Source organism: Cnephaeus nilssonii, assembly GCF_951640355.1.
Source record: "Cnephaeus nilssonii genome assembly, chromosome: 22".
NCBI classification, from domain to species: domain Eukaryota; kingdom Metazoa; phylum Chordata; class Mammalia; order Chiroptera; family Vespertilionidae; genus Cnephaeus; species Cnephaeus nilssonii.
The window spans coordinates 11863761-11925877 of record NC_137093.1 but is presented as its reverse complement, the minus strand read 5'-3'; the positions used below and the strand labels follow the sequence as shown (position 1 = coordinate 11925877).

Genomic DNA, 62117 nt, shown 5'->3' with positions numbered 1-62117 from the left:
CTTACTTATGCATTTGTTGGTTGCTTCTTATAAGTGCCCTGATTGGGGATCGAATCTACAACTTTGGCATATCAGGATGCTGCTCTAACCAACTGACCTACCCGGTCAGGGCCTTGGCATGATTTATTATCGATTAGGTGCCAGAGCCTGTGGACTTGTAGACAATTGATGAGATGCAAATGAGTCCTACCAAGTGGAGAAGATAACCCCAGAGGTGATGGTTTACTGCCTGTAGAACATCAACCAGTGGAACAGCAACCTGAGCATTTTATCCCAGCATCCATTTCTTCAGATGAGAGAGATGTTAGTTGCTTGTACAGTCCTTTGAATCCATCGGTCCCTTCCTTGATGAGGTGAAGGAAACCTTTGTCTTTGTATGAGAATGAAGGGTTAATGGTTTGAGACTTAGCTTTGGTAGAAAGCAGAGCCAGCCTCCTGCTACGGAAGCCGAAAAGGTGAGAGATGCTGCCTTCCTTGTAGCAAGGTCGTGGGCATGTGAAGGAAAACGTCTCTCCACTCACAGGACAGGTGTGGGGCTTCCACCCTCAGCCAGTCTCCAGCTCGCTGTGGACACCAACCAGGCCTTACACATAGATTCACCATGGCTGCCGAGTTAGTGCAGACCCCCCAGGATGAGGTTTCAGCCCCACAAGACTGCCCCCCACCACTTCAGACACCAACCACAGGTCCCCAGGTCACCCACTCTTGCTAGAACGGCTCACAGAAGTCAGGGAACCATCTGCTCACGTCCATGGTTTGTTACGAAGGATGTGATGACGATTCAGACAGATGCACAGCCGGATGAAGATGTGCAGAGGGTGAGGTCTGGAAGGGTCCTGAGCACCACGCTTCTGCCCCGGGGAGCTGATTGCATCCCTCTCCTGGTGCGTGGATGCAGTCACCAACCCCCATAATTCAGAGATTTTTTTATGGAGGTTACATCCCTCAGGCATGATTGATTATTAACTCTGAGGAGGCGGAGAGGGAGGGCAGGAGTGAGGGGCGGCAAGTTCCAAGCTTCTAATCCTGGCTTGGTCTTGAGGGTGAACCAGCACCCTGAAGATATCCGGGAGCCCCCCCAAGAGTCACTCCATTAAAACCAGAGACACTCCTATCGCTCCGGGAATCATCCACGGCTTTCAGGAGCTCTGCGTGAGGACCTGGGGCAGAGACCAAATACATCTTTCTCATTCTGTCCCAGCATGGGACCATGGCAATGCCATCAGACTGTGGCTCAGGGGCTGGTGGCACGGAGCAGCGAGCTCAGCAAGTTCAGTGTTGCAGGGAGAGACGGCCATTGCCTTGGGGGGCTGCAGGGGTTGAGCTCTTAGTGGCTGCCGACCCCCTACCCTGCCAGGCCTGGGCCCCTCGCATCCTTTCATAGACCCGGCTCTGCCCCAATCAGCCAGAGTGGTCCCAGCTGCACAGCTGACAGCCGGCCCGGGTCCCCCGCTGACCCGGCAGCAGGCTGCCGAAAGTCCACGGTTCTGCAGATGACTCAGTGACTGCTGGGGGGCTGCGCCACGGTTCTGACTAAAACCACCTCGCAGCTCTTGCAGGGAGAGGAAGCCTTTTGAAGCGTTTGATTTCTCCTCTTGTGTTTCCAGCAAATCCACCTACAGCTTCTCTGATGAAGAGGTTTATCTGCTAACCAATCCCCTTCCTTCCTTTGGGGACAGCATCGGGCATCCCAAACACCAGTCTGTCCGCCCTCAGAAGGCCCCACGCTGGTTTGGATGCTCTGTTGTCACGGTCTGACATTCTTGATGATTCTGAACAAGGGCCGACACTTTCATTTTGTACGAGACCCACACATTGTGTCGCTGGTCCTGCTGGGGTGTCTGAGTGAAGCGCTGATTCCTGGCTTTCACACCGAATGGGTCTGGGCTGGCCCTGGAATCAGTATTTTTAACAGCTTTTTTGACATATAATGTACATGTTTCAAAGCTCCCCCATTTAGAGAGTCCAATTCGATGTCTTTTAAAAATATTTGTATTGATATCATAGAGGAAGGGAGAGGGAGAGAGAGACAGAAACATCAACGATGAGAGAGAATCATTGATCGGCTGCCTCCTGCATGCCCCCTACTGGGGATTGAGCCTGCAACTGGGCATGTGCCCTGACCGGGAATTGAACCAGGCACCTCCTGATTCATAGGTTGACACTCAACCACTGAGCCACGCCGGTTGGGCTCAATGTCTTTTTTAGTATAGTCACAAAGTCGTGCAACCACTATCACTAACTCTGGGACATTTTCATCACCCCAAAAAGAAACCGGCACCCGTTAGCAGTCACCCACACTCCCCACCCCTCGGGCTCTAAGACCACTGATCTGCTTTCTGTGTCTGTGGACCTGCTGCGTCCTGTCCATGGAATCACACGCTAATGGCCCTCTGTGTCCAGCGTCTCTCACTCAGCATCATGGCCTCAAGGACCACCCACGTGGTAGCAGGTGTGGTGCTCCGTTCCTTCCATTTGATGGTTGAGTGAGATGGGATCAGTGAGGCCTGACGCAGGTGGCCCACCAGCTGGTGACACTGCCTCGAAGCCTACTTTCCCCGTTTCTCAGAAACAAGAAGCATTTGGAGGGGAGATGGGGGAAGAGATTAGGGCCTGATTTACTCCTTTAAATCAAAACCACCTACCTACCACAGTATAATAGAAAAGAAAAAACACACCAAACGATTCATTCTCACCTTTCCTGAAAGTGGCAACATGGGGCAGAGATGCCCACAGGTGACCAGGGTGACAAATCCTGTTACCGGGAACGTCACCAATGAGAACTCCTAAATAATTAGAATTCCTCTGGGTGATCATCTGCCAAAATCAAGAAAGAGGAAAAAAGATAAGCAGATGTTGGCATTTTTGTGACAAATTTAGTGTCTCCTCCACCAAATGATCCCCATGGCATATCTTGTGATCAAAACAATCTCAAGTGATGACTTTTAAAATTCAAGTGCCACTCATGCACAGAGTAAAGGAAAACAAATAAACCGATAAGCAAGGGTCACAGAGAAGCAAAAACTAATACGATAACATTATTTATTTCAGGGGAAACTTGCTGTAAATTTGCCCAATTTATAAAGGAAGGACAGGGAATATAAAGCTGTAAGACATTTTTAAGCAATGTCATTTTTTCTTATTCCGGAGAATTAAGAGGAGAGAGGAAAAATTGCCGAAACCGGTTTGGCTCAGTGGATAGAGCATCGGCCTGCGGACTGAAGGGTCCCAGGTTCGATTCCGGTCAAGGGCATGTACCTTGGTTGCGGGCACATCCCCAGTAGGGGGTGTGCAAGAGGCAGCTGATCGATGTTTCTCTCTCATCGATGTTTCTAACTCTCTATCCCTCTCTCTTCCTCTCTGTAAAAAATCAATAAAATATATTAAAAAAAAAAAAGAGGAGAGAGAAAAAATAAAAAGGAAATAGAAGAGGCAATCAGATAATGAGAGAGAGAAAAGGAGGAGGGAGAGGGATGTTTTAATATAAAATGAGAAATCAAATAGCCAATAAATGTGAAACTATGCTCAACATCACCCATAACAAAGAAAGGCAAATATGCAGAAGATCGTGTTTTCTGCCCATCCAATCAGTGATGAGGCTTGAGGGTGAGGTTGTGATGAGAAAAGCCCATTCTATTCCTCCTCCCGCCCCCCCCCCCCCCCGCCCACCCCCTACACATAACCCTCTCCTGGGATTCTATTGTAATGAGATTTCCTAAGGAGATGATCAGATGCTTGGACAGGACACACACACCTCATATTCAAAACAGCGCTAAGGATAACATCAAAAACAAACAGGAAACTAGAGCGGAACCAACCTGTGTGAATCCAAGTCTTCCCAGAAGTAGGCACCGGGATGGGATTCTCCATGCAAAGGAGTTATTAGCAGTCAGGCCGGCGGGAGCAGGTTGGGCTGGGCGAGCGGGCCGACCCAGGCAGGTCTGCTCCCTGCTGAAGGAGACAGGGAAGGAAGGAGGGCCCGTGGCAGCGTCTGAGACCCAGGGCTTTCCCAAGAGAGTTGGGACACACACAGCGTCATTGGCTGGGAGAGGCCGGTGGGAGGCAAGGCCCTGAGTAATGGGCTGATGGATTTCAGAGCACAGCACCCGGGCTCAGTCCATTATACTTCCCACAGGAGGAGGTCTGAGAGGCACAGTCTCATGGCTGCTATATAACCCAAATGCCCCAAAATAAGGGAATGGCTAAAACAAAACGAAACAAACAAACAAACAAAAAGCTTTGGTATCTCTATAAGATGGCATTATGTGGCCATTCAAAATCATTTTCTCAAGGAATACTTAATGGTATGGTAAAAAAGCAGGATACAAATGTATTTACGAAGATCTCTATTAAGTTTAAAAATGTGTGTGTATATGTGAGTGTAACATATATGGCCAGAAAGCAAGACTGGAAAAGAAGTACCTTTGAGGATAGGGGTAATTTTCTTTATATTTGTATCATGTTCAAAATTTTCTAAAATCAGTAAAATAAACACAACTTCAAATTTCAAATGTTTTTATTGATTTATTTTTTTTTTATTTTTTTTTTTAGAGAGAGAGAGAGAAGAAGAGAGAGGGATAGAGAGTTAGAAACATCGATGAGAGAGAAACATCATCAATAGGCTGCCTCCCGCACGCTCCCTTACCGGGGATCGAGCCTGCAACTCGGGAATCAAACCAGTGGCCTCTTGGTTCCTGGCTTGATGCTCAACCGCTGAGCTACACTGGCCGGACACAACTTCAAATTTTAAAAGAAATTGCAGCCAGGGAAAAGAGGATGAAATTCGGAGAGGTCTGAAGGGTTTTACAAGTGGTAAAGGTCAAATTCTTTGGCCACCTCACGGCTGCTCACTGTTGCAGTGGTTTCGTAACGTTGTTCGTTCCTTCCTTCCTTCCTTCCTTCCTTCCTTCCTTCCTTCCTTCCTTCCTTCCTTCCTTCCTTCCTTCCTTCTTTCCTTCCTTCCTTCAATATATATTTTTTATTGATTTCCAAGAGGAAGGGAGAGAAAGATAGAAACATCAATGATGAGAGAATTTGATCTGCTGCTTCCTGCACGTCCCACACTGAGAATTGAACCATGACTGCCTGATTCATAAGTTGATGCTCAACCACTGAGTCACCCTGGCCGGGCGAAAGATGCTTGTTTCTTCTCACTGATCTCTGAAATTACACTAGGGTCCACTGTTCACAGATGTTCATATTCCTGGCTAAATGGCTCAATCAAAGTAGCCTATCAGGGCAGATTGTTCCTTGCACAGTAAGCGATTTCTCAGTGTAACTGTGGAATATTGTTACTTCCCCCCCCCCTTTCTCTATAACTGTAGTACTCTATAATGAGAAGAGATATTTAGAATGACAATTGTAAGGCTCCTTGCAATCCCAGCTTTATTCATTTACTTATTCAAACACATTCTTTCCCCAACAACATTGGTGCTAAGAACAGATATTCTTGGATTTCGGTTTCTGGTCCTCACCTTTATGTGATGTAACCTCATCTCTATTCTGGGCATCTCATATCAGTAGAATCAGACAATATGTGGCCTTTTGTGTGCGGCTTCTCTCACTCAGCATCATGTTTTCAAGGTTCATCCACATTGTAGCAGGTGCCAGTGCTCATTCCTTTTCATGGCTGAGTAATATTCCATTTATACATCTATAGATCACATTTTGCTTATCCATTCATCAGTTCAAGGACATGTGGGTTGTTCCACATTTGGCTATTATTTTTTTCATTGGGTTATTTTTCATTTTATTGTTGAGTTGTAGGAGTTATATTTTCTGGATACTAAGCCCTTACTACATACACAATTTGCAATTTCCCCCCCATTCTGTGGGTTGCTTTTTCACTTTCTTGATAGTGCCCTTTGACACAAAAAAATGTTTATTTTTTGATGAAGTATAACATCTATTTTTCCTTTGTTAATCCTCACACGAGGATTTTTTTTCCATTGATTTTTAGAGAGTGGAAGGGACGCAGGGAGGGCGAGAGAGAAAGAGATCAATTGGTTGCCTCCTGGGATCAGACCTACAACCCAGGTACATGCTCTTGATCAGGAATCAAACCCATGACCCTTCGGTGTATGGGCCAACACTCTAACCCAGTGGTTGGCAAACTCATTAGTCAACAGAGCCAAATATCAACAGTACAACGATTGAAATTTCTTTTGAGAGCCAAATTTTTTAAACTTAAACTTCTTTTAACGCCACTTCTTCAAAATAGACTTGTCCAGGCCGTGCTATTTTGTGGAAGAGCCACACTCAAGGGGCCAAAGAGCCGCATGTGACTCGCGAGTCACAGTTTGCCAACCACGGCTCTAACCACTGAATACACGGGCCAGGGCTCTATTTTCCCTTTGGTTGTTTGTGCTTTCGATGTCATGTCTAAGAGACTGTTGCCCAGTCCAAGGTCATGAAGATTTACACTGTTTTTTTTCTAAGTCCCAACATCATTTGCTGAAAAGGCGATTCTTTCTCCACAAAGCTCTTGGCATGCTTGTAGAAAATCGCTTGTCAATAGATTTATAGGTTTATTCTGGACTCTCAATGGAATAGAAATCCATCCCTTGACAGGTCTATCTTAATGCCAGTATCACCCTGTCTCGATTACCAGAGGTTTGTAATAAGTTTTGAAATCAGGAAGTGTGAGCCCTCCAACTTGGTACTGCTTTTTCAAGGTTGTTTTGGCCCTTCTGGGTCCCCTGCATTTCCACATGAATTTTAGGATCAGCTTGTTCATTTCTGCAAAAAAGGTATTCGTAATTTTGATAGGAATTTCGCTAAATCTGGAGATCACTTTAGGGAGGATTGGGCAATACTTTCTTCCAATCCATGAACACTGATGTCTTGCTTCCTTTAATGTCATTCAACATTTTTTAAATTGAGGAGAAGTTCACATAACATAACATAACATTAACCATCTTAAAGTGTACAATTCAGTGGCATTTAGTATGATCACAATGTTGTGTAACCACCACCTCTTAAGTTAAAAAACATTGTCATCGTCCCAAAAGGAGACACCATACCCATTAAGCAGTCACTCCTACTCTCCCTCCCCCAGCCCCTGGCAACATTCATCTGCTTTCTGAATCTATGGACTCGCCCATTCTGGATAGTTCATATCAATGGGATCCTACACGATGTGGTCTTCTGTGTCTGGCTTCTCTCATTCTGCATCATGTTTTTGAGGTTCATCCATGTTGTAGCAGGTGTCAGTCCTTTATTCATTTTTGTGGCTGAATAATATTCCTCAACAATGTTTTATAGTTTCCAGTATAGAAGTCCTACACTTCCTTGATTAAATGTATTCCTGTGTTTTACTCTCTTTGATGCTATTGTGCATGAATTTGTTTATTGCTAGGTCCAGAAAGCAGCAGATATTTGTATATTGATCTTGTGTCCTGTGACCTTGCTGAACTCATTTAGTAGCTCTAATAGTTGTGTGTGTGTGTCCTTGGGTTTCCTCTATATGGCATCATGTCATATGTACATATAGACCATTTTTCCTTCTTCCTGTCGAATCAACCTGCAGTATTGAACAGAAGCAGGGGCACAGACATCCTTGTCTTGATCCTTAGACGGGAAGCATTCAGTCCTCCACCATTAAACACGTTAGTTGTGGGGTTTTCATAGATGCCTGTGTCAGGATGAGGAAGTCCCTTTTACTCCTAGTTTGTTGAGTGTTCTTATTACAAAAGGTAAGCCTTAGTTGTAAAATAAGGATAATAATTTCTACCATCCACAGATCTTTTAAGGATAAAAATGGGATTACAGGGGCTAGGGGAGGGGCTAGCCCATGTCTACAGCTCAGATTCACACTGGGTGCTGGTGCCACCCAGCAAGTTATGTAAGCCTCAACTTCCTTATCTTTGAAGTGGGTTGATAATAGCACCTGTTTCGTAGGGTTGCTGAGTCAGCCCGGGCAGTGAGTGGTAGATGTGATTTAAATCACGAGCTTACTGAGTGAGTGCCCAGGACACAGATACTTTGTGCTTTGGTAGATGACTGATAAAACGAGATGTGGTCCCTGTCCTTAGGAAGGGGTGATCACGTGAATGCAGTACTGACAACTGCCAAGCAGAAGGTGGCATGTGACGTGAGTGACAGAGATGGAGCAATGGAAGTAGTCCAAAGTGGGGTGGGCCAGAGCAGGCTGCAGAGAGGAGGAAGCAGAAGGCCTTCCAGGGGGAGGGGCTCTTGGCAGAGGAAGAGGGAAGGAGTGTGGGGCACGGCTACGTAACAACAAGGAGTCCATTTTGCCTGGCACCTGGGCCACGCCACGGGGAGTGATGGGAGATGAGGTTGCCACACTAAGGACTGGGGCTTCATTCTACCAGGGTAGTAGGTCAGGAAGTGCTGGGAGGAGATGCAGACGAGAGTAAGAGATTAGATTGTTTGAAAAAGGGATGGGTGTTAGGAAGCTCATAGCTCTCTCCTGGCCGTATAGCCCAGAATCCAGGAAGGTTCTGTTAGGACAAACTCAATGCTGACCTGTACGGCTGTGTCCTCGGCATGGAATGGGACTACAGTCAGCGACATTTCAGAGGAAGAATTCACAACGTGGGATCTGATGAATGAAAAAGGAGCGGGAAGTGACTAGAAACCCACACTTCTAGTCATGTTGTTCATGTTGACTAATGTCACCCCAATAAATTTATATAAAAATTAAAAGGGGGGGGGCAGGCAGGATGCTTCCAGGAAAGGAGAATCAGAAGGACTCCAGGATATTAAAAAAGAGAATGGTCTTGGCCGTGGTGTTAATAAAATCTGGAAAATTTGGACCTAGCCAGTATGGCTCAGTGGCTATAGCATTGGCCTGCGGACTGAAGGGTCCTGGGTTCAATTCTGGTTAAGGGCTCAATCCCCAGTAGGGGGCATGCAAGAGGCAGGTGATCAATGAATCTCTCTCATCATTGATGTTTCTCTCTCTCCCTCTCCTTTCCTCTCTGAAATCAATAAAAACATATTTTTAAAAATAACTGAGAAATTTGGAAGAAGGTATGATTTGTTGGGAATGGGGAAGAAGGCAGGGAAGAGAGGTGACGAATAGCTAAGTAGCTAACATGATAGGTTCGGGGCCATTTCATCCTTACAGCAACCCAGTGGGGGAGGGGTATCGTTAGCTACATTTTACAGATGAAGACTTTCTGGTCCAGACAGGTTGTCGCTGCCCCAAAGCAGCCAGGAGCCAGATGGCGGAGTTTGGGTTTTCGTCTAAATGCAACAGGATGCCACTGGAAGTTAAAGCAGGGGAAGAACACAGTGGAGCTTAAGTGACTTTAAAAAGCTGACTGTAGGTCTGTGGCGACAATGGACAGCAGCAAAGGGTGGAACCTAGAGGTTGGTGCCGTCACCGGCCAGGCGGTGAGGCGACGCCGTATGGATTACTGTGATGGCAGTGCAGTGGGGAGGAGCGCTGGACCTGTGATTATTTTGGAGGCAACACTGACTAAAGGCAGAAAGTGAAGAAAAGGAAGAAGTGAGGGTGATGTCTGAATTTGTGTCTTGAGCAGTGAGGAATCAAGATGCCGGTTTGGGGATGTCTGAGTTTGGGCAGGCGAGATTGAAAGTCAATGAAAGGCTGGTTAGAAGTAGAGAGACTCGGAAGAAACTTGTGAGTGGAGAGGAATGAGTCAAATGGAAGAGGAGAAAAGAGATAAGTTTTCAAGGGACAGAAGTGATAACACAAGAAAAAGCCCCAGTGGGGAGACGGGGACCCACCCGGCTGCGTGCATGGTGTGTGTGTGGGGGGGTAGATTTGTGACCCTTTCTGCCTGTGGAAAGTGCTCTCCTGTGGGCTTTCCCCCCTTTGCCTGGCTCACCCTGCTTGTCCTGCTCAGGTGTCATTCCTGAGGGGACATTCCTGATCCCCTTCCAGGCCTGGTTCCTGCCCTTCCTCATGCTCCCATGCTTACCCCATCACTCACAGGTTTTGTTGTGTCTCCAATACAGTCCCTGTTGGGTTCCCTGAGCTGAGTGCAGATTCCACTTTCAGCTCACACTCCTTGATCAAAGACTGGAGGAAAGAGCGAAAAATTGGGTAAACTCGTGGCGGGTGTTGGGGGCGGAGGTACAGTACGTACAGTATGGGTCGTTCAGTTACACTGATGGGTGGGCTGGGGACTCAGGAGACACCGATGGGCTGGAGTCTGGGCTCCAGAGGCAGGTGAGGGGCAGGTGGGAAAGACTGCAATCCCTGTCACCCAGGCCCCACTGCCACCACAAATCTGTAATGGAAACAACTAGCCCTGTTGGGTCACTTCCCCCAGGAGCGAAAATCAGTCAGACTAGATGAAGAGATTAGATTGTTTGCTGTACCATACCCATTAAGGCAGGAAAGCAGACGCTTATCTTAGAAAGCCTTTCCCCTTTTTAAACAATAAGGGTTTTCTAGCTAATAATTCGGTGAAACAGAAAAATCTGATCAATCAGAACTCCCCATTCCCCAGGTTTCTCATGAACTGTGACTTGGTAGCTTTTCACAGGAGCCTTTCCGTGACCAACATGGCAGGCGCGTATGCAACGCTGGAAATGGCACTGAGAACACATTTACTGTTCACAGGAGAAAGCCACACGGTCTCTGGGGTTTGCTTCAAAATAATGGGGGCGGGGGTGGGTGGGGTGCATATACGACAGGATTGGCCCTCAGTGGATCATTGTGTAAATGGATGAATGGGCCCGAGGTTCATTACACTGTTCTACTTCTGTGGATGCTGGAGATCGTCTGAAATAAAAAGATAAAAAAGTACGCTTACTGAAATTTAGGACAAGTGCAATCACACCACACCACAGAGGCTCAATTTGGATGCTGACATACTGAAAAGAGCTACTGGAGAAGGTGAGTTCTGTTCTGTAGGATTGAGTCCACATCCGAGGTGAGGTGCCTTTAAATGCCACTTAAGAGAGTTTTTATCCTATCGAAACCTAACTACGAAATTACAGCCTCAATTATAAAACTCAACTTTTTATATTCAGTATGTAGTCGTACGAGTCAATCTCGAAACCTTGTTCCACACCTCGGCAGTATGACATCTCACACCCTAGTCGCCCCCTCTGTCCCTGACTTCTGACCTGGCCGCACCCTCTGCATCTGATGCGGAGGAGACATGACTAGTCTTGGACTTTTCCAAGCTCACATTGACTGTAAGACAGATTGTGAGGCAGAGTGGGGTGAACGTTATGATGTGAACTGGTTGCGAAATGATGGTGCCATGGACTTGGGTTAGGGTTAGGGCAGTGGAGATAAAAAAGTGGGTAATGACCTTGAAAGAATCTTAAAAGACAAACTTGATAGGGCTTGGTGTTGCGGGAGGGGAAGGAGGGGGGGGGCATCAAGGATAATGCTGGGATTTGGAGCATGGAGAGCCCATTTGCAAGATAAAAAGTGACCCTTCAGCCTTCTCACTCTGACCCATGTCACCTTGACTGTTGCTTCCTCTATGAAATGGGAATAACCACACCACCAACTTGAGAAGCATCCACAGGTGTGGATGTCCCTGCGGTGGCTCCACGCCTGAGAGAGGAACGGGAATCACTTGTGCACTAGCCACACGCCCTCTAGACCAGTGGTTCTCAACCTTCCTAATGCCGCGACCCTTCAATACAGTTCCTCACGTTGTGGTGACCCCCAACCATAAAATTATTTTCGTTGCTACTTCATAGCTGTAATTTTGCTACTGTTAATGAATCGTAATGTAAATATCTGTGTTTTCCCATGGTCTTAGGCTCTACAGCAGCGGTTCTCAACCTGTGGGTCGCAACCCACAGGTTGAGAACTGCTAGCAGGGTCGCCTAAGACCATGGGAAAACACAGATATTTACATTACGATTCATTAACAGTAGCAAAATTACAGCTATGAAGTAGCAACGAAAATAATTTTATGGTTGGGGGTCACCACAACGTGAGGAACTGTATTGAAGGGTCGCGGCATTAGGAAGGTTGAGAACCACTGGTCTAGACACTCTCTGCTCCTCCTTTCCCATCCCATCCGAACTCTACTTCTCCAAATTATGCCCAAGCATCTTCCTTACTTAACACGGAGCTGGGCTCAAAAATTTAAAAAGATCCAGACAGACACCGGCTGCTTAGCTCATTGGAAGGTGAGCTCCGCGTGGCTGGAAGGAGTCCACATGCCACTCACCTCTCTCCAGGGTCCCGACCCTCAAAGCCCCACATCTTGTTTTGTGTCATGAACTTCTTTTCCTTGGGGGAGGCCTTGGGGTTTGATCAGACAAGAACCTGTGTAGCAAACCACTGCATTTTAGTCAAGAGATAGAGATCTGGGCAATGGGTACAAGCGCCACTCAACTCTGCCCGCCTGGTGAGTTCACGGGCAGAAGCGGTCACACTGGGTGTGGGGTACCGGCCCCTTTGGCGGGGGCCTCTCTGCAGAACCACTGTCTTTCTGGAGACACCCCCAGAACCCCGCCCACCTCGGCCTCTGTCCTCACCCCAATGCCTCCACTGCAGGCAGCATCCCCACTCCAGGCCAGGCCGGCGCACTCTGCCTGCTCTGCTTTCACCGGCTCCCCATAGACCAACAGGGCAGCACTGAAGACCACACACCACGGGCGTTTCCAAAAAATACGGCTTTTTATTGTTTTGGATGTAAATGTAGTTTTCAAACTGCATTGTAGTGTTGAACACAGCTGGTGGAAACATGCTTCTCGACACGCGTGACAGGGCTGTGCTCTGGGTGACGCGGGCCTGCGGAGCCTCCGCGGGGGTCTGTTTCCCAGACGGGGTAACTGTCTCCGAAGGAGCCCTGACACCTTCACCAAAGCTCCCAGAGGAGAGAGCGAACCGTCGCACAGGGAACGGGAACCGGACAAGTTAGAGCCTGGTGTCCGGGCGGTGAGAGGGGTCAGGTGTGGAGCAGCAGGCGGCGTGGGGGAGGCTGTGCTCGGCTCCCTCGCGAGCACACAGCTGGGTCGGGTCTCCCAGGGCCGGGCTTTCCTACCTTCTAACTGCAGGATGTAAACTCTATGGAAATGTATAAAACCTGATTTTCTCCCAACCCTGCACAAGCTCAGTTCTTGAGAGCAACGTATCTCTGTTCAGAAACGCAGAAGAGAATTCTTCAAATCAGCGACGCCCAAGGTCGACTGTGGAACCAAAAGTTTGACTGGGACGTGAGGGTGAATTTTGCTACATAATTGGAAAGGAATTTCACAAAAATAAAATTTCATTAACACACACACACACACACACACACACACACACACACACACACACACACACAGCCAACATTCAGTATAAAAAAGTTCCCTTTTTTCCTCCAAGGCTGATTTTCACAAGCCCGACAAGGAAACAGCCCCCACGTGGTGAGCCAGGAGAGCCACGTCCTCAGAAGAAGAGAGTCAGGCAGCTGACCCCTGGGGAGGGACTCGATGGGGGGGGGGGGGGGTCCAAACGCTTCTCCCTGTTCCTGGAGCCCCTCCAACCGCAAAGACCTGCTGAGTGGGCCACGACCAAGGCAGCTCCCGAATGGTACAAACATGTCGAGCTTCCAAGCTCTTCCATCCTCCAGCCTCGCCCTCCTCTCTGCTTCCCCGTGTTCGGACGTGAGGAAAACCTTAATATACGAGGCACCGAGCCCGAGGCCCACATCAGGGCTCTCCCAGCTCCACCCCAACCAGGTCCCGCCAGGAACACTTTGCAAAGCCAAGTGTAGGGAGCGGGGGTGCTGGTGGGGGAGCAGTTCACCTACTGCAAAGAGCTTAACCTTTTGCACTCGGATGTCGAGTGTGACTCGACACGGTTAGCATCGGTAGCAGGAATCGAGAAAAAAGCAAGCGAGTGCAAAGGGTTAATGGGAAGCAGGGAATCTCTGGAAAAGGCAACTCTCCCACCAGAGAGAAGAGCAGCCCAGCTCACACCCAGTCAGTGGGACAAAGACCATGGAGGGGCCCGGGGACCACCGGAGGGGAGGGGGCTGCTGAGTAGGAGGGGTGATGAGGCAATGCTCCAAGCCTGCCCGTCGGAGCCAGTGAGGTAAAAGAACTGAACTGAGGAGGCAAGGGCAGGCAGGGTCAGGCAGCGCGGGGCCTGGCCCATAGCACCCACCCCCTGCTTGCTGAGCGAATCTGCTGGCCACGGGTGGGGGGTGGTGGACAGACCCACAGTACAGCCCCGCTCCACTCTGACGAGCTCTTGTTCAGCCAGAGAGCAAACACTTGTGATCTTGAAAACGATGACCCTGCTGCCCCAGGATTCGTTTGGTGGGAAGCCAGGCCTCACAAGGAAGGAGGCCCAGCCTGAGAGGCAGCTGGGGCGGAGCCAGCCAGAAGTGCACATGGAGACAGGGGTGTGTGACCCCTTTTGATGGAGGCTGTGCTAGGAAAAGGCAATGAATGATGTCACCCACTACCACACCCCTTCACCTGGGATGGGACAAAGGGTTTGGACACCACACTGGGGTCCCATGTCCTCTAAGAATCTAAGTTTATATTTCTATTGGCCACAGCAAAAACACCTTCAGGCCCGACCTCTGGAAAGGTGAAATGGGGTCATGTCACAAGGACAGGAAGTGGAGAAAGGTGGGTGCCCAAAGACACATATGCGACCTCAATCCACAGCATGCTGGGGATTTCACTGCCCCGCCCCAGCCCCTCCTTCCATCAGCACTAATTTCTGATGTGGGAACTGCTTCCCTGGTGCTGTGAAAACCGCTGCAAAGCTTCGGGTCTGCCACAGGTCGGGGGCCTGCTGAGGGTGACAGCGGGTGTGTAAGCCGCCTGGGACAGGAGGGACAGGCCTTTTCACTTTCAGAAAGCCCCACAGTGGCCTCTGCTCGGTCCCTGCATCCCCACTCATTGTGAAAGAGTAAAGAGCAGTGCAGGGAGCTGATGGCACAGAAAGATTTCACAGAAATACTTGCAGAATGCATGTACCAGACAGGATTTTTTCCCCCCTTTTCAGATTGATTTTCTCATTCTCCAAAGTGTCAGCATTTTTAAGTTTCTTTTTTGGGAGTTGGACAGGAGTGGGAGTGAAAATAAGTGTAAACAAACCACAGCCCCATGGTCAGCGTCTACTGGAGGCCGTTGGCAGACTGCCTCAGTTTCCCCATGCCCTGGCCGGGACCCAAGGATAGAGGTCAAGAGGCCCTTGTGCTGGCCAGATTCATCAGACAAGATTCAAAAACAAGAAAACCTGGAGGACAAGCAACAGTGTGTCCGCAGTAAGAGAAAGCTTTGTGGCCCTACAGCCACGGTAATCGTGAGCACCAAGAGAAGTGGATTTAAGTAAATACCTCAAACAAAAACCTGCCACACAGACACACACCCTTCGAAGTCACACACAGCCTAACAGCCCTAAACAGAATCTGATCACTAAATCAGCAAAAGGGAGAGACGGAGAGAGGTAGGCCAACGAAGCAAGAGGCCAATTTTATATCCACTGAACTTGTTTAAAAAGGCTCCCAGGGAGGGGTGGGAGAAAGCTACAGACTGAGGTCTGGGCTGGGCCAGGCACTGCGGCCACCCCCGTGGTTTGTGAAGGCACGGATCTGCGGAGGGGCCGAGCTCGCCCCTCCATGAGCCCGAACGGCTGCCAACGTTTCGTGTTTCCTTTTCCCCTTTGGCCCTAGGGGAGCCCTTACCACGGTGGTCTTCCCTTTTGAGGGGGCTTCATGTTTACCTGGGGGTAACGGTGGTTCTCTTACCACATCCCCGTGGAAATGAGGAACCAGCCCAGCCTCGTCTTGTGCTTGCCTCTCAGGAGAGGGATCCAGAGGCCTGTAAACATGTGTTCTGGAGAGGCTGAGGGGGTGAAGCATAGACCAGGGGGCAGGTGACAGGTTAGTGACCTGCAGCAGAGGTGGTGGTGCGGACGGCCACAGGGGGAAGAACCCCCATCCAGCCTCCAGGATGGCCGCCCTCTGAGCACCTTCCTCAGTCCTCCAGGAACCAGGGGGAGCCTCCTAATGGATCAGAACCACAGGCGGTAGCTGTGGTCCCCTCACATGGCTCCTGGGCCCCCTCAAAGCCCAACAGCTCTCCTGGCCTGCCCAGCACTGCCCATCTCCACCTCTGGTGGGAGGAGACAGAGCCCGCTGGCCCTCTGAACTTCACAGCAGGACGATAAAAGCACATTCTTTCAGCCAGAAGGTGCCTTTGGCCGGGCCAGGCTTCCTGGGTGTTAGAGCGCCCTTCACCCGCAGCTACTCTTGCAGACACAGCGAGGACTGGCCCAGACCACCCTCCTGCCACACCTTCCTCTGGACCCTCCGCTGTGATCCCCATACCTGGAAACAACCCGGTGCCCTAGGGGAGCCCCCCTCCCCCCACCTCATCAACTCTGAGTGCAGTTCTTTACTATCTGATCTAGGCAACATCTGGACGGCTGAGGCAGGACAGGAATTCTGCCTGTCGACATTCAATTGCTTCCTCCAAACAGGACAGGACAGCCTTTGGGTGTGGTGACCGCTTTGGTCCGAGAACCGTTCCGGTTTGAGGCTCCTGGGTGAACAGTGCAGACAGATGACCAGGCTGGTGGAAGCACCCTGGAGCCTGGCCTTTCAAATGCTGCACCCAAAGGGCCACGCATGCCCGTCAGACACCGCTGGCGTGTCGGAGGCTGAGTGCGGAAGCCGGTGGAGGACAAGGTGGAAAGGCCACTCTGAGAGCTGATACCTGGCGAAGCCTCGGACCAAGTCCACGCCACCATTCCCATCAGCGGTGCCGGGGGTGCTGCCCGCCACAGCAAGTGGAGCAAAATCGGAACAGGTCACAGGCCGTCCAGGAGGGTCTCCCAGCCGGAGCAGCAGCTTCGCATTGTTTGTGTTTTCCTTTTTGTCCTCGTGCATTCACACCCTCTGCTTTTGCACACGTGAGTCCGGGGTTTGCCAGGCAGCTGGCCATGAGAAAGCCTGCGCAGCTGTCCAATCTGTCTACAGGTCAGAGTCTGGGGGAGGAAGGAATCTGTCTTCCTACCGCCCCAGGACGGGCCAGAGCAGGCAGGGAATCATCCAGAGACAACTGCCAGGACGCAACAGACAGGGACTGGGCAGGGACCTGTACGTTTTCTAATTCCAGGAGCAGGCACTGCCTCCTCGTGCCCACCTACTTCCGTGGGCCTGGCAGACCAGCAGGACAGGAATGAACTGTGGTGTTTCCCTATCTGGGCTGCCCCAAGGGCAGCAGAGGTTGTGACTGAGGTCGCTGAGAGTTGACAGCAAGGAGCTCCCAAAGATGGACTATTGCTGTTGGCAGGACCCGAACCTGCTTCAGACCTGAGCGCAGCATTTGAGCAGCCCCGGGGGCTGGCACAGTTGGAGGGAGGCCCTGAGGCTCTGCATCAGGAGAGGCGTGGGATGCAGCTCCTCTCCACAGGCAGGGAAGGGTCTTCTGGCATCCTGTGCGGCACGTGCCGGCTAAGCACTAAGACTCCCCCGACCTCTTGCCACGTCTGGTGACAGCCTCCGCGGCCTGCTTTGGCAGCTGGGACGGGTCTGTCAGAATGGAGGTGGTGGTGCTCAGATGCCGGAGGGTGCTCAGCACCACTGGAAGACAGGAGGGGGAGTTAGCCCGAAGACACGGTGCAGGCGGCCGCTTTGAGTCCCACCACGGAAAGTATGCACACGTGGCCTTACGTGTACAACCATCGTGTGCCTCTCATGCTTGCCAAAGGAGGAGAGGGACACCAGGGCAGCCCCTCTGCCTTTAAGGCGGCTCTCCGAATCCTATCCGTAGCCTGCAGATAGGTGGAGAGGCCTAAGCCCTTCCGGCTTGCTCACCGGTGTTACTACCACTTCTCTATAACCTTAACATAGAGACATAGCTTTGTTAGTTAGAAGAATTAAACAAGGAAACATCTGAAAGGGCCGGCCAATAGGCAGAGCTCAATAAACACAAGCTGGATCTGATGGAACTGACACAGTGAAGCCACAGAAAGGCGCTGGGAAGGTCTGCTCCCTGCCTGCCATTGGCATGACTAGCTCAGGGCTCCGCACAGCGCCATCCTCATGCCCCGGGCCCTGTCTGCATGGTTGCTTACAGTGGGGCCTGGGTTTTCTGCAGCCTCAAGGGTCCTCGTCTCTCCGGCACTAGCACGGAGGTGGCAGCCTCAACCCCACCGCCCTGTGCAGCACCTCACTCACTTGGCCTCAGGATGGGCAAGGAGCAGCGCTGGTCCAGCCAGGACAGCGCCGTCCGGTGCAGTTCTTCCAGGCTGCTGGTGGACACCATCCCCTTGAAGGACTCGAACAGCGGCTTGATGATGATACTGAACTGCAGGGCACGTGGGTTAAAGAAAAGGTAAGCGAGGGGGAGGGCCTGTTCCCTTGGGGCGGGCAAGTAATTGTGCACAGATAGTTGAGAGACAGACATCTGGATGAGGTAAGCATGCCCTTCCGTTCGCCTAAGTTGCTCCTATCGAACTGTAACTGACCCCCGTCGCTGCCCGGCCTTCTGGCTAAGACCAAGTGTAACTAGAACTGATCACTGAGCAGGCTGGAGGCAGGGACAGAAGCGTTTTTTTGGTCTGGAATGGATCCTGGTGCAATGACGTGAACACAACATACGTATACAGATGCTCCTTGACTAATGACAGGATTACATCTTGATAAATCCATAAGTAAAAATGCACTTATGCCGAAACCGGTTTGGCTCAGTGGATAGAGCATCTGCCTGCGGACTGAAGGGTCCCAGGTTCGATTCCGGTCAAGGGCATGTACCTTGGTTGCGGGCACATCCCCAGTGGGGGGTGTGCAGGAGGCAGCTGATCAATGTTTCTCTCTCATCAATGTTTCTGACTCTCTATCCCTCTCTCTTCCTCTCTGTAAAAAATCAATAAAATATCTTTTTAAAAATGCACTTATTACACCTAACTTACAGAACATCATACCTTAGCCCAACCTACTTTGAACATGCTCAGAACACTCACAATAGCCTACAGTTGGGTAAACTCATCTCACACAGTGATTTTCAACCTTTTTCATCTCATGGCATACGTAAACTAATTAAATTCTGTGGCATACCAAAAATTTATAGATATAAATATATTTTTGCCTGACAAAAAAGTGGGGTAGAATTCTGATTATTTGTGTTGGCTGTTGTCATTTTTTAAAATTTGACAATCTAAGGGAAAAGAGATCAGTGCCCCTGACAAAATAGTCAAGTATTGCATGTTTTAAAAATTCTTGCAGTGCCCAGGCTGGTTTGGATCAGTGGATAGAGTGTTGGCCTACGGACCGAAGGGTCCTGGGTTCGATTCCGGTCAAGGGCATGTACCTCAGTTGCAGACTCCTCCCCGGCCCGGGCCCTGGTCTCGTCTCGTGCAGGAGGCAACCAATCAATGTGTTTCTCTCACATCAATATTTCTCTCTGTCTTTCCCTCTCTCTTCTACTCTCTTTAAAAATCAGTGGAAAAATATCGAAGATTAAAAAAAAAATTCTTGTGGCACATGGGTTGAAAATCACTGATCTAACACAAAGCCCATTTTATAATAAAGTATTGACTATCTCACGCAATTTACTATTTGTATCACTTTTGTACCATCCTAAAGTTGAAAATCCCATCTAGCCATTGTAAGTCCAGACCCGTCAGTCACACCCAAGGTTGAGGCAGTGGCCAATCCAGAGGCAGAGTAGTGGCTGGGTGGGCAGTGAGAAAGCAGGAGCCATCCCCTGAAAGGGCCATCTGGAAGGCCAGCCAAGGGAGGCCTTGACCGCAGAAACAGGGCCCAGCACACAGGTAAGTGCCTCATGATAGCATTCAAGGCCTGGGGTACCTACTCAGGGAGCAGCCTGGAAGGGCTCTGCCGCTTGGTTTGGTGAGCCTGGTCTCTCACCTGTCACCTGGTACTCACCCCCGCACCCCTCAAAAGGACAAGCTGGCTGCCAGGACGTGTTAGGCTAGAGGTCACTTCCTTCTACAAGTGGCTCTTGTCTTTATTCCTCAAGGACCCAGAGAGCAATGCTGGCCTGTTCTGCCTCCCCGGGAAGCCCTGACCCCGAACAGTGGCCAACGATAGCCCCACTCCACGTCTCGGGCCTGGCCCCGCTCTCTCAAGGAGAAAACTGACCTGTTGTTTCACAAGCTGAATGACAGCCATTATATGAGAATCTTTCTAAAGGACTAGAGTGTAGATGTCTGCTGTTTTGGTGCCCTGGTTTGGGGTGGGTGGGCAAAAGAAACCCAAGGATACAATCCAGAACTTCCAATTCTGCAGGGTCCGGCTCTTCACATATTCATCAAACATGTCTGTCATGTGATCAAACTGGCGCCGGGTGACGGGGACTCCTGTAGCAGGGAGCAGCTGCTGGCAGGAGCTGCAATGACAGGAAGAGTCAGAGGAAGCTTGGAGCAGCCCGTGACAAATACGGACCCAGGGGGCACCAAATGGGCAGGAGGATCCTGCCTGTGTGGCGCACATGTGAGGACAGGGCACCGCCCAAGCCTCCATGATGTGCCCCCGTCTCACATGATGGTGGCATTGAGCTCCTCGATCTCATCCCGCAGTCGCCGCGCCTCCTCCTGCATCTGGCTGCGCTCCTGCTGCAGCTTGGTGATGTACTCCACTGTCTTCTGCAGCGTGATGGCATGGCTGGTCTGCAGACGGGTGTGGGGTCAGAGCAGCGCCCACGCCCCAGGACCAAGCTCCCCACCCAACGCCCCCAAGCAGCTCACCAGCTTGGAGTTATTAGAGATCAAACTGTTCAGGGTGTCAAAGCCCATCTTGATGTTGAAGCGCCTCTTTTGCTCGGCTGAAATGTGCTTCATCTGCCGGTTCTGTTGGGGAACCGACCCATCACTGTGACAGGGGGTGCGCTGCAGGCCACCTCCCCTCGTCCCTCCTCCCTGCCCTCTCAACCTATTGCTGACTGCTGGGGGCAGACTGGACCCTGTGGCCGGGCTAGAGAACTAAGTGGAAGGAGCGGTGACAGGAAGCTGAAAGGCTCCAGCAGCAGCCAGGAGGGGACAGGATGGGACTCTAGAAAACCACCCTGAAGCATGGAGTGTGGCAAGGACTTCAAAGTCCTGGCAAGGAACAAACACTGCGGGTCTGGCACTTCCCAGCCACCTGCAAACCTCTCCTGTCCTACAGCTGACACTTTCTGCCACACTACAGCATTCAATCTTGCTCCCACAGGCCATTCAGTGGGTGGGGGGTGGAGAAAGAGGGCTTAATATCAAAATTAAAGGTGCTGACACCCACACTTCCGAGGCTACCTCAGCCTGGGGAGCACCAGCCGAGCCATGGCTCTCTTTTCCAGTGTGCCCCTCGTAAGGGCGTAGCTGTCCCAAAGGTCCTTGCCTCCCCATCCTTCCTAGGGAACAGAGACCCAAAAGTGGTATGTGGTACCTTTAACACAGCCACATTTTTGGAATCTGCAGGGTATTTCCCTGAGCAGTTGTTTTGGGGAGACTGAGGACTGGGGCTGTGTTCTGAAGCACACGGAGAGGCCTGCCCGGAGTTTGGGCCATCACGACCTGAGAAGAACAGAGACCCTGCTGAGGGACAGGGCCGGAGGGGGGCTCGGCCAGGCTGTGCCTGCCGCAGTCCTCACACACGAAGGGAACCCCCAGCAAGTCCCAAGACGCAGAAACCCCTCTTCAGCCTCCCACCGTGGCCCCCAAGCAAAAACCAAAGAATCCTGCAGCAGCATGCCTGCTGCTTTTCTGCTCCTGGGCTTTATCCTGCCTGCATCGCCCACTTTCCCAGCCTGGGCCACCAGCAGGCTTATGAGACCTCGCTGCTCGGCCTGTAAGCCCAGGCTCAATCCTGGGGCACCCTTGGGGGCCTCCCCAATCCAGGAGTGGGCCAGCTCCTTTCACTCACAAAGTCCCAACTGTCCCAGACACAGTGACCACTCACCAGAGCCCACGATAGCACCCTGGGGACTGCCCCCGTGCAGTGGGGCCTGCTCGCCCTTCACTAGGGAGTCTTGCACTGAGCTTGCAGAGAAGAGCCGGGAGATGGGGCCGGGCTGGCTGCTTGTGACGTGGCCCAGGTCTGTCACTAGGATGCTGCTGTGGAACTCTGTGACTCCAGGAGCCTGGGGTGACACAAGAGAGAGGGGTCACTCCTGACGACCATTATGTTGGGCGAGGGCCGCCCAAGAGCAGGCCATGCTGTGGGTTTAAGGATGCTGAGGTCTGTCCAGGCCCTCACCCTGGCGATGGGAGCAGGCGTGATGACCACATTGGACTGGGACACGGTTGAAGCCAACATCCCTTCTCTCTTCAGAGGGCCTGTCATGATCACTGCTTGTGGCCGTCCTGAGAAGGCAGCTGCCAGAACAAGAAGGTGAGGGGGAGGCCCCAAGCCATGGGGACCTGCTCTCAACGCTGGTGCTAACCCCAGGCCTGGCCAAGCCACAATGGGGTCCCCCAGGAGAAAGATGGGACCCTTTGGCTGCCACTGAGACATAGCTTTCCTCACCGCAGGGCACAGAAAAGACAAAGCCACCAAGGCCCCTGACATGTTTTTGTAATTTCCCTTTGAAGGGGACAGATTACAGACCCAGGAAAGAGATGACCAGGACCATGTGTTTTCCAACTGGATTGAGACTAACTTTAAAGGAACAACACAGAACACAAAACAGACTAGAGCAATCACATGCAGTATTTCACATCATAGTGTGTGTGTGTGTGTGTGTGTGTGTGTGTGTGTGTGTGTGTGTGTGTGATGAATATACAAGTCTTGGGGCCAAGGGAATATCCTGGGGGGGGTGTGGGGGGGTCAGACTCCAGCTTCCCTCCCCACTCACCTTGGGCAATGCAAGCATTCTTCAATACCAAGGACACGGGCTCTGGTTTGGGAGCAGGCACTATTTTGGGGGGCTGCTTGGGCCTCCCTCCAGTCAAGGATACAGGTTTGGGATGCACAAAAGTTAAACGGGGTTGCGGAGGCCCCACAGCTGGCTGCTGAGTGGCTGGAGACAGTGCCAGGCCACAGGGGGATGCTGAGGGGGTGGGGTGGTGAGTGGTGATGATAAGGCCCTGGCTCTGGCTGAAGGTGGTGGCAGAGGCATCGTGCGTGAGAGTGGTGGAAGCCGTGTGGGTAATGACAGCAGGGGACTTGCTGGCTCCAGAAAACTTCTGTGGCTGCAGGAAGGTGGGTGGGGTTGGGGGGTTCAGGGGGGTGGCAGAAGGAGGGGCTAGTGGCACAGCAGGAGGAGCCGGCACCGGGGTGGGGCTGGGTGAGAGCACAGGCATGGTGAACACGGGGAGGAAAGGCTGTGGGACACTCAGAGGGGGCGTTGAGGGACCAAAGTCTGCGGGCTGGATGAAGGGGTTCTCAGGCTGGGAAGTGCGTTCACAGCCCGGCCTATCTGTGGGGTCCAGGGCAGTGGCTGCGGGGGATGCGATGAGGCTGTCAGGGAGGCTCACGGTGGGGAGAGAGGTGGTGGACAGGATGCTCTCCTGCGAAGGGAAGAGAAAGGAGGAAAAAATACTGGGATCACACAACTCGCCATCACTTTCTGTTGCTACACTCCACAAGGTCCAACAATGTCTGCCGGGACCTGAGATGAACCCCTGGACAGAGGGACAAAGGCGCTTCTCCCATCCCATTACTGCTGATCTGGGGGACGGATCTGTGTCTCCCAGATGTCGACAGGGGTCTTGTTTCCCTTAGAAACTAAATGATAACACAGGGCTCAGACAAAGTGACTGTCTGCACACAGCTGGCTCTCGGCCTGGGAATATCTTGTTTCTGAAGTCCAGCAGGGGTCCCCAAAAGTCCCTGCCATCTTCTGTTACAGAGCAGAGGCAGCCTGGATCCCAGCTGCTCATGGGGTCCCCTCAGGACAGTTTCGTATATCAACTTCCAGAAAGGTCACCTCTTCCTAAAAGGGAAATGCTATAAGGAATCAACTGCTCAGATCTCAATCTCTTCAGAGGAAAGTCTTCCCAGAGCCAGATGGGAGAAGATGGGCCAGGTTACTGGTGTCTCACTGCACACAGGCACCAGCCTGAGAGCCCCTTCAGGGCAAGGCCCAGCCTCACTCGGTAACCAATCTCCGGTGATTGCTGAGCAAAAACTAAAAGAAATACACAGAACTTCTTTTCATTAGCAACCCACATTTTTCTTTGCTGTCTTGCTTACTTTGTCTTAAATGGTCAGAACAGAGCTCACTGCACACAGGTTACCTGGAGCCTTAGGTAGGAGCATATGTTTATGGAGTCGGTCTCCCACCGCGTGAATCTCCAGGATGCTTTCGGGGGGGGCTAGCATAATTTCTTGTGATCCAGCAGCCCCTAGCACTTTGCTCATGACTGTGTGGTCATGTCATTAGCCTAGCCACGACTGCAGAGGTTTCATGACCAGCCCTGTGCCCCTCCCCCAGCTCCTTCTACCTGAGCAGGTGGGCTGTTGGGATCTGGTGCAGATGTTGAGGCAGGTGCAGACAGCATGGAGCCAAAAATGGAGCGGCTGGAAGAGAAGAGTTCTGAAAGACAACATCGGGGCTTTTGAGCTCCGTGTGTCTGTCACTTCCTTGAATTAAAATGCAAACAAATCAGGCACTGAACCCCACCTTACCCAGAGGAATGCCCTGGCCAGAGGGCATTTCCCCTGAGGTAACTCTGCAGAAAGAGGCCCTCTGATTGGAACCACACCTGATGGCAACTAGTGTGAGCTCTGAAATACTCCCAGGCCTGGAGTTTCACCAGCTCTTACAATGGTGGGAGCTCAAGAACTAGCTTTAACTGCAGGAAACTGTGGGGAGGTGGCCGTGTCACTGGCGCCCTCTGCTGCCTAGAGGGAAAACTGCTCACAATCATGGTCAAACCAGAGGCTCTTGAGACTGAGAATGAGAAGACCAATTCCCACGACAGCAATGCCCCAGAGAAACTTGCAGACTTTGCAGCTACAACCAAAAAAGAAAGTAGTGCTGGGGAAGTTCTAAGTCCTCCCTGCTCCCTTTCCCACTCTAACAGTTCCCTCTATGAAAGGGAAGCACCAGTCTGCTTTGTCCTGGGTGAAGGAGATGCAGGTGGCCATGCCCTCTCTGCTCATGTCCTCACCTTGGAAAGGTTCAAAAGTGTCCATGAAGTCCAGATTGGGCTGCAAAGGAATCAGCCCCGGCTGAATCATGTCTGCATTTCCCAGATGTGCTGTAAGGATCAGAAAGGAGACAGAGCAATGACTTTGCCTTCTCAAAGTTGTAGGAACATATAAAAGGCCTGGTCCTGCTCAAATTCTAGATTCTTCCAAGAAGAAATGTAGGCAACTGGCTGGGATTTCTACCTTCTTGTGGGTTCATGGCCATTCTCAGAATGCAAAAAAGAATGTGAGTTTTTGCAAGAAAGGTCAATTGAGTATCAAGAATGGACACTCCCAGAAATCATGAACAGTTCAGCAGAGGTCCCCCACCCCCTGTTCCAATTCTCATTCTGTGGGCTCTTCGCTGACGGGTGAACTGGACAACCTCTCAGGCCCGATGAGAGGTCATGCCCAGGAGTGCTTCTCATCTTCTTCAGAGTGAGTCACAGGCCCTGTCACTTGGGCTAGGCACACATCCTTTGCTAAGGGGACAGAATCAGAAATGTGAAACTGATTCAGATCACACCCCCGCTGTTTCTCACAGTGATACCATGGGCCTGACAGCTCCTAGGTAGACTCAATTTGTAGTCCCCACCCACTCAATACATGTAGCGGTCAGATGTCATTGAGGTTGGTCAATCTTCCTTCTTACCGCCTGCTCTAAACAAGTGACATGCAGCTGCTCAGAGATGGCCCTGGGGTGAAGCCTGCCCCAGGGAGGCCTGACAGAGAAGGAAACCAGCCAGGCACTCAAAGTCAGGGATCTGGGGGTGGGTTACCTATTTCCCGTGGGTTGGGCCAGGCCACCGGTGGGTGTGAGGAGAGTGTGGAGAAAAGTGTGTCGCTGAATTCTGACATGAGCATGTCTGTGTCCAGCAGTGGGTCCTCCTCCATTGGGACTGGGGTCTTCCATCCATCCCGATGTTTGTGCCAATAAAGCATGTCATCTTCCTACCGCCAACAGAGGGGATGGAGAAGTCGAACAGGTGGTGGTGGACTCAGAGCTCCCAACCATGTTGTGCTGGGGACATATGCCCCCTATTCTACAGAGCGGCAGGGGCTGCTGCAAAGAACATGAGTGGGTGCAGAACTGAGGGGAGAAACCCCTGCAGCCCACCCAGCAGAGAACTGGCCCCTTTCCTCAGCCCTTCAATCCTTCATGTGAGAAGGCAGTGGCCCCTCCGTTAGCCGCAGGGAGAGTCCATGTTCCCAACCTCCTCTGATGTGGGGCTCACTTGTCAAGCCATCCAAGTTATTGCTGTTTCTTGTCAAAAGGGGGTTCCCTATGGGAGTCCTCACATCCCCAAGCTCCCTCACCTGGGCCAGGCTGGAGAGGTCCTCATCCTTGTGCTGCTGTAACTATGGAGAAAAGGAGACAAGCTGGTCACCCAGGGCCCCAGGAAGAGATGAGGCCCTCAGCCTCTCCTCCCTAAAAGAGTGTGGACTCCGGAAACATCTAGGCATCCTCTCTCTGGGGGGCAGGTGGGGAGAGAGTCCTGCTCCCTGCCACCCCCAGGCAATGCCCGGCAGAGGAGATTCCTGACCAGTGTTTGTGGATCAAAGAGCCTGTTCACAGATGGAGAAGCTGACAGCAAAGATCACGGCCACAGCAGGCCCATCACTCGGAAAGCTAGAACGCTCGTTCCACGGGCAGCTATGGAGCTGCAGCCTCAGGGCCAGTGTTTGAACGCAGGACTCGGTCCCTTCCTTCCTCTGGGGCCACTTCCCCAACATGCTCTTTTTGGAGCCCAAGCCAGTTACCCTTTTCTTGAAGTAGGTTCTCCACTTGTGATATTCCCGGATCACGATCTCAATGCGGCTTTTCCAGTACTTCCCTTCTGTGGTGATGGCCTGTGAGAGAGAAGCAGGTCAGCAGGGAAAGATGGCACCGCGGTACGTCAGCAGAAGTCACCCAGGAACAGAGCCATGTCTGACGCCAGGTTGGAAGTCAGCCTGGGCAATCCAGTTCGCAGCCCGCCATAGTCCTAGACTTCATTCACAAAGTGTGTCCCCCTCTTCTGGGCTGCAAGTGGCCTCTAACTGAAGATGCAATAGCCAAGGGGGCTTCGGCAGCACGGGTCCTGAGGGTCTGGATTGGATGGGGTCAGACAGAATGCTCCATTCGGGTGCTGAGGAGCCCTACAGAGACCCAGGGGTAACACCCAAATGCATGTTTCCAATAGCCACTACTACATTGTGCTGGGGACATATGGCCCCCTATTCTATAGAGAGGCAGGGGCTGCCCACAGAATGTGAGTGGGTGCAGAATTGAGGGGAGAAACCCCTGCAGCCCACCCAGCAGAGAACTAACCCCTTTCCTCAGCCCTTCAATCCTTCATGTGAGAAGGCAGTGGCCTCTCCTTTAGCTCAAGGGCCTTATAAGGAGCCCAAATTCCTCCCTGTTGACTTCAAGAAACACTGCAGTCACAGGAAAGTAGAGGGTAAGGCCCAACTGGAAAGTCCCTCAGTCCCTGGGTCAGCCCACTCTGAGAAGGGGAGCCACCTGCTTTCCACATCCCCATGGCTTCTCAAGGTCACAATAGCTGACAGGACAGCGCAGCCCCAGCATGCTGCCCTGTGGTCTCCCCATGGGGAACCCAACCCTGGCTCCCAGCCCTCATGAGTCGTCTCCTCCTGAGTGAGAGCGAGTTCCTTTCCCGGCCACCCATGCTCACTGCCATTTACCTCTGGCCGGCGATGCTCATCCACTTCCACAGAGCCGTCTAGTGGAGTGACGAAGTGGCATACGGGATTTTTTCGCTTCTCCAAATCTGGGCAGAGAGGGGGTAAGACATCATCACTGTGACCAAGACCCCTGAAGGAAACGTGCCCCTTGGTCCACACCCCTCCCCTGTGGTGGGACCCTCTCACGTGTGTTCTTTCATTCTCTTTCCCTTGGGAAACAAGATTTCAGACAAACAAAGGGATCCAGGTTAAAGAGAAAGAATGTGTCAATATGGCGTGGGTAAGAAAGGGAAACGCCAGGCTAACACCAGGGTGGCCCAAGCATGCCAATCTCCTGCAAAAGTCACCCAGGCCAGCTGGAGACAGAACAAGGCTGGACCTGCATTTTCTTAGACCTGCTGAAAGTGGGAACTGTTCCCTGATGCTTCAAATGTCACCTGTCTGCTACACCCTTTCTGATTCCCCTGAAAAGAACAAACCCCTCCATCCGCCTCTGCCTTTTTGACATTGGGCCCTGGTGTCTATCATAACAGTGGGCAACTGTGTTGTAAGCAACCAGCTAACACATCTGTCTCCTGCAGACAACGGGCACCTTCACAACACAGACCACCTGGTTGGCCCCCTGTGCCTGATGGCGGAGAAGTGTCCAGTTCACTAGGATTTGGCTTGGTTTTCCTGTCTCTGCAGACTGCCCAAAAGAGGCTTCTCTTTGAGGCACAATTTCCAAGGGTGGGCTCTGGAGCCCAAGGTGCACAGGCCTCCAGGTGGAAGAACCTGGAGGGCCATCCCCACAGGCCTGGGGGCCCCTGCAGCCTCCTTCCTGCCCCAGCTCCCAGGAGGCCCCAGCTCACTTGGCACTCACACTGCATGTACCACGCCCGCCAGATGGCGTTATTGAGCCGGATCTTGTCTCTCCACTGGAGCTTCAGGCCCTTGAAATTCTTCCACTTGGGAGACACCAACTTCCCACTGAAAGGCAAGAAAGAGGGAAACTCGTTGGTTCCTCTGAAAATGAAGTGACATCAGAAAGTGCCACCTGATCATTCCAGGCCCCCAAATTCTGGATTAATCCATTACAAGTCACAGGTGAGATTGATAGAATATGTAAGTCCCCCTGGGACCTCTCCCAAGTGACGTGGAGTTGAGGTGTTGGGATGATGGCCATGGGTTGTTAACTGTTGAAGCAGGCTGAGGGCACGATTCATTATCCTATTCTGTTTATTTTTTGCATATCTTTAAAATTTTCCATAATTAAAAGTTAAAAAGAAATCTGTTGTTCGCAATATATGTAAGTATTAAGTCACATTGTACACCTTAAACTTACACAATGTTACCTGTCAATTATAACTTAATGAAGCTGAAAAAAGAAATCTGTTGACCACTGAATGAAAGCCAAGCTCCTTTAACCTAGTCTTAGCCCACCTCCCCACAAGGTACTTACAACAGGCCTCTGAACCTGTGGGGCGCTCTCCTGCCTCCAGGCCTCTGCACACATGGTCCTCACTCCTCACGGAGCTCCCTGTGCCCCTGCCCACCTGTTCAGCCTTCAAAACACTGCTCCATCACCATCTCCTCCGAGCAGGCACTGAGACCTCCCAGAGCACAGCTCACACCTCAAAGACCACTCACCCATAGCCCCCAGAACAATGTCTGTGCCCACATCTCCCTCCAATAGACAGACTGCAGCTTCTAGAGGGAGGGCCCTTTAGGCTTCCCTCACCCTAAGCACCTAGCACAAAACTTGGCACATAGCAGGGGCTCAGGTAGTAATTCTTCATTAATGAGTTAAAGCGCTTGCAAAGCAAGCTAACAACAGGCAAGGAACGTTCTCTGGAGGCACAGCCTCCTCGGACAGCTTAGTTTTCCAAGGGCTCTGCCAGGAGCCTCCTCTGAGCAGCTGGCACAGGGCTCCTCTTTTTCAGATGGCTTGAGCTAGGCAAGGGGCTATTTTTGGCTCATACCAAACGGGGTTCTCTGGGTCCTCCTGACTGCAGGTCACAGCCCTTTCCCTTTTCCAGACCCACTCAGAAAGCTCAAGTGACAGAGACATGCCAATAGCTCAACAGCTGAGGTCTTCAAAGACAGTACCCACGCAATAAACCTGAGCTGAACCTGAAAACCTGGGTTACGAAGCAAAAGGCTGTGCACCTGGCAAAACCTCATGGCTCCCTTTACCCACCCAGCACGGGGCCAGGCTGAGAATCACAGAATCACATCAGCCAGAAAGCTGTGACCCCCCCAGAGAGAAAATGTCACAGCATTCTCCTAGAATCAGCGGGACAGACAGAGAGCAGCAGCCTCAGCTCAAAGAATGAGGGCCTTCAAAAACAGTTACACACCTTCTTCCTCTTTCAACCTCATCCAATGGCACTCTGAACCCACGCCCCACTGCTCAGCTTTCACCCCAGTTCAACAGCCAGCAGCTGCAGTGTGTCAGAGACTCTACTGCATAACTGCATCCTAACTGAACTTTCACGGTCACTTAACTCTTCTGGCACCCATTTCCTGGGTAAGATCATAATAATACTATCACCTCCAGAGTGATTTAATAGGGATTAAATGTGTGTACACACACACACAATGGGTGAACCCTAAAGCAAAATGTAAGATATTAATAACCATCTCAGTGATTTAGATTTACGTTATTACTGAAAGGCCTGATTTTAACACATCCTGACTTGAAAAGGCCTCTCTTTTGTGCCACTATTGTCATGTGACTCTTCCTCTTCTACAGGAGGAAAAAGGTGACACCCACATGCCCACTCTCAATACCATGAACAAGGACCTGGGCAAAGGTTTATCCTGAATTCCATATGGCTGTAGAACCACTTGCTTCTTGTTTCCTCATCTGACAAGTCTACTCTGTGCCGTGCGTGAGCTAAGAATGAGGAATGGGATGGATGAGGCAGATGAAGTCCCCAGAGGCCCAAGTGCTGAGTGTTGTGAAGAAGAGCAGAGGACTCTGGGAGCATACAGTCAGCATAACTGACCAGTTTGCCAGTCAGGAGAGGCTTTCTGGAGGAGGTGACACCTAAGCCAAGGCCTAGAGGATAAGAAACCTTTAAATAAACCAAGGAGAGGGGGAGAGGCCGTTCCTGCTGCCTGGCCTGCCATGGCCCCGAGGTGAGCAGGAACACACCTGGCCAATGCAGCGGAGAACACCCAGCATGGCCGGAGCCTGTGGGGGTGGGTGCGGCGCTACCAGACAGACCAGGCTGGAGAGCAGAGTACGTCCCAGAGTGCATCAGTCCCACAGCGGGCAAAACCAACCCGCTTCCCCCACCTCCCCAAGATCTGTCAGCAACCTGATGCCTAACCAGGCAGGTGGTTCCAGGAATAAAAACAACAGAAAATGGTCCCTATTTCTTTATTTCCTGAAGGGGGAAAATATCCAAAACTTTCCTATAACTGATAGTTTCTTCACATTAAAGCCCAGGATAAAAAGCCCCTTTCTATGTTGCTGGATCCCGACCCAGCATTTGCCACCTGCAGAGATGGTGCAGAAGACACAAGCAGGAGAAGGGCGATAATGGAAAGTGGGGGCTCCTGGGAAGAGAACCAGCTTTGGTGCCCTGCAGTGTTTGGTGAAGAACTAACCACTGGGCTTAACAACAAACCCAACCTTATTGCTACTCTGTTACCGAGGACAAAGCAGGGCAACCTGAGCATAACAGCATCTTCTCAGAGAAGTGAGGTCACCCGGCCGGCTTCAGTTACTTACAGTGAAGGGGGTGGGGAGATGCAGAGAGAGATCAAACCCTGTGAGCTGGAAACCAAACCTGACAGGGTGTAGTTTGGGGGTTCTCATCTTCTTCCTCCTCTCTTGCTGAAATGTTTCACTTTTCCTTGATATTTATGTCAAATGTGGTCAAACTTCAGCAGGAGTGTGTCAAATTTCAGAGCACAAACTGCTATTACACGCCTCTTCCCCCCCGCCCCCCCCCGATTTCTGTAATATCTCAAAAGCCAACAGGTGGCGCTCAACCAACACAAAGAAGAGTCTGAGTCCCACCCACAGAAGTAGAGGGTAGGGTGAAAGGAGAGGTCCTGGATGTTTTCATGGTGGCTGACCACCCCTCCTCCACGGCCATTTCAAGACAAGAGCTGAAGAAGCGATACACGCAGCTCTGTGGTAGCAAGGATTCCACAGGCAAACTGTTAGGAAACGGGGGGCTACATTTCTGTAAGTTTCTTTAGTGACGGGCTTCTCAGAGCCTTTTGTGTGCTGATGTCACTGTCAATCTGAAAGGTGGGATAGAGGAGACATTCCCTATGCCGACAGCCACAGACCAAACCTGGACGGGGACCCTTGTTACAGGGCTACCCGGAGTCCAGTTTCCCATGCAACGGGCCAGGAAAGGCTGGCTGGCTGCTCTAAAAAGTCCTGAGGCCTGCAGAGTTTAGCAGAGCTCCCTAGAGCGGTACCCCAGAAAGCACCTATGGTGCGGCTTCTGTTCCCCAGGCCCTGCCCCAGCTTAATTAGTCTTCCAGACATGGATACCTCTTAGTCTGACTCAGGATTATCCCTCTTCCTTCATTGAAGTGTAACCAGAAACACAGAATGAAAGTTTCTGAGACCACTGGCTTCCCCCAGACAGATCAAAGACCTCCTATGGCCTTAGCTTCCCAAACCTGCCCCTCCCATATGCCTGTGTAGGTCCTGGGGCTTCCCAGACAGAACAATGAGCCTGGCTTCACCGCACGCCCTCCCACTCAGACCATGGGAAGGTCAAGGCCTATGTCTGACTCATCCCAGCACAGTGCCTGGCACCTGGGAAGTGCTTTTAAATATGGAGTTACTAAGTGAATGCTAAACTTTTCCATAAAGCAAACTCATACTCACCCTGCCATGCCACCCTTCCTAGAAGGCAGATTCATGACATGAAACAGGAAGTTCACAGTACAACAAAGGTCCCTCTGAAAACTGTTGGTTAGAACTAGCAGACCGAATTCTTCAGAGGTCTGGCAAGAGACTGCTCTGGAATGGAAATTAAAGGGCAAGCCTTGCACAGACTGGAGCTGGAATTAAGAACAGGGAAGGGTGGGGCTGGGGCTGGGGCTGGGGCTGGGGCGGGGACTTGGGATTCTGTAGGTCCCAGGTAGAATTAGGTCCTACTCCTAGTCAGCCTATCACGATAGGTCCCAGAACAGTGGTGGAGGCCACTTGTTTGTTCATTTGACCGTACTTGCTTGTTATGGGACAACATTTCTTTGCCATTCCTGATGCTTCTTAGATGCCCAGTAGCAAAATATCCCTAGCGCTGCCTCCCCCTCACTCTCTCCCAGCTAGGTAGAGTGGGCATGTCACCAGTGAGTGTAAGAGGAGCTGGTGTGGGTGGTCTGGGCTCTTTCCCTCCTCTTGGGAGCAAGCTGCCCACCAAGGGCCCACACTGGTCAGGCTTTGCTCCTGCATAGTGAAACACTATGGGGCAATTAAAAACCAACACACATTTCTTTGTACTGACATACAGGCAAGATCGTGGTTACCTGCATTAAGTGGGGGGAAAACCGAAGTGCAAGATATGTAGTATGGCCACGATTTGTACTTTCAGCAGGGAGATATGCACAGACACACAGGAAGGAAGGGAGGGAGATAGAGAGCAAGGGAGGGAGGGTCAGAAAGACAGTCAGTCAGGCTCAGGAAAGATAGGCAAAAAACAGGTAGCAGTGAAACTGACTTTCATTTGGAGAAGTGAATTAAGGGAGTCAGTCAGAGACTTAGTTTTCATTGTTTAATGTTTTATACTGTTTAAATATAACATATGCATGTGTTATATTTTCAAAATAAACAAGGAAATAGGATCAGGGACAACCCAAGACCTTACAGGGCTTCTAGTTAATTGGAGAAGACAACTAATCACACGAGCAGATGGAAAATTTGTGCCTGTCAATTTTGTGCAAGAGATCCAAATATGAGGATAATGGCTATTAAGCAGTTTCTCTAATGAGTGAGTAGATGAATAATGCTCAGTCAGATTGGTCCTCTTCCAGGACTCTGATTTTTCTTCAAAAGAGTGGTCTCTATTGGCCTTTCCTGGGATTGGGCTTGGTTCCACAGGCTGCTAGGAGCCAAAACTAACAGGCTCCAGACTGACAGGTTCACTGAGGTGCCAAGGCATGGGGCGCAGCCACGGGCGAGGCAAGACAGGAGAGGGCAATCGCCTGGAGCTGTGGGCCCTCCACCCTGGGTCCAGCCCAAGCAGAGCCTCCTCCCAGAGGAAGCTTGTGAGGTTTTCAGGTCTGGCTCCCATACCTGGGCATGGGTCCTCCCTGCTGAGCCCGGAATTCATTGTCGTGGTTACTTGGTGTCAATTCTGGGGCCTCGTGTATCACTGATTCACATCCAATCCTGTGCTAGTATTACAGTGCTTTAATAATTACAATTTGTGATGTACTTTACCATCTAGTATCTACGTAAGGATAGTCCCATCATTTTTTAAAGAAATTTTTAGAATACTTGCCTATTTATCCTTCCATGGGAACTTTATGATCATTCTGTAAAATCTCAAAAGAAAACTATTTTAGTGTTTTGACTGGGATTGCACTTAATTCATAAATTAATGTGGGCAACATGGACCCATCCAACTAGGTCATTATCATCCTAGGTCAGTGTATGTTTCTCCACTTATCCAAGCTGGTTAACTTACTTAGAGTCAGAGGAATCTGAAGCTGTGTGGTATTCCATAAGCTTCTTCACATATGTCCCTTCTCATTTCTAATCATAATACTTTCATTAACATTGAAAAATAATGTAAAAATAGCCAAAACCGGTTTGGCTCAGTGGATAGAGCGTCGGTCTGTGGACTGAAAGGTCCCAGGTTTGATTCCGGTCAAGGGCATGTACATTGGTTGCGGGCACATCCCCAGTAGGGGGTGTGCAGGAGGCAGCTGGTTGATGTTTCTCTCTCATCGATGTTTCTAGCTCTCTATCCCTCTCCCTTCCTCTCTGTAAAAAATCAATAAAATATATTAAAAAAAGAAAAGAAAAATAATGTAAAAATAAAATACAGGAAGAGAAACCAGCAAGACAGATAAATGCACATAGTTGCATGTGCAAACACAAGCACCATCCACATTTTATTATATTCGACACAGCCCCACCCAAATGATATAGTAACTGCCATCTTCACCTGATCAAAGTGGCTAAGCCACAGACACAAGTGAGGCATTGCCATCACATTCAGTACTAGGAATAACTACCTCAAAGAGCACAGCCTTTCCCTAGCACTTCCATCCTCCTATGGGAAAAGTAATTAATTAGTAGATTCAAATATTCACCAAGGCTTAGACTTTTACATAAAGATTAAAAACACCCCACCCCATTTCAGACATCTGGCTTCAAGAGGAAATAACAGAGGTCTGGGGCCACAATGCACATTTGAGCCAGGACTCTAGAAACTGCTACCAGAGAAGTAATACTAGTAGAAATAGAGCATGTTTGCAAATGTTTCTGAGTTCCTATAAAATCTGGCAAGAAACAAGTGTTATAGTCACCATCATTCGTCATTTTCAAGGCACTGCCAGCTACATCACTTACTTAAAAGGCAGAGAAATCTGAAGCTGTCTGATGCTTTTCAAAGGATAAGGTAACACTCTCCAGGTAGCCAAGATCTATAAATAGGCTTTAAAAGCATTGGCTCCTTTGCTAAAAGTCAGCTTTGACTAATAAAGAAAACCCATGGAATCTGTTCTCTATTAAACATGAAGCCCCAAACCTTAACCTTGACAATAACTATGGTCACAGTGACATTAGAGTAGTTAACTGAAGTTAGTATAAGTACATCTATCAAATTCTAACCTTTCTGGGGCCAGGAGCTGGAGCCCTGTGTTCAGTGGTGCTTAACAAAAGAAACTGGTTGATGTGGCTATGCAAAGCATGAATACTGTGGCCATGACTTTCCCCATGACACGATCCTGATTCGTCTACTCAACTCACTTATTTAGCACTGTTCTCAGTGCTAAGAATAGAGCAGTGAACAAAACCAAGTCTCTAGCCTTATGGAGCTTATATTCTATGGACAGACAACCAAGAATGTGCTATGTCAGAAGTACTCAGTGGTATGGAGCAGAAGCAGGTGGAGAGGGAGCTGGAAGGGCAAAGGGGCATGTGAGCAGATGTGAAAGGGAGACATTGGATGGATCCTGGCTGCTGCCTCAACAAGCCAACTAAACTGCTCGTGCCAAGGATGCTGATAACGTCCACCCTGTCAAATCCAACAGTCACTTTCAGGCCTCACCTGACCAGAGCTCCCTGCAACATCTGACGTTGCTCCTTGGCCCCCATGCCTCACCCCACCCCAGGCCTTCTCTGGACACTCCCGGCCTTCTGGTGACTCCGGCTGCTCCTGTTGAGTCTCTCCTTCACCAGCTTTCCCTCCTCCTTCCCTCAGCCTCTATCTCTGGTGTCCTCGGGACTGATCCTGGGCTCTTCCTATTGTACTCTCCCCTCTGCTCCCTTCCACATGTGTCCTCCAGGCTTACACTAACTGCCCCGATTACTCTCTGGGCTTCTCCCCTCTCCCCTCCTTCCCACCCAGCGAGCCGGAATGCCCTTGATAACGCATGCCTGTTCACATCGCTCCCTAGCTGGAACTCCTTCAGAGGTTTCCCTGCTCACAGACAGAACAGAATCCCTAAATATTCACCAAAGTAGAGTCCCCCCACCCCATGCTGCCCACATCTGGTTTTGACATATCCTCATTCACTTGTCTAACGTTTTCATCTTCCACATATTACCTTCCTGTCGGAGCCCTCCTGGATTGCTCTCAAGGTAAATGATTTCGCTACGCCCTCTCACATCCTGTACCTACCACAATCTGCAGTTACCTATTTATGTGTCTGCTGACAGTCTCCACAACCAGACTGCATTTTCCATGGAGGAGGGACCATTACTGTTCTGTTCGCCAGTACGAACCCGTGCCCAGCACATACCACCACAGCGTATGTGTACAATGAACTCCCGAATGAAACTCCACTGTTGTCCTACTGCCCACAGAGCCCCACTCTTGACTAGAACAGCCCCTGCTCCCTGGCCTTGCCCCATGCCTCCCTTACCGTCCTGCGCCCAATCCTTCCAAGCAGTCCTTCCTGTCAGAGCACAGTTCTCTTTGCCTGAACCTCACACACGCACATGGATGTGTTCTTGTTTGTTTGATCTTGGTTTATGTTCTCCCCCGTCCCACCTTCTTTCCCCTCCCCTCACCATTTAAAATCAGATAACACATCTTTGTAAATTAACTGATTATCAGTTTTTCCAGGTTTGCTTTATTTTAGAGAACACAAAGGAATCGTCCAGATGAAGAGGAGGAGTATATTACAAACGGAATAAGACTAAACCAGGAGTCAGGATCCAGCACTGCAGTCCCAGCTTTGATGCAAAATAGCAGTGAGACTTTAAGTGGGATACCATCTCTGCTCAAAAAGTCATTTCCTCTCCCTGGCTCTCAGTTTCCCTTTTTTAGGAGAGGGAGGGAGGGAGGGAGGGAGGGAGGGAGGGAGGGAGGGAGGGAGGGAGGGAGGAAGACAGAGAGAGAGAGAGAGAGAGAGAGAGAGAGAGAGAGAGAGAGGAAGGAGCTTATCCCAACTTCCTTTCCAGTTCTAAGCTTCGAACTTCCAGAAAGGGAGATGCTGGCACTAAAGAATACAAATGAGAGATCCCCAAAGTAGGTAGGCATGTGGGGTAACAACAGCTGCCATTCAATATAAGAAAGAAGAAAAGGATCTGTAAAACCCCAACACAACCACAGACTTCTGACATCTCTGAGGATGGGATTTTAAAAAGCATGCAAACCAATAAAAAACTGTGTGCAGCCCTCCTCACATAATAAAAATTCAAAAATAAAATCTGCTTTACCTTTGCCTGCTAAAGATAATTTCCCTCCCATCTGCTACTGAGAATCAGCTGTCAGCCTAAATCTCTCCCTCTCTTCACCCTCTTCCCATGCATGCTGTTAACCTTCCAAGTAGCAGGAGTTTGGGTGGGCAGGAGAGCGGGAGACCAACCCACTACATCAAAGGCCAGATCATCTGTCAGGTGGGTCACTATTTCAGAAACACTGTAAGTCTCTACACTGACCTCCCACCAAGATGAGCGCCCCCTACTGCTGACACTATCTCCTGAGATATATGAACATATTACATCTTTATCAGATTCAAAATATCTACATTTTTTTTCTTTGTGATATACTTATTTTCACTATGTCCTTTCTGTCAAAAGTAATAATTTGTTATTCACAAACTCAAACTGAAACACAGGGGTGGAAGATGAAGTTTCAGTTTATGATCACATCCCCATTTTAACTCAGGCCTTACTCACCCTGCTTAGGCATTTCCCATCCTGACTGCTGCAGCAAACGCCTAAAAAGAAAAGTGTGCTCTTATCGCTCCATGAAAGGGTACACACGCCTTTAAAAACCAAGGTCAGGTAGCATATCTTATTCATCACCCTTGCTTCAAGGCCTCCTGGGAAAATAGACAAAAATACAATGACAATATCTAAGGTACAAATAATTTAGCAAACTGCAGAGCAGGGAAAAAGCCAACACAGAAAGTGGTGGACCTTTATTTTCTCAAAACTGCAGTCCCCGATGTGCTGGTGTTTCCCCTCCACATTCACAAACAAAACCAACCAGAGGGCCGGAATGAAAGACTGAACCAAACGGCAAGGAGATTTTGTACTTCCTTATCCTGCAGATGTTTTGGGACCAGTGTGCGTTCTGGGGGGAGGAGGAGAGTAGGGAGAGAGGTACTTATGAACAAAACTTGAGGCCAACCACTTTAACTGTTGTTTAAACTATAGAGTTTCAGAGTCTATGCTATTGCAAGGGCCTGCTCCACTTTCCTGACATAAGGAAGAATTGGCTAACATCTGATTGCTCTCAAGTCAGATTTTACTGAGGAAATCTGATCCTGTCCACTGTGCCGGTCCTCATGTCATAAAAATTCATCTATCACCAGAACCTCAGGCCAGGCCACCCTTCACGGGGAACACAGGGTGCCTTTCAGTGAGGGCTGACTCTGAAGTTCAAGAGCAGCTTTTCTAATCAGAGGCGGCTTTCATAATCACTCTGTTACCGGCTGCTGGCCATGGGAGAGGAGAAGAAATGAGGGTGTCCCCACCTGCCTACGATGTGGCTTTGAGCAGATATCTGGCCTTTCAGAACTTCATTTGGGCGGGGGGGGGAAGGGGGGGAGCGCACGATAACCTATCTGACAGAGCAGAGGCAAGAATTAAATGAAACAAGATATTTAGAATGAACTAATGGTGTCTGGAACACAGGAGGGTCTCAATAAAAGAGATTTGTGCATTCAGCTGACGTTTCCATGACGCTCAGAACTGCTCTGACTCTCTGTGCTGTGATAAAGTGCAATTACAGGCCTCGAGGCCACAGCAGCCAAGTCTCCCAGTGACTGTTCGGGCGAGTGATGAGTCAAGAAAGGTCCTTGGGAGCAGGAGAGAACTACCATTTAGAGATTAGATATGTTTTTCAATGACAGTGCAATCAAATCCCACTCCTATCTGCACAGATACAATCATCTTTCTTTTTTTATTAGCACATTTCACTCTCCATCACAGATGAGTATCTACCTAATAGTTCTTCGACAGGAATGGGAGATGGGGGGTTTTATGGTCGCCCATTACCTGCACTTGCAGTCCCCTTACCCCACCAAGTGCCCTCAGCAAGAAAATGCAGCTGGGGGACGGATTACTCGCCTCCCACATTGGCTCTCGGGTGCACTTCTCCATAATGTCCCTTATCAAGCACTTAGATAGAGCTGGAACACCCAGAAGGGGGCGGGAAAGCGGGATGCCAGGAGGAATGCTGAAATGTTCTAAACCTTGCCAGCGCTCCAGGAGGAAGTGCAAAGGCTGGTGGACTCACATGGTGTGGCTTATTGCTATGGCTCTTTCAGCTCAAAGTCCATAATTCTATGACTCTGTAAGAATAAATAATGAGAAATAGTTACCCTAGAAAATGCTAAGAAGCCCACGTTGAGGTAGTTATAACAAAGAAAAAGGAAAATGCCAAAACGTTTAAATTCCTCAGCTCTTTATAAGGTACAGATAAATGCGTAGAGCCTGCGATCACACCTTGCTTTCCCTACCAGGAAGCAAATGCATCCATACGTACGGAAGAAATCACCTGCAGGCCAGGAGGTGAAACTCCCAGCAACATTCACCTCAGTGCGATGTGTCAGGCTCTTCCCTGAAGACTGGGTGACAAAGCCAGTCTCAGCTCTTGACCTCGGGACCTCACAAGCTAATGGGAAATATAGAACGTCTAGGCTCCCGTGAAGAGTATGGAAACACGGATGGGCACGCAAACGCGCGGTGGGTCCAGGATGTCTTCCTCAAGTAGGATGGTTGAGCTAACCAGGGAAAGGGAATGTGGAGAAAAGGGTTTTAAGCAGAAGGAATAAGAGGTCTTCCTCGAAATACCAGCAGTTTGGCTTCTGGGTCCCCTCCCTACTGCATCCTTAGCTTTGATAAGAGAAGTTAAGGTAAGAGCCACTGATTAGAGCCTTAAGGATCAAAGTCTCAACCTCACTGCTGCCTGTTCCTTGCCAATGCATGGGGTCAGCAGCAGTAGCTGATTCTGGGGAAAAGAAGAGAGAGCTATGAGTTCATCCATTGCTCACATTTAGGGTCAATGTAATTTTTTGAATCTGTAGTCCAAAAAGATGATAGAATAGGAGGAAGAGCTAGCTTGTCGCACCCATTTCTGAAGTCAAGCAGAACAAGAAAGGGGGGAAAGAAGAAACAAAGAAAAGAAGGGGACAGGACTTAGAAAAGGGAAGTTTTGGAAAGATAGCTTTTGTACTATTAGTGGTTCCAGTACATAAAAGTGAAAAACTCTTCTAAATCAAAAAATCAATAAGCGAAGTTACAAGATAATTGCCAAACTGAGGGAGATGGTGAAAAAAACATTAACCTCTAAGGAGTTCTACAGAATTAGTTACGCTCCCCAAGTGACTTAATAATGGCAGAGAGAAAAGCATATCTTTACAAAGAAGACAGCGAAGCAAATGATCAAAGGTGACATTTGCACCTTTGAAGGGACTACCTGTGAAGCACACTCACCAAAAACATTGAACCTAAATGTAATCAAGACTCTGAAGCCTAATATGTGGTTCACAAGAAATCCGGGGGACAGAGCAACATGCTAAACAACACAACAAGAAAACTAATACAGTACATGGGGCATTCTTCAGACAGCTGGACTGGCTGCTTCACAAAGTCAATGCCAAGGGGGAAAAAGCAGAGGGATTATTTTAGATTAAAAAATACTGAAGAGATGAAAACCAAATGCAAAATGAAAGTCTTGACTGAGTGCTGATTCATAAACACTAGTTACAAAAGACAGTCTTAAGAAGACGGGACAAACTTTAATGTAGGCTGTATAGTATATGAATTAGTATTTTCTTTGGCATGAAAATGGCAATGGTTATGAAAGGGAATACCTTTATTTTCAGGAATAATTGTCATGCTGTCTTCAACTTTTTTTAAAATTCTCACCCAAGGTTATGTTTTGTTTTTGTGTGTGTGTTTTTTTAAAAATTGATTTGAGAGAGAGGGAAGGGGGAGGAAGGGAGGGAGGGAGAGAGGAAGAGAGAGAAGCATTGATTAGAGAGAGAAACATTGATCAGTTGCTTCCTGTATCCGCCCTGACCTGGGATTGAACCTGCAACCTAGGTATGTGCCCTGACTGGGAATCAAACCCGCAACCCTTCTGGTACATGGAAGGGCACTCCAACTAGCTGAACCACCCAGACGGGACTATATTTAACTTTTTAAGGAACTACCAAAGTGTTTTCCATACCAGCTACCCCATTTTACATTTCCAGAGTTCCAAGCTCTCCACATCTTTGTCAACACTTATCACATGCTAATTGGTGTGAAGCAGTATCTCCATGATTTTGATTTTCATCTCCCTAATGATTAATAATGTTAAACATCTTTTCATGTGTTTATGGGTCATCTTTACATCTTTGGAGACATGTTTATTCAAGACATTTGCTAATTTTTAACTTGGTTTTTTTTATTTTATTTCTGAGTTATATAAACTTTATATATTCTAGATACACATCCCTTATTAGATATATGAATTGCAAATATTTTCTCCCATTCTTGGGGTGGTCTTTTCTAACTGATACAACTTTTGAAAACCAGTCTGGCAACGTATATCAAAGATTTCAGTGTGAATATCCTTTGATTTTACAGTTTTACACTTTTAAGAATTTATCCTCAGAAAATAATTAAATAAGTAGAATGAGAAGAGATATAAACAAGAACATTCATAAAGTGCTATTTAAACTGAGTCTCAAACCTTACCTTATATCACATACAAAAATTAAATCCAAATGGATCATAGTCCTAAATGTAACACCCAAACCTACAAATTTATTGGAAAAAACATAGGAAAAAAATCCTTGGGTTTGATAAAGACTTAATGAACAAAAATTATGGCTATAAAAAACCCACAGATACACATGACTTCATCAAAATTAAAAACTTTTGCTCTTCAAAAAACAACTGAAAATGATAGTGCAGTTCTATTTTTACCTACAAAGATATAGAAAGAAGTAAAAAGGACACAATAACAAAATACAGGGTATATAGCTCCAAGAACAGTGTTTCAGATGGTTTTGCTTTTTTCTATCTTTCTGAAATGTCTGAATTCTCCATTTCTATATAATGAGGAGGAAGGCTAGAGGGAGACCTTTACAAAACTATGTCCATCTTGAAAAAGGGGGAAAAGTGAATTTCCACTTCAGAATTAATTGAAAGTAATATTAATTACCCATGGGACACAGTTTACCATGTTGATTTGGAGTTACTTTTTTATTTGCCACATTTTAGAAATAAGAATACACTGTAATTTTCTTAAGAGTTTAATATTTTTGCCTTTTCACGTGATTTGCAGATAATTTCCATCATACATACAAGTTAATCTGGTCAACAAACTTTACTGATGCAATGGGATAAAGATGGCTTAAGATTATTCTGTAAGAGAAGCTTATAAGTGCAGCATTATCTTGCAACTATGTGGAGTTTTATTTAGTTATACAGAAGTAAATAAAATAATTCAAGATAGATAATAAAGGTCTGTGCACTTGATTCAAAGGAGCGTCTCTAAACCCTCACTAAGTTAATTACTCTTATTTTACACTCAATTTAACAAGTTAAGCAAACCAATAGCAAGAGAGAGGCACCAGACAAAAAGGGAGAGTAAGTGGTAAACACTGCAGAGCAAGTGGCAACCAAGATCCTGCAGGAGACAATCATTAAAAATTTGAAAACCCAACTCACAAGAGAGCCCAAGATCACTGGTTAGAAAAGCAAATGTACCTTAACAGTGCAAGAATATCAAGAGGTTACTGTGATACAGGACTTAAACGTAAGACGGGAAACCATAGAAATACTAGAGGAATCCACAGGCAGCAAAATCTCAGACATGCCAAAAGAACTTCTTCACTGACACTGCCCCTAGGGCAATGGAAGCTGGGGAGAAGATTAACGGGTGGGACTGCATCAAAATAAAAAGCTTTTTTACAGCAAAAGAAACCATCAACAAAACGGCAAGAGAGCCCACTGCATGGGAGAACATATTTGCAAATGCCATCACTGATAAAGGTTTAATCTCCAACATCTACAGGCAGCTTATGCAACTTGATAAAAGGAAGATGAATGATCCAATAAAAAAATGGGCAACGGACCTAAACAGAATATTTTCAAAAGAGGACAGAAGGAAGGCCAAGAGACACATGAAAACATGCTCGGGGTCACTTATTATCCGGGAGATGCAAGTCAGGACGGCGGTGGGGTGCCGTCTCACACCTGTCGAAGTGGCTATCATCAACAAATCAACAAACGACAAGTGTTGGCGAGCATGCGGAGAAAAGGGAAACCTCGAGAAAAGGGAAACCTCGTGCACTGCTGGTGGGAATGCAGACTGGTGCAGCCACTGTGGAGAACAGTATGGAGTTTCCTCAAAAAACTGAAAATGGAACTCCCATTTGACCCAGTAATCCCACTCCTGGGAATATATCCGAAGAAACTAGAAACACCAATCAGAAAGGATATATGCACCCCTATGTTCATAGCAGCACAATTTACAATAGCTAAGATTTGGAAACGGCCTAGGTGCCCGTCAGCAGATGACTGGATCAGAAAACTGTGGTGCATCTACACAATGGAATGCTATGCTGCCATGGAGAAGAAGGAATTCTCATCATTTGCAGCAGCCTGGATGGAATTGGAGAATATTATACTAAGTGAAATAAGCCAGTCAATGAAGGAGGAATGCCACATGATCTCACTCATTTATGGATAATAGAGAACATTATAAACTGATGAGCAAAAAGATAGATACAGAGACAGTAAAGCAACAAACAGACTTTCAAATTACAGGGGGAAAGTTAGGGAGAGGTGGGGGAGATGGGAAATCAAACGAAGGACTTGTATGCATGCATATGAGCATAAACAATGGACGCAAAACTCTGGGGGGTGAGGGCATGTATGGGTGTGGGGTGGGGGGGGTAATGGTAAGATATGTACACATATAATACCTCAATAAAAATAAATAAATAAATAAATAAATAAAATCAGGGAAAAAAAAGAGGTTACTGTAATAATATAATAAATAATATTCAGAAACAGGTTTCTAAATAATCAAAAGTTATACTACCAACAATGTGTTCAAGAAGCAGTGATGGCTACCGTGCATTTGGGAGAGATTTCCCCTTTCCATTAATAAGCCTATGTTTATAAAATATATGACTAACGAAATAAACAATGGCGATCTGGAAAATTGGCTTATAGCAAAGGAAGCTCTATTCCTTAAGAGAGGGGCAAATAAATAAGGTATTTTTGCAAACATTTTAATACTCAACTTCAATACCACAAAACTCAAAGGACTGAACAAAAGAAGTGATTTAGATGCACTGATAGATTCTTCAGTGCGCCTCAAATCTACCATGTGGGATGGTTCCCAGGACTATTTCTAAGAACTAACCCTGTGGTTAAGGTCATTTTATATTACCACCCTCCTCCCCCCCCCCCAGCTCTGTCCACCATGTATCATCTCCTCCTGCCTTTGTAGTTCCATCTTTGAAAAAAAGCACTTCTTAACTTGGCTGACTGGGGCCAGAATCTTGCAAGAAAAAATTTTTTTCATAAGTTCTTCAAATGCCACTCTACAATCACAACTGCATTTAAAGAGCTATCCAATCAAATGCAAAGAAACCAAGCTCCCATTCTGGAAGGAAATGGAGTCTGGATCTTCTCACCATTGTGTGAGCTACCTCCACCCCCATGTGAGTTCCTGCTGTCCTCACCTATGAGGCTGGGACTTCCATTGATATGACTAATCTGACCACACAAATATGAAACTAAATGAGGGGCAGAGGTGAGACAATGCGACCTCAGAAAGAAGCCAAACACTGAGTTTCTGTCCCACTCTTGAGGAACTGTGTCTGGGAGTCCAGCCAGAGGAATTATTTGCTCTATGGATTAAATCTTGAGTTTGAAGCATCACACATATGATAGGGGCAGATGCCAGGCCAAAAGGTCAGCATAAATGTCAGCCTCAACAGCAGGTGGGGAACCTGGCCAGAGCAGGTGGTCTCCTGTACTGGGCAGGCGAGTGCCAAGTAAGGCTGAGGGCACAGGCAAGCAGCTTGACTCCTGGAGGCTCCATGCCAAGAGGCCATGATTGGCCGTCACCCAGCCGGGGGTCAGGAGCAGCGTGGAATGCCCACTGAGACAGCTGTCTATTCTGGATGGCTAACTAATCACCTCAGATGCTGCTGAGCACAGAGGGCAACGGAAAAGCAGGTTCTCCCTTCTGGACCAGGCTACCCCCAGGAACACGGCTGAGGTGGAAGAAAAACAGCTAGCTCAGAGCACCAGAGCAATTCAAGCCAACCAACTGCTTTATTCAAAACAATGCTGGCTTTGTCAAGAGATTGCAACAGCCCAACAAGAGCCAGTTGAAAAACCTGCCCTCTTTTACTCATTTCAACTGCTGGTCCCCATGACTTTGAGACATCACAGTAAAAAGGGAGGGAGGTTACATACATAAACCAACATCAGCCAACCCATGTGATGCACCAGAGACAGCTACCACTCAGAGATGACACATCATGGAGCTGGCTGTTTTGCAGCCCTGCTCTCCTTCCCAGAAGCTGAGCTCCCAGGATGCATTTGAATCTCACTTACTGATACATTTCCAGTGAACTTAGCCAACAAAGGACAAGGGCTGAAACGTCAAGTATTTCTACAGTGCTGCTGGGTCAATTTTCCAGTCAATTCAGGAGGGCAGTACACCCAAGATCTCAATTAGAGCTACCAAGCTGGAGTGGCTGCTCCCAGCTTTACAAAAGCCTGAAAGCTGCTACTCCAGGGTCCTCTAGGGCAAGAAACAAAGAAATTCTCACTTTGGGAAGAAATGGTGGGGGTGGGCACCAGCGGATTACAATATTTCTCACACCACACCCTGCCCTGTTCACTTCATCCATATTTCACAAAATCAGTGGCAATCATCTCAAAGCACTATGCAAACACACCCAAAGCTCCAAGGAGCCAGCAACAAGCACAAGAACAGAGATAAGCAAAGCTATCGGGCAAAAAGCAGCTGGCTGCATAGATGCCAAACCAGCTTGACTGCGACCAGCAGGTCTCTGGTAGGCTGCTCTGAGAAGCATCTGGAGGAGGCTGTGTAGCCCACAGGTGAATTTCCCACACCACCTGCCTGCTGGCTCTCAGCAACTATGCAAGGACAACACCAAGGACAAGCCAGAGGCTAAGCTGATAACTGGGTTCCTTGCTTTCATGGGAAGGCTTTTTCCCATGGGACAACGCCCTCAGCCAAGGTTTCTCTTGGAGGAGAATCGTGAATTCCAAAGCCAAAGGGAAATGGAGACTAGTCGGGTAAATGGATGTTCAGCATGAGAGAGAGGGAAGGGGCCAGGGCCCGGCTCTGGAGTTCTGAGCCAGAATGCAGCTGCCGGATGTGGGATGCCACAAGAGGCAACCTAACCTCTCCACTGGGCTTAGGGAGTCAGATGACCTGATCCAGTTTTTAAAACATAACCAAAGTCCTCAGGTCTTCACCCAGCCCCTCCAGCACATACCCTGCCAGCATGGGATGGATGAAGCCAGAGACACCCCACAGCGGATCAAGCTGACGAGTAAGGCACTAAAGCCAGAGGTCAGCATCTCGGGACTCGATGTGGTAGGAAGTATTTAAATTGTTTCCTAGAAGTGAATCAGCTCTTCCTTCCATGTACGACGGCATCCCAGAGTTTTGTTTGTAACTCGGAGGAACATTCACCCACACTGCTCCCCATCACCCATGAGCTCCCCGCAGCAGTGCGGACTCACAGCTGGAATCACAGCCTCTTGTGAGGCTCCACGCTCTCCCTGCTTCTGGAACTACAAAAAGCCAAGGAAGGCATCCTGCTCACATCCCTGCAAAGCCAGCAGGGCACAACACAGACACGCAAGCTCAGAGTTCAGTCCAGGCATGCACGCTGCTGACAACTGTGTCAAACACCATCCAATGTGTCCCCCAACCCTCTGCAGGCTATAGGGACACACATGAGAATGCAGGGAGCTTTCCTATCAGCAGCCCCGGGCACAAAGGCTACCTTTCAGCTGTGTATATGTTCACCACCTTCCTCCACACACACCTTACTGATGAGGGTGTGGCAAGGCAGGTGCGACCTAATGTGGCAAAGCCTATTGCTGCTTTTTTTCAAGAGTCTTGCTGAAAGGTACTCAGGTAAAGGGTGATTTCTGTCAGGAAGAAGGAAGAGGCACAGGGACGTTTTCAGAGAAAGTGGCCAACCTGGGGTATAGAAACAGAGATGAATGGAACAGGGACCCAGAAACACCTTTAAGTTACCCCAAAATACCATGAAATATTCTCAATGACCAGCAGAGAGGGATTAAATAAATAATATTACATATGCACAATGAAATACTATTCAGTCACTAAAACATTTTGCAGATAAATATTTGGGAGCTTGGAAAGATGTTCACAATCTATTAAATGTGGGGGAGGAGAGGGGAAATACAATCACCATTCCTAAAAAAAAAAAAAAAGAAAAGAAAGAAAAACAAACAAAAAAACCCACAAGGTCTGGAAGGATAAACACTAGGGAATTGACAGTGGTTATCTCTGGGTGTTAGAATTTTTTTTTCTTGGAAAGGGGCCTGGAATTACAGTCAAATTCCAAAAAGTAAGTTCTAAGCTTAGAAGAATAATTGCCCAACTTTTCAGTGAACCTGTCTCAGCAGAGAAAACACTGTACCTTTAATAAATCCAAATTCTATTTCAATCTCGCTTAGAAGCAGAAGATATGGCATTTAAGAACCATACAGCTAACTGCCAACATCTTTCCAGACCAGATCAAATATGGATAAAAAACCCAAGAGCTAGAAAAGGTAGGGAACGTGTGCAAGGTGGCTACACAGACCATATTCTTGTGTGTGTTTGGGGGAGGGTCCATTCCTTTCTTAACCACCTTAAGCACACACACACACACACACACTTACACCTGGGAGGTAAAGATAGAGGTAATTAATGTAAGGTCATATATAGGTTAGAAACTTTAAACAGGAGCCAAGAGAGAGGCTTCCTCAGTCTAATTTGAAGTTTTAATTTTGTTTCAATTATAACCAAATCAATTATCTGGACTTAAGTCAAATTATTATCCCTTTCCTTCAACACAGAATCACTCCATGAAACAGCCCCACCCCAATCAAGCCTGGTGGTGAAGGGGTAATAGTCCGAAGTGGAATGTAAAGCTAAGAGTAACCTATGGTCCAAGAATTTCACAAAATGGAGAATCAACCTTCCACCTCCAAGACAAGATTATTTGACTAACTGCCCAAGTTCCTCATAACTCTAGGAGCATGCATACTTCTGGGGTTTATCAGGCAGACAGTCTTAAGATTCTGTATCTAGAAGATTATAGTCCTGTGACTTTAAATAGAGCCTGGGGCAGAACGTACACAAAAGAGTGAGAACACATAAAAAGACTTTCCTTGTGCCTGTGGCAAACAGCACAACATACTCCTTCATCTCTTAGGCTAAAACTCAGGTCTAAACTAAATCCAACCTAGATTAAACTCATTTTCCCAGAATACCTAATCTCTGAACTCAGACAGTAAATTATAGACTGAACCAAAACTTAAAAGTGGAGTTCACATACAAATTCAGATTTCTTCCAATTTTTTAAATATGCCAGATCTTGTAACACTGGCAAGAATCACCTGGAGCTGAGTGATGGCTGCCCCTTTAGATCAGGCAGACATTCTCTACTTCACCACTGCTCCCTGTTGCCTTTCCATCACAGAGACCACGTCAATTTCACTTATGCCCACATGGTTTTCATAACAAAGAAATGTTTCTCTGTAATCATGACTCTGAAAAGCAAAAAATAAAAGATAGCAAAGGTCCCCTTAGCCTTAAAAATGGCCAGCTTTCTTTCCTGGCCCATGTGGGCATTTGAGTTGTGACCCCCTAACAATGTTAAGAAGGAAAAAGTCTTAATAGGATTGATGACCTTACAGAGGGTGATCTGGCAATCGAGGGGGCAAGTTGGAGAATCAATTTCTGAGTCGATTTTAATCTAGGGGAAATGCTTAGGGCAGGTCACTTTCCCAATCACTCTCACTTTCTGTACACGGAAGAGATAGAATTATGGAATTTATAAACACTGACATATTTAAGATCTTTATCATCACTTAGTCCTGTGCTTCCCAAGTCAGATTCCCTAAAGTTAATGTTGAAAACCTGAACTGTTTTTGAAATATTTTTTAAACAGCTTTATTAAGACATAATTTACATACCATGAAATTCATCCTTTAAAAGTGTTTGCTGGTTTTAGTATATTCACAGAGTTGTGCAGCTACCACCATTCTCTAACTTTATTTTTTTTAATATATTTTATTGATTTTTTAGAGAGGAAGGGAGAAGGATAGAGAGTTAGAAACATCGATGAGAGAGAAACATCGATTAGCTGCCTCCTGCACACTCCCTACTGGGGATGTGCCCAAAACCAAGGTACATGCCCTTGACTGGAATCGAACCTGGGACCCTTCAGTCCGCAGGCCGATGCTCTATCCACTGAGCCAAACTGGTCAGGGCCATTCTCTAACTTTAATGCATTTTTATCACTCCCTTAAAAAAAATTCATAACCATGCCTGGCTGGTGTGGCTCAGTGGTTGAGTGTTGACCCATGAACCAGGAGGTCAGGGTTCGACCAGTAGGAGTCATGCAGGAGGCAGCCAATCGATGATTCTCTCTCATCATTGATGTTTCTATCCCTCTCTTGCTCTTCCTTCCTCTCTGGAATCAACAAAACATTTTTTTAAAAACACCTGTAACAATTAGCAGTGACTGCATTCTCCCTTTCCCCTCTCCAACCTCCCTCAGAGGCAAGTAGTGGTGTGATTTTCTTCACCATATGTTACTTATGTCTATTCTAGAACTTCATATAAGTGGAATTGTCATATACTCTTTTGGGTAAGGCTTATTTGCTTATTTCATTCAACATAATGTCTCTGCGATTCATCCATGTTGTTGCACATACAAGCAGTTTGTTCTTTTTAAAAATATATATATTTTAGAGAGGAAGGGAGAGGGCGAGAGAGATAGAAACATCAATGATGAGAGAGAATCACTGATCGGCTGCCTCCTGCATGCCTCCTACTAGGGATAGAGCCCGAAACCCAGGCATATGCCCTTGGGCAGAATGGAACCTGGGACCCTTCAGTCCACAGGCCAATGCTCTATCCATTGAGCCAAACCAGCTAGGGCAGTTTGTTCTTTCTTATTGCTCAATGCAACTTGTTTCTAGGCAGTCTCTCAAAAGCAAAAGGTGCATTAATAAGATCAGTAACCATGACTCCAGTCAAACCCCTTTTCTCTTGCTTTTTTTGTTTACAGTTAAGGATATCACGACTTAAAGGGGCTAAGTGATATGTTGTTAGTCAGTCGCACCACTGCACTGTCCTGTGTTGTCCAATCCAATCATCTTTCTACCACATCCATTGACACTTCCTAATCTCACCATGTAAGGAAGTCCCTATCTGAATCTGTGAGAGAATTCTGTTACAGGAAATGGAAAGTCAATACCCAAGTAATGAAGGTAGTAGGCTTCCCTCAGAGACATGTCTGTCAATGAGTAAACAAAAAATGGTATACTAATACAATGGAAGACTACTCATAAATAAAAAGGAATAAAATACTGTCATGCACTGCATCGTGAGTTAATCCTGAAAACATGCTAAGTGAAAAAAGTCGGACATAAAAGGCCACGTATAGTATGATTCCATTTACATGAAATATCTACAAAAGGCAAATCCGTAGACACAGAAAGCAGATTAGTGTTGTCTGGGGCTAAGTTGGGAATTGGGATTAACCACAAAAGAGCATGAGAGATCTTAATGTGGTGATGGAATCCAGTTCTAAAACTGGATTGTGACCATTGATCACACAACTAAAAACTCAATGAACTTAAAATGAGTGCATTCTGTGATATGTAAATTATACCTCAATAAAGTTGCTAAACAACAACAACTTGTCTGTATAAGTGGATGAAAGAGTCCTGCTCTAAGGCAGAAGATCTGTTTAATAATTTAAAAAACAAAGGAGGTAATTTAAAAGTCCCTACTACTCAACTAGAAAATAGTTGTTTAAAACAGCAAACTAACATAATAATATATGGTTTTAAGAATTCTTTGCAAGTGTTTTGTTTTAATAAGCAAAAGAATTTGTAAATTAGCTTTCTCTAAAGATCAGTATTAACCCTTTGCACTCGCTTGCTTTTTTCTCAATTCCTTTATTCTAATGCTAACCGTGTCGAGTCACACATCCGACATCCGAGTGCAAAAGGTTTTAAGCTCTCTGGGTAGGTCCCATAAGACAAGGTAGCCATTTGCAAATGGGCCAGTTACCCTGTGAGCATAGGAAAAAGTTCTGTAGGTTTTTTAAAGCTAGATTATTGGGTAAATATCTGGAAACTAGGTTAATCCCTTTACTTTCTATATAAGATGCTGCTTCTTGTTTCTATGACCGAGTTTGTCTCATGGTCACTGACCAAAAGAGGCCAAGGAGCTGCTGACGGAAGGAATCCTTAACTCGCTTTCCAAATGGTCCTCCTACTGAGAAACAGTGAAAGTGTGCTGCCTCTGTCCCCATGTTTCCACTCCCCAGTGCAACTGCAACTCCACAAACCTCTGTTCCTACCAGCAGTCTGGCTCTCTCTGATGGCCCCTTATGAACTCTGACTTAGCTTTCCTCTTCACTGTTACTCAGTGGGATTCTTTATGTTCACTTCTGAGACTCAAAAGCTAATGACAAGGATTTCTGTTCCTGGAATTATTTTTCCAGATCATGGACACTTTTCTGGAGCTACCAAAAAACCCTTGTACACTGCCTCCTTCCAGAAGAGTTTTCTGATGATGCAGTCTAACCCCGAACACATTAAGAATGCTAGATTTAGAGAAGTATCTTTAGGGCATTCAAGACCAGCAATATTGCTCCACCACAACCAGCCCCAACTGAGAAAAAACACCATTCAGGATATAGGACAGTATATATTTCACCAGAAAAAAACACTACTTTCCGAAAGCCAGCTCAAAACTCCAAAACTTCCCCTCCCCAATTAGCCCCTTCATGAGGCACAACAGAGGGTAGGGAGGCAAGATGAGCAGCATGGACAGAAGAACTCAGGGTGCCTGGACTGGTCAGGCTAAGCGGAGAATTGCTCTGGTAATAGTGGGGATGTCACTGGTCACCCCCTTGCAGCCTCTTCTCAGGGGAGCTGCCCCACCCACAGCTCCGTGTTTCAGGGTGGCCAAGGCAGCCAAGTTTAGCAGGCACAGCAGCGGTGGCCATGCAGCTGACTGGACCATCTCAGCTTTCTCATTCCAGTAATGGCTCCCAGGCTCAGACCAAAACCTCAGAGTCACTGTTAATATCTTTTTCCCCCCTTTCATCCTGAATGTCCAATCCATCAGTGACTCCAAAACCCACCTTGAATTATCCACATTTCATCACCCCCACTGCTACCATCCTTGTCTGAGAATGGTGCCAACAGACCCCCAGTGGTACCCATTTCCACTCATGGCCTCCTATTGACCAGTCTCCACAGAGCGGCCTCAACGAACCGTACTCCCCAGTGCAATGAGCATAGTTTCCCAACTTATTACCAAGGCCAACAAGGCCCCTCCCCTCTTCAGTCATTCTGACTACTCCCCCCTGCCCCCACATACCAGCCATGCTTTGCTGGCCCTTTTTCTAGCCTTGGACTGTGCCACATTCATCCCACCTTAGGCCTTTGCCTAGGGCTCTTTCACTGCCTGGATGACTATCCACTCAGGTTTCAGTTCAAACCTGAAATGTCACCTCCTCAAAGAACTTCCGAGATCAGCGAGATAAAGTATCCACTCACCTCCATCCCCTGTCACTTGCCATCTTCCCCCTTGCTATATGTTCTTCACTGCACGAACAATAGAAATCTACTTTGCTTGCTGATTCTCCTACTAGAATATAAACCCCGTGAGGGGAGATGACTCATCTGTCCTGTTTCCTACTATATCCCCAAGAGCTGGAGCAGTGTCTGGCACACAACAGAGACCTGATTAATACTGCTGAAAGGAATAAGCACTTGTGCCAAAAGCAACCAGTCCAAAGACCATGGCTAGATGCATGCTCTGTGGCTGGTGAGGGTCTGCTCAGAGAGGGAAGGGCCCGATAGTCTCCCTCTCAAACATTTGAATTGGAGGCGGAGGCTAATTTAATTAGACAACTGGCAAAGAGCGCTGATGGTAACAGAAAGCTCTAAGTGAGGTCTGTGAGTGAAACACAGGCCACTGGCAAGCTCCAGCCAGGCCGAGGCAGAAGTTCCCATAAGCAGAAGCTGTGAAGCAGAGAAGAACAGGACAGCAGGTGAGAGAGCCAGCTGGTGGCAGCAGGATTAAAGCCACAAAGAAAAACAGAGCCTGAGAGAGGAGACCGATCACTAAGGGAAGTACCGAATTATCAGGAAAGGAGGGCAAACTCCCCTGCTGAGGACCCAGAGCTGCCTGGAGCCCAGTTGCAGCCTCCACGGAATCAGGCAATGCAGGAATCCCGGAATTATCATGAGATTACCAGCACCCTTCCAGATAACCAGCTCCCTTCCAGATACTTGCAATAAACCCCCATTGCATGGGCTAGTGCAAGAGGGCCCCTGATCCCTGTAGCCAAGAGCTCTGACTGAAACACAAGTCCTGTGGCCTGGAATTCTAACTATAGAAAGAATTCCAACAAAAGATGGAATATATCACCTAAGCTATTTGCTATCTGGACTGCACATATTATACCCAAGAAGTAATTCAATTTCAGTAATTTAATTCAATGGGAGCTCACAGTGAATTTTTCATCAGCCATTATATGAATCCTTAAAAATAAGTACCGTATTTTCCAGCGTATAAGACGACTTTTTAACCCAGGAAAACCTTCTATACGCCCAGTCGTCTTATACACCGGAAAATACGTAATATTAACTTTCTACAATACTCTACTGTAGGAATTGTACTGAGAAGCAAGAATAAGGCCCACTTTACAGACTTTTCCTTTTAAAACAAGGTCCCGCCTATCACGAGATCCCCTGAACTGGCGCCTAATACACTCAACAGAACTTGATATAATTCCAGGGTGTGCTGCTATGCTCTCCGATGGTGGAAGAAGAAATAAGAAAGACTTTTTTATACCTGGGTCAATGTGCTTAAAAACATTACCTTAATAAACTTTGGGAACCAAGTCTGTATTAGTTTCTATTGCTGCTATAACAATAACCACAAAATTAATGGCTTAGAACAATACAAATTTATTATCTGATAGTCCTGGAGGTCAGAAGTCTGAAATGGGTCTCATTGGCTAAAATCAAGATGACAGCAGACTGCATCTTGGGATCTAAGGGAGAATTGTTCCTTGCCCTTTCCAGTTTCTTCAGGAGGCCCACATTCCTTAACTCTGGGCCCCTTCCTCCAGCTTCAAAGACAACATCAGGCCAAGCCCTCCTGCTGCTCTTTCTCTCCGGTTCTCTTTTGATTTCCTCTTCTACTTTTAAGGAGGACCCTTGAGATTACATTGGGCCCACCCAAATAATCCAAAATAATATCCCCGTTTTAAACTCCGCTGATTAACAACCTTAATTCTTCTTTGCTGTGTAACCCAACATATCCACAGGTTGTGGGGATTAGGATGTGGACATCTTGGTGGGGGTGGGGGCATTGATCTGCCTACCACTCCAGTCCATATGAGCCACAATACACACACCACCTAGCAAAACACTTAGGCCTGTTGTCCCACTCCACACCAACATCCCATAAAGCATTGTTCCACAGAGGTGGTGTGCCTTTGCACAGCTGAAGATAAATAAAAGTTTGCCAGAGGCAAGACCAGGTGCCTGAGCTTCCCTTTTCAATTCCATATATATTTCCTAATCACTCAGTATGTGCCAGACACTGTTAGGCTCTGTGGGCAAATCAAAGGTGAAGACAGCGGAAATCCTGGTAGCTCAGATCTATGCAATGGCATGAGGCAGAATCAATAAGGGTTGTGGACTTACAGAGGACCATGGCGTTCACTCCCTTCGGGTTTACTAGGGCAACTGGTGTCCAAGCTGAGCCTTGAAGGAAGGACAGGATTTCACCAGTGGGGAAGGGCAGCCGTGGAAGGGCATGGAGCCACCTAAAGGCATTCATTTTCCCCATCTTGGATTCTCCATGCGTTCCATTAGGAGAAGAACTGGTATTTTTACCACCTCTCTAAGACTGCAGACTTTTATGAGCAGATAAGGGAGATAACATTTCAGCACTAGACACTGTCTTGGGCAAGTTGACTAACCTCTTGGTGATAGGACAAATTAACTTCTATGCTCAGGTTTTCTTTCTTTTTTTAAAAATATGAAAAATAAGAACTCTACCATCACCTACCTGAGAGGGTTATTGTGAGAAATGCTTAAGTTAATATAAAGAGAATCTAGGATATAGTTGTTGCTCAGTTAATCTGATTCTCTTCTCTTCTCCTACCCTCGTAAATAAACTCCCACCACCTCTCCTCTAGCCTCTTTTTCCAGGATCTTCCCAATTTTATCACCCTTCGCCTTTCCATCAGGATGGCATTTAGCCAATCGGGCTCTATATAAAAAGGAAATTTGGTCCTAAACTACTAAAGGGGAGATGAGAGGTAAAAGGGAGACTGGGGCTTCCTGCTGGGCAATGTGATTCCTAATTTTTAACCCTTAACATAGGAAAGGGGCAATGCACATTAAACCCTGATGTCAGGGGAAACAGTCCACATTGATACCAGTTATGTAAACACACACACACTCAATCGTTGGCACCGCCATTGACCCGGTTTACGTTTTTTTTATCACAGTCCTTGCTAATTGTTCTACAATGGTCTGTCTATCTGTTGCCCATGCCAAGTCTGTGAGCTCCTCAAGGAGAGAGCCTGTCCTTCTCATCTCTGTAGCCCTCGCTCCCATCCAAACCCTTAATGGCACACTATCCTATATAATAAAAGGCTAATATGTAAATAGACGGAATAGTGGAACAACCAGTCGCTATGACATGAGCTGACCACCAGGGGGCGTGTGCAAAACATGGCAGGCATCGGCTGCAGCGGGATGGTGGAGCAGGTGAGTGGGGGTGCCAGACCAAGGCGGGGCACCAGTCGCTGTCATTGGGGCGAGCCTCTGGTGGTTACTGAAAATTCTTTGCTCCTGCGCACCGTGGTCCTGCCCAGTGCTTGCACCTGCTGCTAGCGCCAGCCCCGCTTGCACCCACTGCCGGCGCTGGAGCCGCCACTCGCACCCACTGTCAGCGCCTGGCACCGGCCTGATTACTCAGCACCATCAGCGGGTGTGAGCAGCAAGTGCTGGCCCTGATCCCCCCTCAGGGCTTCTTTTCCTCCCCCTGCTCCTAAGGAGAGATCGGGGCTGGCAGCTGCCTCTCACACCCACCACCGGCACCGGCCCCACTCGCACCTGTAGCCAGCGCCGGAGCTGCTGCTTGCACCCGCTGCTGGTGCCCGGCCCTGGTCCTGATTGCTTGGCGCCATCAGCGGGTATGAGTGGCAGCTGCTGGCCCTGATCGCCCCTGATCGCCCCTGAGGGCTTTTCCACCTCCCCCTGCTCCTGAAGCGCAATCAGATGCCACTCGGCATGCCGGCACCGGCCCCACTCGTACCTGCTGCTGGTGCCAGCCCCAATCGCTCCTCGCCTTCAGCAGGTACAAGCGGGGCCGGCACCATCAGTGTGTGGGAGCGGTGGTGGTGGTGGCAGCGGGAGGGGGGCTGTGGTGGGAGGGGCCAGGCAGGGGTGGGGAGGATGGGCTGAGACCCACCCATGTGTACCGCAGCCTCTCGGCGCACAGTTACTTTCAAGGTGCATGAATTCATGCACTGGGCCCCTAGTATAATGATAAACGACTAAAGAAAGCACGGGAAGTAAAACTGTCTTCAGCATGGTTGCAGAAGAGTCAAACTAACTTAGTCGTTTGTGTAAATGGTTCCCATTTACAACTAGTTACCAGGCCTAGCATCAGAAAGTTCTTCTTTTGAAAACTTTTAAAGTTTGAAGAGCACAGTGCTATAAACCTTTAATCCCAGCTATTCCTTAAGTCTGACAGAGATTCCCACCTTGGGTCAAGAACAGAGGGTTACCATACAGGCTACACTCACTCAAGGTCACAGTCTAGAAACTTGTATCCCAAGGCCATCTTACAGGTCCAAATTAAAAGGTCTCCTCAGATCTCCACTTCATCAGACACCCATTGTGCAGAGAGCTCCTGCTTATCTCTAAATACATAAAAAGACCATCACCATCACCCCTCACTCCTCCCCTCACGTTCACACCAAGGCTCCCTAATAAAGAGCTACACAAAAAGCTAGAGAAGTGAAACCAAAACCAACCACAAAGAGCTAAATACTAGATGCATTCAGAATTTGTGTGGGTGATTTACATGTGTGACAGTCCTTAAAATGCTAAGAGGACAAGAACCGTGAACTGTGTTCTAGAGTACATAGCTCCATTGTGGAGCCTTAGAAAGTATGGGCAAACCAAGAATGTGTCTATTGAGTATTTGTCGAGCACACATTTGAAAGCCACACTAAAAGACCCCAGTCAGATACATCATTTCCTTTAGTTTACAGATGAGAAACTTGGGCTCCTAGTCAGTGTCAGTTGAATGAGGATGCAGAGTTGGATTCCGCCTGTTAAACCTCCTGTTTGCCAGGTACTAGACACAGTCGCAGACATTGTCTCAATTAATCCTAACATTCACCCAGCAGGGCAGTTTTATCCTCCCCGTTTTACAGTGACAGACAGAAAGGCTGAGAAAAGGTAAGCTTCTATCATGGAGATTTTGCCTTAAGGGAAGCAACTATTTCCCTTCAAAACGTCCCAATTACTGAGCACACAATCAAGATAGGAAGGACATGGGTTTTAAGGAAACGATATGAAGTTGGAGTTCCATCAGCACTGCTATTTACTCACGTGGGCCACTGGGCACTCACACAGTCCCGATTCCTCAAACATCCTATTTCCCCACCCAAAGTCAGTCTGCCAAAGACCCTTCAGGAGGCCAAGACTTTGCATGTTCAGGAACAGATCATATTCAGAGTCCCTAGACCACTTCACAGGACTGGGGGGAAAATAACCACAACTTCCCCTGCACTTAGCTCCTCCCTCAAAAGAGCTGTTGAACCTCATCTGGAAACAGCTGGAAGGCAGCAGTTTACAGGAAACCAAAAAAACAACCATATAGCACAGAGTGTACCAGGGAGAGTTAGGCAGCTAGAACGAAGAGGCCAGGGGACACACAGGAAGTTGGTTAGAAAGAGCCCATGCCAGAAACAGTCACGCAGTAGAGGAAGGAGGCCAGGAGGGGAGGCCCAGCTGGCCTTCCTCTCGGCCAAGGAGAAGGAGAAAACGGCAAATAGTGGTGAAGGCTCAGGCCCCCCGAAAGGAAAGTCAGACCACCTCTGAGGTGAAGTCTTCCTCCCTGGTTGCCCCCTGCCGGATCCCACTTCTCTGAAAGCCAGCCAGTGGTCATGACAGACAGCTGAGGACAGACACTCCCTTCTGTTCCCGTGCCGCTTTCTAAGCCAGAGGCTACATCCCAGTCCACTAACTGGTTTTGAGTCATTCCTCTGTCACGCTGTACCAAAGTTCCACACTGCCAACTCAACTCGAGGGCCATCCACACCAGCCTCCCACCGAGAGGCAGAGCACCCTCATGAGGAATTACTCGGCAGGCAGGCACCCACTGGGGACCTGCAGTGGCAGGACCTGGGCACAGGGAGTAGCAGTAAAGCAAGAGAGCCAGTGGGGTGGGAGGTGCTAAGAGCAAGGTAAGTCTCCAATCAAACTACGTGTGCATTTTGCAATCAAGAAAGTTAATTGAGCAATGGCCAGTTGCCAAAATATTTTTGAAAGAAGTGTGTGTGAGGCGGGGAATGCCATTACTAAAATTCCTTGGTGTTAGTTAACAATAAACCTTTAGGTTATCTAAACTGAGGGCTAAGGGGAGACTGGTTTATTCTTTACTTTACTAGCCCATACCTCCTGCAACTCAGTCATCCATTCTCTCCCTGTACATGGAGTTTATATTAAAACAGAGAAGAGGATTAAGTTCTTTTAATAAAACACATTCCTCTCTTTCACTCCTTGCTTTGGGTGAAAGGGCTCTCTCACACTGGGGCATATGCTACAATGGGTTTGATTCCAATGGAAGTGCTCAAAATCTGAGATGGAGTAAGCAGAGCTTCAAGGAAGGCCGAGGGCTGCAGTCTCAATACCATTTGTTTAAAAACAGAAAAACAAAACAGAACATCTTCACAGGCCGGGTGCCAGCTCAAACTGGCAAGACCAGAGCAGCAAAGCAGAGCCCGACCAACGCGCCATTAAAGGGAGCGCTTTGGGTAACCTACTGCAGCCATGTGGCAAACAAACCGTCAGGGACGGCTTGGAGAGGAAATGGGAGGGTGGGGGCATTTCAGGAACATAACAAAGGAACAAATGGATTAATCATTTATTCCAGAAGAGGAAAATGTCACCCAGAGTCCTGTATCTAGTGTTTCAACTTCCGGTAAATGGGTAATGTTTTAACTTGGATGTATTCTGGGTTCATGGCTCTCCCCCCCAAAAAAAGGGGGTGGGGGTGGGAAATGTTCCCCCTCTCCTTTACACTTTTCTGGAATCTCCTAGGAAACTTCCTAGGCTGCCTGCAGAGAACACCCTAGACAGCCTGAGCCAGGCCAGTTACTGAATCAATAAACCCCGCTTAGCAGAGATCCTACCCAGGGGTGAGCTCGGGTGCAGGACGGGGCTCTCTGCAGAGACCAAAGAAGTTCTGCTGCTGAGGCAGAAGTCACCTGGGGCTAAGACCTAACACAACGAGGAAGGAAGAGAATGGAAAGGGAGGGCCTGGCATTTCAGTGCCTTCCCTCTGCCCAGAGCCAAGTCCACACGTCAGGGTGGTGTCCGGGATGCCTGCCCTAACCGCGGGCATCTCCATATAGTGTTTCAGGGCTGGCCAGAGAACCCTCCGACTTGCCAGGAGGACAGGCTGCACCTCCAGCAGCTGTGGTTCCAGAAGTCTTCCTGGGAGACGCCCAGGGCCCCTCCCAAGCTGGGGGCCGGCTTCCCGGGTCCAGGGGGTGCCAGGAGGCCCAGCCTCCCTCTGCTGGGACAAGAAAAGGAGCGTCCAGCTAGGAGCCAGACACCGGCGTCAGGAAGCGCTGCGCCCATCGACCTCCCATCCCCACAAGCAGCCAAGCGAAGCAGATCAGGACGACTTCATCCCCTCTCTATCCAGGAGGACACAGGCTCCGGCCCCTCAAGGCTGGAACCAGCACCGAGCCACCGCTGGGCCGGTGGTCGTCACGACACTGCGGGAAACACGAGGCGCCTGGGAGGAGGGGCAGCCCGGACGGACACCTCGTTCTGGTCCAAAATCGGTGGCCTCGGGACACCGGGAGGAGGGCATGGGTGGGGAGCGCGAAGCCGGAAGAACCCGAGCCCTGCTGGCAGGGGAAGAGGCCAGGACCCCGGACCCACAAACCCTCCCGAAGGGGGGGGGGGGGCGACCCCGAGGGCATGCGTGGAGTCAAGGGGTCCCCCCAGGCGGCCCAGCCCCCCACGCTGGTTGTGTCAACGAAGGGAGCGCGGCTTGACAGGTGGGGCCGGACGGCTGTCGCCGGGTCCCCTACCTATAGGCCAGGGTCATGCACTCGAAGAGCTTGGTGAGCGAGGCGTCGATGGACAGGTGGCAGGAGCTGGTCTTGCCGAAGCTGTAGGTCTGGCACGTCTGCTTGTTGACCGTGTCGAAATCGTAGCCCTTCTTGGGCGGGTGCTCGCGGTGCGGCGACGACACCATGAAGTGGCCGCTGTGGATGATCTGCTGGCGGCGCGGAGGCTCCTCGCGGCCCGGCCCGGCCCAGGGTGGCGGCGGCGCGGCGCTCGCGTGGGCCCGGGCCGCGGTGGCCGCTCCGGAGGCGGGCGGCGGGGACGGCTCATCCGTGTCCGAGTCGTCGTCGTCCTCCGGCACCGGGGGTTTGAGCAGCACCGGGCGGCCCCGGCTGCTGGGCCGGCGCGGGGAGCACATGAAGACGTCGGCGGCCATGGGAGCGCCCGGTCGGGGGCATCCCCCGGGGCCCGGGGGCGACGCGGGCGAGCGAGGCTGAGGGGACGCCGGCCCGGCCCGCGCGCCGACTGCCCGCGAGCGCGCCGCGGGGCGTGAGGGGGGAGGGCGCGGGCTGACGGGGCCGCCTCGGCGCCCGCCCCGGAGTGACGTCACCGGCGCGTCTCGGCCAATCGGAGGCCCGCCTCGGCCTCTTAAAGGCGCAGGGGAGCCTTTCGGTATCTAGGCGGACAAAAAGAAAAAACAGGGAGAGCCGGGGCCACGCCTCTGAGCCCCGCCCCTCGCCGCCCCTTCCCCTCCGGGCTGTCCCGGCGCCGGGGGCCGCGGTGGCCAGGTAGTGCCAATCGCCAGTGTCCTGGCCTAGGGGAGGCGGTGGCCGAGCCGGCTGTGCTGACCCCGCCCCACGCTCGGGAGAATCGCCCTGCGGCCAAGCTGCGGGCGGGGCGGGCCCTCCACGTGGTGGGTGGGGGTGGGGCTCCCCCTTCCCGCTCCTCCTCGGCCCCCCACCCCCACCCCAACCCCGCTTTCTTCTGCAGAGCCCGGAACTGCGTCCTAAGCAGCTCATCCCTGATGCTGCGGGGCACTGTGATTGTTGTCCCCATTTTACTGATGAGAAGACTGAGTCGCAGAATACCAAAGGCATTTTTCGACCGTGAAAACAAGACCAAGAAAACTTCTCCCCGAGACCTCGCTTTATACAGAGGTGGAAGGTGGCTCTGCCAAGTTGAGG

The 62117-nt window shown here is 48.9% G+C and overlaps 1 protein-coding gene across 1 annotated transcript; it reads right to left on the bottom strand.

Moving 5' to 3' along the window:
* Positions 1 to 12572: 12572 nt before the first annotated feature.
* On the bottom strand, positions 12573 to 61813 carry MLXIP (MLX interacting protein). The gene is made up of 17 exons (XM_079762349.1): positions 60957 to 61813; positions 28540 to 28646; positions 27678 to 27763; positions 26754 to 26843; positions 26310 to 26351; positions 25772 to 25943; positions 24974 to 25063; positions 24305 to 24396; positions 22714 to 23368; positions 22116 to 22234; positions 21819 to 21999; positions 21306 to 21433; positions 20630 to 20731; positions 20424 to 20551; positions 20148 to 20271; positions 18099 to 18228; positions 12573 to 17501 (listed from the first exon to the last, which is right to left on the bottom strand). Exons 1-17 carry the CDS (start codon positions 61367 to 61369, stop codon positions 17380 to 17382), a joined length of 2781 nt encoding a protein of 926 aa, XP_079618475.1. The 5' UTR covers positions 61370 to 61813; the 3' UTR covers positions 12573 to 17379.
* Positions 61814 to 62117: the final 304 nt, after the last annotated feature.

Bases quoted from the DNA above. Each gene is read 5' to 3' on its own strand.
- MLXIP (XM_079762349.1), bottom strand. From the start codon at position 61,369: ATGGCCGCCGACGTCTTCATGTGCTCCCCGCGCCGGCCCAGCAGCCGG. The intron at 23,369-24,304 runs GTAGAAGGAGCT...TTCCCTTCGCAG, and splicing joins CCAACAGCCCACCTGCTCAG to GAGAGCATCCTGTCCACCAC. The intron at 22,000-22,115 runs GTGAGGGCCTGG...GTGTCACCCCAG, and splicing joins CGCCTGCTCCCATCGCCAGG to GCTCCTGGAGTCACAGAGTT.